This window comes from Xenopus laevis, chromosome 8S, assembly GCF_017654675.1.
Source record: "Xenopus laevis strain J_2021 chromosome 8S, Xenopus_laevis_v10.1, whole genome shotgun sequence".
Taxonomy (NCBI): Eukaryota; Metazoa; Chordata; class Amphibia; order Anura; family Pipidae; genus Xenopus; species Xenopus laevis.
The window spans coordinates 98,960,077-99,012,526 of record NC_054386.1 but is presented as its reverse complement, the minus strand read 5'-3'; the positions used below and the strand labels follow the sequence as shown (position 1 = coordinate 99,012,526).

General features: G+C 42.4%; 2 protein-coding genes across 2 annotated transcripts; both read left to right on the top strand.

The window, feature by feature from the left end:
• Positions 1-9,736: 9,736 nt before the first annotated feature.
• LOC121393115 (zinc-alpha-2-glycoprotein-like) lies at positions 9,737-34,747 on the top strand. The gene is made up of 7 exons (XM_041575075.1): positions 9,737-9,836; positions 15,291-15,554; positions 28,065-28,349; positions 29,106-29,378; positions 30,552-30,644; positions 32,243-32,305; positions 34,507-34,747. The coding sequence occupies exons 1-7, from the start codon at positions 9,767-9,769 to the stop codon at positions 34,536-34,538; spliced, it is 1,080 nt and encodes a 359-aa protein (XP_041431009.1). The 5' UTR covers positions 9,737-9,766; the 3' UTR covers positions 34,539-34,747.
• Positions 34,748-40,822: 6,075 nt separating this feature from the next.
• On the top strand, positions 40,823-51,439 carry LOC108700370 (H-2 class II histocompatibility antigen, A beta chain-like). The gene is made up of 4 exons (XM_041574708.1): positions 40,823-40,997; positions 47,517-47,789; positions 48,884-48,982; positions 51,173-51,439. The coding sequence occupies exons 1-4, from the start codon at positions 40,823-40,825 to the stop codon at positions 51,226-51,228; spliced, it is 603 nt and encodes a 200-aa protein (XP_041430642.1). The 3' UTR covers positions 51,229-51,439.
• The last annotated feature ends 1,011 nt before the right edge of the window (positions 51,440-52,450 follow it).

Below are 52,450 nucleotides of genomic sequence, written 5' to 3'. Positions count from 1 at the left end.
TCACAGGGGCCCCGTACGAGAAAAATTTCTGGGCCCTACCCACTGGGCCCTGTCCTAGACCCTACACCACCCCCCCCAAACCACAGTAAAAAAGCTACACAAACATGGGTGCTAAAAACCCATTGGTGGCTATGGTTTCCCTTTTAAGTTAAAAAAAACAATTGGCAGTCAGGGGCCCCCCATAAAAGTTAAAAAATTCACTGGTGGCAAGGCTGCCCCCTACAAGTTTAAAAAAAAATGGTTGTCAGGGGCCCCACAAGTTAAAAAAAAAGTAAAAAAAAACATCGGAGGCTACTGGCCAGCCTCTGCCCACAAAGTAAAAAATAAAAGATTGGTGGCCAGGGGCCCCATAGAATATTTAAAAAACATTGGTGGCCATAGAGTATTTAAATATTACATTGGTGGCCAGGGGTTTAATAAAAATTTTAAAAAAAAACCATTGGTGTTCTGTGGAACTTACCTCTGGTTCTTCTTCCTTGTTTCCTGTGGCTCCTTTCTAATTACTAATTACCTCCCTATTCCAGTTATTGGACATTAACCCTTTTGGTCGAATATAGCCCAAAAAAAACCGTTACATAATCATCAGCAAATTTCTAATAGAGATGAAATACTCTTTATGTGTAAATGTCATTTTTATAGAAACCAGTGTTTCTTTATCTCTTCCCATTCACTACACTGCTGGTTGTAACTACTGAAACACCTTAGCAGAAGCCAGATGATATTGGACACATAGAACAAGCATTTCCTACATGGATGTTCATTAACCCCCCAGAATCCCCCCATAGTTTTGAAAGCTGCAGGCAATGGGCTGCTATCCATTTCGGTTCTGGAAGCAGACGCTCCCTCACAGATCCCATCACATCAGCACAGGCTGCGAGAGCCATTCCAAGGCCGTGCCGAGTCATGACAGAGAGAGCTGGCAGGCTTAAAGGAACAGTGACACTAAAAAATGAAAAGGGTTTAAAGGAATGATAAAATAATGTACTGTTGTGCTGCACTGGTACAATTGGTGTGTTTGCTTCAGAAACTCTACTAGAGTTTATATAAACAAACTACTGTGTAGCCATGGGGGCAGCCATTCAAGCACAGGATACACAGTAGATAACAGATAAGTACTACTATAGTTTATATAAACAAACTACTGTGTAGCCATGGGGGCAGCCATTCAAGCACAGGATACACAGTAGATAACAGATAAGTACTACTATAGTTTATATAAACAAACTACTGTGTAGCCATGGGGGCAGCCATTCAAGCACAGGATACACAGTAGATAACAGATAAGTACTACTATAGTTTATATAAACAAACTACTGTGTAGCCATGGGGGCAGCCATTCAAGCACAGGATACACAGTAGATAACAGATAAGTACTACTATAGTTTATATAAACAAACTACTGTGTAGCCATGGGGGCAGCCATTCAAGCACAGGATACACAGTAGATAAGATAAGTACTACTATAGTTTATATAAACAAGCTGCTGTGTAGCCATGGGGGCAGCCATTCAAGCACAGGATACACAGTAGATAACAGATAAGTACTACTATAGTTTATATAAACAAGCTGCTGTGTAGCCATGGGGGCAGCCATTCAAGCACAGGATACACAGTAGATAACAGATAAGTACTACTATAGTTTATATAAAAAAGCTGCTGTGTAGCCATGAGGGCAGCCATTCAAGCACAGGATACACAGTAGATAACAGATAAGTACTACTATAGTTTATATAAACAAGCTGCTGTGTAGCCATGGGGGCAGCTATTCAAGCACAGGATACACAGTAGATAACAGATAAGTACTACTATAGTTTATATAAACAAGCTGCTGTGTAGCCATGGGGACAGCCATTCAAGCACAGGATACACAGTAGATAACAGATAAGTACTACTATAGTTTATATAAACAAACTACTGTGTAGCCATGGGGGCAGCCATTCAAGCACAGGATACACAGTAGATAACAGATGGGTTCTGAAGAATCCCATTGTATACTACAGAGCTTATCTGTTATCTACTGTGTATCCTGTGACTTTTATAATTTTTCAGCATTGAATGGCTGCCCCCATGGCTACACAGAAGCTTGTTTATATAAACTATGTAAAGTCTTTCTGAAGCAAACACACCAGTTTTATTCTGCTAATGCAGAGCAATTGGAGATGTTGCATTGACATTGCTGTCTAAGCAGCAATTAAGGTTCCATGCATGCTTTTAGTTTAATTTGTACTTGTGGTTCACCTGCCTGCAGTGCCAGCCCCTCTCTCTATATAATGTGCTTATGGTGTCAGTTCTTGTCGCTATGCATAGTAAAGTTCTTGGGATGTAGGACCCACACCTCCCAACTGTCCCGTTTTTAGAGGGACAGTCCCTCTTTTGACAGCTCAACCCACAGTCCCTCATTTGTACTGGAAACCCATTTTTCTCTGCACTGAACAGCCAGAAAAAGAAACAAACTTTCTAACTTAATAGGCTTTTGGCAGAAAGCCCTGAACAGCTACAGCAGGAGATAAGATACTTTTGTAACAATTTCGAGATAAGCAAATAAGTAATTGTAACAATATTAGATAACAGGTCCCTTTGGAAAAGTAAGACTCACAGCTCAAAGGGCAATTCACCTTCATTAGCAAAACTATAATAACTGAATTTGAAATATGTTCAAACTTTCATAACCTGGCAAATTTCGTAAAATGAACATGGTAATTAGGGGGTGTGGCCACATAATGGGTGTGGTCAAAAAGATTTCGCCTTTTTCGTCCCTCTTTTTATTTCCAAAATGTTGGGAGGTATGAGGAGCCACTGCTCTTATTGTATATATGATGATATGCAGATTCCATTAGCCACTTCTCTGTTAGTATAATGTACTGGACATGACATTTACAGTTTCTCCATGATACTACAAATCAACAGTCTCCTAACTAATTTGAATATATTACTGCTTTTGCAGCACCTGCCCTGTAAGTGGGCACTTTAAAATGCGACTCTGAAAAAACGAAATTCTCAAAACTCTATATTAATGGCGTAAATACACACTATAGCATGTTAGAGACCTCTAGTGACCAAATAGAGGTAAAACATTAAACTCAAAGAATTTTTTTTGCTCTTTAAAAAAAAAATGTATTATATCATATTAAAATAAGAATATCCCCACATGGAGCTTAACGCGTTTCATGCTTACCCAGCACTTATATATGAAGTGGGAAGGAGCACACCAAAATGTCCAGCACTTAGTCATAGGCAATTGTCATTTTAATATGATATAATATCATTTCTTTTAAAGGATAAGTAAACCTTTAAAATAAGTGAATGTAAAATTGATGAGAGTGCTATAATAAGAAATTTTGCAATGTACATTCATTATTTATTTATTTTTCTGTTAATGTGAATGAAGTTTGTTACAACAGCAGCACCTGCTGGTCAGTTTCCCACCAGTCTGACCACCAAGTAGTCAAGGAAGTTGTCAGGAGAGAGAAAGAGACTGATGTTCTTCTGCTTAGGAAAGATTTGAGAAAGTTTTTTTTTATTATTTTCTCCCCAATCTTCCCAAAAGCCTTTTCTGACTCGGCGCCGGCTAAAATGAAAAAATGCCGGCGCTAATCACACGCGGCGATTTGTTTTCCGAAGTCGCCCGAAGTTTCAGTCGCCCAGTGTGGCCTGACCCTTAAGAATAGTGTGAGGCAGTTGTGAGGCATGTGTGTAAGGTAGGTATCAGTCATGTAGGTAAGTAGCTATACATTCATTACAATTTATTAAACTGCCCTAAAGTGAAATATGTAAATGCAATGCTACACTGGAGCTCATTTATCAACACTGGGCAAATTTGCCCATGGGCAATAACCCATGGCATCCAATCAGATTGTTGCATTCATTGTTCTACTTGCAGCTGTCTTTAAAAAGCTAATCACTGATTGGTTGCTATGGGTAACTGCCCATGGGCAAATTTGCCCAGTGTTGATAAATGAGCCCCAGTTGTCTGTGTTGAAAATGTTGTGTTTATGTCTGTAAGGAAGAGGCTTTGTGTTTTGTTCAGTAGATGAGTGTGAATGTGTGTCGGGGAGTATGACTGGCTGTGCTTTTCATTTGGGTGCCCTATTCTGTTGGTATAATAGTGACTGTGTCGTGGGTTTTACTTATTACGGCTTTGTGTCCTGATGTCACTTAATTTCTCTTTTCTCTTTTCATTTTGTAGAAAGAAAGACTAGTGACACAAAAACGACTTACGAAGTAATTGCTGCTGTCATTCTCATCCTTGTTCTTGCCTTATTATTGCTTTTTAAGTGCAAATGCAACAATTAAAAAGTAGGTGTCATTTAATTTTGTGTTCCAAATATATAAAATAATTCCAGGGAACTTTGAGTACCCCCTAGTGTAAATGATAAGGATATTAGAAGTCACTGAGGGGTTGTTCTGTGACCATATAAAGGCACAAGGCTGCAGGCTGAGTTATACAGGGAACTCTGAGTATCACTCATGTATTATAAGGGATAATGTACCCCCTACTGTAAATGATAAGGATATTAGAAGTCACTGAGGGGTTGTTCTGTGACCATATAAAGGCACAAGGCTGCAGGCTGAGTTATACAGGGAACTCTGAGTATCACTCATGTATTATAAGGGATAATGTACCCCCTACTGTAAATGATAAGGATATTAGAAGTCACTGAGGGGTTGTTCTGTGACCATATAAAGGCACAAGGCTGCAGGCTGAGTTATACAGGGAACTCAGAGTATCACTCATGTATTATAAGGAATAATGTACCCCCTACTGTAAATGATAAGGATATTAGAAGTCACTGAGGGGTTGTTCTGTGACCATATAAAGACACAAGGCTGCAGGCTGAGTTATACAGGGAACTCTGAGTATCACTCATGTATTATAAGGGATAATGTACCCCCTACTGTAAATGATAAGGATATGACAAGTCACTGAGGAGTTCTGTGACAGTGTTGGACTGGGGTTCCTGGCGCCTACCAGGCTGCCACATTAGGGCCACCCACCCCGATTGTGCCACGTACCTGTTACATCCTCCTTGTAGCCACAATGGGAGTGGAGTGGCCAAGGTTCCTGGTGGGGAGCCAAGAGCAGGTTTGAGGCAATGCGGCCCACCAGGCTTTTCCCAGTGTCCCACCAGCCCAGTCCAACCCTGTCTGTGACCATAACTTAATTACAAAGAAATGTATTGTCATTGATCCTGGAACTAAGATATACAGCATATATCAAGTAACTGAATCTAATAATGGGACAAATAGGAAATACCTTTGATATCTAAACTGTTAATATTTAAATTGTGAAAAATCTAATTCAAATTCTCTGAATAAAAGACCATTTTTGAAACATTTTTTTTTAGGATTTAAAGGCAGCCCGCAGAGTGTGAACAAAGTGGAAGAATATTATAATCAAAAAAATACCAGAAGAGATACTTCAGTTGCAAATAATGTGAATCATATTTTACCCTAGCGTTGAAAGTCAGTTGATTGCAGTTGGTCGTCAGGTTCAGAACCGTCCCACTAGCGGATGAAGAGTCAAGGAGTGGAGGATGGACTTCCTTTAATTGGCTGAAGTTGAAGTGATACTTTACATGGAATTTATGTTGACATTGACATGCCCATGTGGTTTGATCTAAATTTACAAGAATATAAAGATGGTGGAAACTCTCATACCACAAGCCTTCCACATCTGTGTTACCTACAAACTATTGGTTCCTACGTCCGTTTTTTTGCAAACAATTTTTTTGACGCCGGCGAATTTTTGCCGCGAATTTTCGCGGGAGTTTTGCAAATTCGCGCCTGGCGAATAAATTCGCCCATCACTAATCCCTATACTTGGAAATCATAGAAGAATGTGAACTCGGTTGCACAAGTCCTAGTTATTGATTTCCAGCTTTGTGATGTACATGATTATAATTCCTTTTATGATGTATAAAAAGGCTGCAAATATGTTTTTTTTTAATTTCAAAAAGTTGTGTTTTGTGCCTAAAACATTGGACTATGTATATACATTTATATCAAACACAATGGAAACAATTCCAGCCTTGGTGCCACCTCAAGTACAATTCAATGTCCAATTGTTTATCTATAATCACCACTTGTGTGGTACATTTATTTCTGTTGTACCTTTATATCTGAAGTCCCCTTAAAGGGTTTTGGACAGCAAAGAGCTGGTCTTGATTTACAGTTGGGAGAGAGAAATGTTTTCCTATCCAGGTTAATGTACTTTCTTGCCACCTCAGTATTTTGTCTCGTTGGTCCCCATTTGCTGGAGGAGGTGGTATGCTGAAGGGCCTGGGGCAGATGTAGGTCTCAGTAGGTGAAGTAAGTGTTAGGAAAGATTTGCAATAGTTAAATCTCGGAGGCAGTATCAGGGTAGTTAGTAGAGCAGCCAGAGGCTCCAATGGGCAGGCCAACAGTATCGGACTGGCCCACCGGGATACCAGGAAAACTCCCGATGGGCCCAGGTATCAGTGGGCCCTTCTGCTCACCCAATTATTTGCCTTGTATGTCTATACCACAGCCATTCCCCCATTTCTAAGAGAGAAGAGAGGAAATGGAAGGAAGAATGGATGATAAGATGTAAAGAGAAGTGATTAAAATAATAAAGAAAGAAGAAAGCAGAAAAGTGAATGAAGGAAAAATAATTTGGAGAGTGGGCCTTCACTCAAAGGTTTTCTGGTGGGCCCCAGGCATCCCAGTCCAACACTGCAGGCCAATAAGGGTTAGTATAGGGACTCAAGCAGTCAGGCTCCTCAAAAGGAGATTGCTGGAGTAATACACCACCTAGCACTGGGGTCTAGTATACCAATCTGTAAGTACTGCCTCTGGGATGTTGTAAATACTAAAGCTGTGATTAAGACCACGTATGGTAAAAGGCGGGGTTGAAACTAGGGTTAGTCAAAAAAGACACCTGCCTAGGGTACAACGAAAAGGGAGAGCTTGACAGATACCTATTAAAGGAACAGGATACACAGTAGATAACAGATAAGTACTACTATAGTGTATATAAACAAGCTGCTGTGTAGCCATGGGGGCAGCCATTCAAGCACAGGATACACAGTAGATAACAGATAAGTACTACTATAGTTTATATAAACAAGTTGCTGTGTAGCCATGGGGGCAGCCATTCAAGCACAGGATACACAGTAGATAACAGATAAGTACTACTATAGTTTATATAAACAAGCTGCTGTGTAGCCATGGGGGCAGCCATTCAAGCACAGGATGCACAGTAGATAACAGATAAGTACTACTATAGTTTATATAAACAAGCTGCTGTGTAGCCATGGGGGCAGCCATTCAAGCACAGGATACACAGTAGATAACAGATAAGTACTACTATAGTTTATATAAACAAGATGCTGTGTAGCCATGGGGGCAGCCATTCGAGCACAGGATACGCAGTAGATAACAGATAAGTACTACTATAGTTTATATAAACAAGCTGCTGTGTAGCCATGGGGGCAGCCATTCAAGCACAGGATACACAGTAGATAACAGATAAGTACTACTATAGTTTATATAAACAAGCTGCTGTGTAGCCATGGGGGCAGCCATTCAAGCACAGGATACACAGTAGATAACAGATAAGTGCTACTATTGTTCATATAAATAAGCTGCTGTGTAGCAATGGTGGAAATTATAAAATAGCTATATGGCACAGGTTAATAGTGGATAACAGATAACACCATTATGTTCTACAGAGCTGATCTGCTGTGTAAACTGAGCCTTTTCTCCTTTCAATGTCTGCCCCCATTGCTACACAGCAGCTTATTTATATAAACAATAGTAGTGTTTCTGAAGCAAACACACCAGTTTTAGCAGTGCAGGGCACCACTGTATTATATTTTTATTACTTTAAAACAATTTAATTTTTTGATGTTACTGGTCCTTTAAGCATCTTCTGCCTACCCCTAGTCCTTGTTTGCTGCCCTCTGTAACTTTCCCTTCCTTCACTCTCCCCTCCTTCACCCTCCGCTAATGTGTGCAGTAATGCTGAGCCGCACTCACGTTTGGGCGCTTGCAAACACAGGGGGTAACAGGCTGGCCGGTCAGGTTGCCTATGGCTCCCAGTCGGCTTGGCCCGGTCCTGGTAAAAGGTGACAGTTAGCAGGCCATTCTCAAACTGTGAATCAGATGCAACTGACAGGTGAAGTGCAACTGTGTCAGGTGCAAGGCCCCCTTGTGACCACAACTTTGATTGAATTCTGGGGAAAAATGCACTAATAATTACACTTTGCTCCCTATACTTGCAGCAGTGTCGGACTGGAACACCAGGGCCCCATCCAAAAACCTTAGATCACTCTCAGTACTATTATAATTCTTCTCCTCACTCAGCCTCTATTCTCCTAGTCTCTTTTCTTTACATGCTATAATTTATTATTCCATCTATTTAGTCTCTTTGTTCTCATAGGAATGGGAATGGCCATGAAATAGGCCAAATGTACTGAAATCTAGGCCCACCTGGTATCCTTATGGGCCAGTCTGACACTGACTTGCAGATATAGATGACTCCTTCTATGTTATGTAATCAAATCATGTTTCCATGCTGATTGTCAGTGTGCTACACTTTCTTGTTGTGGCTATGATGGCATTTTATGGACAGTTCCCTTACAGGTGATAGGGTGGATGTATTGCATCTGTATCCTTAAAGGGATACTGTCATGGGAAAAAAATGTTTTTTCAAAATGAATCAGTTAATAGTGCTGCTCCAGCAGAATTCTGCACTGAAATCCATTTCTCAAAATAGCATTTTTTTATATTCAATTTTGAAATCGGACATGGGGCTAGACATTTGGTCAATTTCCCAGCTGCCCCTGGTCATGTGACTTGTCCCTGCACTTTAGGAGAGAAATGCTTTCTGGCAGGCTGTTGTTTCTCCTACTCAATGTAACTGAATGTGTCTCAGTGGGACCTGGATTTTACTATTGAGTGTTATTCTTAGATCTACCAGGCAGCTGTTATCTTGTGTTAGGGAGCTGTTATCTGGTTACCTTCCCATTGTTCTGTTGTTGGGGGAAAGGGAGGAGGGTGATATCACTCCAACTTGCAGTACAGCAGTAAAGAGTGATTGAAGTTTATCAGAGCACAAGTCACATGACTTGGGGCAGCTGGGAAATTGACAATATGTCTAGCCCCATGTCAGATTTCAAAATTGAATATAAAAAAATCTGTTTGCTCTTTTGAGAAATGGATTTCAGTGCAGAATTCTGCTGGAGCAGCACTATTAACTGATTCATTTTGAAAAAAAATGTTTTTCCCATGACAGTATCCCTTTAATAAATGTCACATTGAAAACTGAGTTTTTATAGTGTTTCATGTTCACCTTTCCTGATTAACATTCAGATAACATGTATGTATCACTCTCTTTTGGACCAGCAGTTAAAATGATATAAAAGGTTTTATAATGGTACCATGGATTTACCAAATAATTACCAAATAATTTGGCCAATTCTCATAGACAATAGATTGCAGTTTGGGGCATTTTGGACCCATGTACCTGTGTTCTTTTCTCCGGGTGCTGAACTCTGTTGGGCTCTCGTATCTTTATATGGTACATTAGTATTATCAGCATCATCTATAAAAACTCTTTCTTCATTCAGCATAGTAACAGTGACTCATATGTATTTTCTTATTGGACAGTAAACCTATTCCTGCCCAATCACAATAAAGTAAGTGACTTTTGTAAGTGAAACTCTAGTTATCTCTAACTATAGTCCATAAAGCTCAGACGAGCCGATGGGCTGAATTTTGCTGGGGTTGTGTAACTGGTGTGTATAATGGATGGCAGGGGAACGGCTTGGTTCGTGTTTCTCATCTTTAGTGTTGGCATCTCAGCAGTCTATTGTGGTAAGTTAATGATGCCGCCCTCTCTTTTATCATACCAGCTGCTAGTGACTTACTGGACTGTGTGTTAGCAGGTGTAATAGCAGGAATACAAACTTATTTGGTTAAATTAAAAACAAAACAGCTAAAACAACTAAAGGCTACAAATTGTTCAATAGTGATATACAGCCTCATTTACAAATAAGTCATTTTTTTTTGTTTACTTTCACCTTGTTTTTGTAGAAATTGCATCTGGCACCCATAATGCTCCCAGAATGGTGAAGAATGGGCTGCACTTCTCTTTGCTTACAAGAGGCACATGGACACCCCCAATGCTTATAGTTGAGAAGGTGCATGCCAGGGGGGCCATAGGGTGCAATGCATTTAGAGCATTGTACTTGCACAGGGAACCCTCAATCCGGTGTGTCTTGCACTCTGCACCTTGTATGTAAACTGCAGTACTTAAAGGTCTAGTCGCAAGGGGTTGATGCATTGGGGCTCCTGCACTTGTGTCTAGCTCATGGCAAATAATCCCTATAAAATGTTATTGCTTTACTAACACCATCTTCTACTACACATCTAATACCTATAAGTACCCTACTATGTGTCCGACCCAGCACAAACACCTCAAAGACAGCGTGTGAAACTTTCCATTTGCTGATCTTTCTCCTGTATAAATCACTTAACTTTACCGTACATTCCTGTTTTGCTCTAAATGACCGTGCGATGGGGTCTCCCAAAAATGGTACAGGCATGGGATCCGTTAACCCATTATCCGTAAACTCATTACCCAGAAAGCTCTGAATTTCTCTCTAATACAAAACAGGACCTTGTAAATGATCCTAAGATATAATTAATTATTATTGGAGGTAAAATGATCCTACTATGTTTATTTTGAATGATGTTTTTTAGCTGAAGGTATGGGAAGACCCCTTATCTGGAAAGCCCAAGATCCCAAGCAGGTCTCATACCTGTACCTGATATGTTATGGCACATCCAGCCCTTTCAAGAACATTGTTCACTAAATATTCATCAATGGATTGTTTTTTTTTTTTGCTTTTAAATATTATTACACTGAATATGCACAGAGTAACTTGCTTATGTGTCTGCTGCAAAATGTCTGTTAAAGCTCTATGTAATATAAATGCACTTTAGCACACGTTATCTAGATGCTCGTTGGCCGTGGGAAGGGCCGTGAGAGCAGCCGGCAATAAAAATAGTTACAGCTTTCCCCATCACCAACACCTGTTTGATATTTATTATTTTAAAGCTTTTTACAGCTTTCTGACGCTGCTTTGCCGGTGAGTAATTGCACTAGATCGCAAGCTGTGTATAACAGATCAATGGAAGAGAAAGGTTTATGAAATTTGCCTACAGATACTTGAACATACATTGCCCCTGTTATAGTGTGCGTATAATGTAGAGCTGCCATCATTGGACTGGGGTGTCTGTTGCCCACCAGGGTTGCCACCTCAGGGGCACCCACTCAGGGACCTCCACCCTAGTCATGATCTCCTCCAGTCTCTATAGTTGGAGTCCCCAACCCCAAGCATACCTTTTACTTCTCAACTCAAGCGGTTGGGGGAGCGTCATCAGATTCCGATGGGAAGCAGGTTTGGCCGGCGGAGCCCATTGCATTTTCTCCTGATGTCCCACTGGCCTAGTCCAACACTGCGAGCTGCAATAGAACACCTTTAACTCTAAGGGCAGATCATATAGCGGCTGAGCTGCCTTCAGAAATCAGGCGGCAAAATTTTCTGGTCCCCCTGGTCCCCACCCAAGCCCCACCCCATAGCTCGCCCACCAGAGCTAATAAAGTAACCCCCCTAAGTTATAAAAAGCCATAAAATATTGATAGCCTACCCCCCTCCCACAATTTATAAAAAGCCATTGATCAGGGCCCCCCCTGCAAGTAAAAAAAAAATTGTTGATGGCTTGGGCCTCCCTCCCGCAAGTTATAAAAAGCCAATGGTGGCCAGGACCCTCCATTAAGTTTAAAAAAAAAAAAACATTGGTGGCCAGGCCCCCTAAAATTAAAAAAAATTGCTTACCAGGGTCCCCCATAAGTTTGGCTCTTAAGGGGGGCCCGGCCATGCTTCACTTACTTGATTAGCTGGCCCCCCCTGTTGTCAGCCTGCTGCAAGCTTTAGAAGAAAGGACGGGAGCTCTGGTTCCAGCATGATTTTTTCTCTTATTCAGTTCTTTGAGTTCTCTGTACCCTCATTAGTCGTTTAAGTTTAAGTCCCGGTGAAGCTGCATTGGGATTGGATAGGTTGGAGGGGAAGTTCCTACTTCACCCATCCAATCCCTGTAAAGCTTAACTGGGGGGGGGCGGCTAATCAAGTAAGTGAAGCATAGCTGGGCCTCCCTAAGACACAAAAACCCATGGTCCCAGGACAACTGTGCCCCCCTGATGGCAGCCCTGTATAACGGCATATACAGTAACCCCAACCCATCACTAACAGTAACCTGAGCAATTAATTTCATAGTGACCCACAGCATTAAATGGTGCCTCAGCCATTGTACCTGGGCAATGGATCATTTTTCTTGGAACTGGATCACTGGATCATAGTGGTGCTGGTTTAGTTCTGTTGTCAGTGATGTTCAATTCATAAATTAGTGGTGTGTATAACAACCCTATCTGCCTTAGTAATCTATGGTCAACGAAATGCTCAAAATACTGTGGTAGTTATAGGCAAGCTGTATCTGGGCATCACATTTCCCATAGATCACTAGTGCCAATCCTGGTGCAAAAAAGCAATATAATGCCAGTGCCATAGTACAATATTTAATTAGCCCCAAAGACCTCCAGAGCTTTATATAATTAAATGTTGTTCTATGGCACTGGCATTATAGTTCTGGCACATGTTCTTGGTTCCATGTTGAGTCTCTGGTTCCCCAACTGTCAGCCCGTTCCTGTAAGCCATGACTTGCCAAGTTCTTCTGGTACCTTGTTATTGGACTGTATCCTTCAACTGCATCTTTCTAAGTCTACACCAGTTTTCCTTTCTCATGAGGTGTTTTCTTTATTTTGTTCACCCTTTATAAAAATAAACCAGCCCTATGATTAACGTGTGAAATTCTAAATCAGCCAGTCAAAAAGTTGAAAAAGCCGATTAGAAACCATCAGGCAGCAGTTGGCTCAGTAACTGTCTTATATCTGTACCATCATTTACTGTATCTGACCCAGATCTGAGCAGAGAGATTAAAGAAAACATCTCCTTCCTTTTGCCTGCCCCACACTCCAAGGCGCCCCTACAGTCATTGATCTCCAGTCCCACCCTCCCTGTGCCCCAGGTGTTTATCTCTCATCTCCTTCCCCATTCTTTTTCTTAGAGACAACTCAGTATATATATATATATGTGTGAATGTTGCACCCTAAAAGCTCCATCTGGATCAACTGCTGCCTCTTAATAGCCGTGGACTCCCACCTGTTTCCCAGAATGCTCAGAACCTGGGTTTTTCTGGATAACAGATCTTTCATTAATTTGGATCTTCCACTAAATAATAGTTTAAACATGAATTAAACCCAATAAAAATGTTGTGCTTCCAATAAGGATTAACTTAGTTTGGATCAAGTACAAGCTACTGATTTATTATTACAGAGAAATAATATTTCATTATTTGGATAAAATGCAGTCTATGGGAGACAGGCTTTCCGGAAGCCATAACTGTATTTATATTTAAATCCATGTGATGATTGTGATTGGCTGTAAGAGCTTGGAAACCTTTATCTGCTGCTGAAATCTCTTTGTATGTAAATTTTATAAAACAAAGGAATTTGCCAAATATGTTTGTTGACTACATACAACCTACAGCATCATTATACTCTATATTTAATCCACTGGTTGTACTGCAATGTAATAATATTTAAGTTGCCCTTGACAGTGGATACTATTATGAGAATATAAAAGGGGGTATATATGTCATGTATCACATAGGGGCAGGTGCCTAGAAAAATATGCAACTCAACCATGGAAAAAAAAATTCCTGCCACATTAATATACTTTTTATTTTTCCCTGAAATTTAGACACTGGGGCTTATTCGCCAAGGTGGAATAAAGTGAAATTTCGAGTAGGGAAGATGAATGGAGTGAAATTGTTGTAAAAAGAGAATTATGTTCACAAAACTCATAGGGGCAAATTCACTATGCGACGAAGCGACTAACGCTAGCGTCAATTCGCTAGCGTTGGCCATTTTCGTTACTTCACAAATTTACTAACGGACGCTAGCGTAACTTCACTAGCGTAACTTCGCACCCTTACGCCTGGCGAATTTGCGCAACGGACGTAACTATGCAAATTCACTAACGCGCGCAGTGTACTGAACGCTACCTTTTACGCCAGACTTCATTCGCCACCTCAGACCAGGCGAAGCGCAATAGAGTAGATAGGGATTGCTTCAAAAAAAGTTAAATTTTTTTCTAAGTCCCAAAAAACGCTGGCGTGTTTTCTACATTATGGGTGATAGGCTGAAAAAGAACGAAATTTTTTTGGGGCTCCCCTCCTTCCCCCCTACATTTCCTGACTCATGGCAACTTAACTATACAGTGGTCACATGTGTAGGGCAAAATAAACATTTTATTTGCTGTTTTGAAGGTTTCCCAGGCATTTGTGGTGATTCTACGTATTCCTCCATTGAAATTTGAATTTGGCGCAGTATGCAAATTAACCATCAATAGCGTAACTTTGCTTAGCAAATCAACGCTAGCGCAACTTCGCAACCTTACGCTACCCCTGAGTGCAACTTCGGATTTTAGTGAATTTGCAAAGCACTGGCGAAACTACGCCTGGCGAAGTGAGGCGAAGTTACACCTGGCGCAACTACGAATCTTAGTGAATTTGCCCCAATGTTTCACCAGTGCATCATTGTGGAGCTTGGGGACCACATGGAAAGATTGGAGGGATGGGGCCATGACATGGTTAGATTTTGGGTCCCGATGGGCTATAGGATACGTAGTGGGTTATTTATTAAAGTCTCAATGCCAAAATCCTGTCATAAATTGTGTTTTTTTACATAAAATCCAAATTTTTAGTAGGAAAAAAACCCCTACATTTTTAGGATTTATTATAACCAGATGATGGAAAAGGTCAGATTCTGAAAATCCGGCATGTCAGACCTGCTGAGGTTGCATATAAGTCAGTGGGAGAAGTCCAGAAGATATCTTAATCTTCGATGGGTTTCGTGCAATAATTCTAAGAACCAGTTTTTGGGTGGAAAAACCAAAAAAATCATACGATTCATTGTTCACGATTTTTTAGGTTTTTTTCCCGCACAGGAAATTTTCTGGAAAATGTATAGATAAATAATAGGAAAAAACCTGTGTGGATTTGGTGAGAGTATTGTTCAGAAAATAAAGGGATAAATTCAGACTTTGATAAATGTGACAGGATTCCCTACAGGACGACAAGGGAAGTAGGTGGAGGTTTAGGTCGGAGAGATAAATCCTCATTCCGATGTATTTTCTATTCCCCCAGGCAAACATGTTCTAGAGTATTATATGACAATGACATCGGATCACATCCCCGGAATTCCCCGCTTCTCAATTACTGCCCATGTGGACGGCTTGCAGCACGGAAGATACACCAGCGACCATCGCCGCGCCGAGCCTTTGATCCCATCTCTCGGTACATTGACTGAGCACCTGGAGAAGCAGACCAGCTTTGCTGAGAGATGGGAGGAATATCAAAAATCGAAGATGGCGTTTCTGATGCAATTTCTAAACAAGACGGCAGGGCACGGTGAGATAGGGATCATTGTCTTAAAAGCCACTGGGTCTCATGGAAAAATGGCAGAATTAGCTAATTTCCCTCACCCTCAATGCAGCATTTCTTCAGACCAACAAACCGGTGCTTGCAGAAAATGGCAGAAGAATTGTATGAATTTTGCTGGAACAGAGGCACAGGGCAGGCAGTAACCCTGTTACTATATATTAGACTCCTATCTAGTGCCAACAATCCCTATTTCTGTTGGTCAAAAGGGGAGCAGAGAAGACAGTAACCGTTCCAACACTTTCCTCTTGTTTCTGTCTCTATATATTAGGTACCTATCTAGTGCTCCCAATCCCTATTTCTGTAGGGAAATGAGAGAGAGCAGACAGTAACCCTTCCAACACTTTCCTCTTGTCTCTATATATTAGGTACCTATCTAGTGTTACCAATCCCTATTTCTGTAGGGAAATGAGAGAGAGCAGACAGTAAGCCTTCCAACACTTTCCTCTTGTCTCTATATATTAGGTACCTATCTAGTGTTACCAATCCCTATTTCTGTAGGGAAATGAGAGAGAGAGCAGACAGTAACCCTTCCAACACTTTCCTCTTGTCTCTATATATTAGGTACCTATCTAGTGTTACCAATCCCTATTTCTGTAGGGAAATGAGAGAGAGAGCAGACAGTAACCCTTCCAACATTTTCCTCTTTTCTCTATATATTAGGTACCTATCTAGTACTACCAATCCCTATTTCTGTAGGGAAATGAGAGAGAGCAGACAGTAAGCCTTCCAACACTTTCCTCTTGTCTCTATATATTAGGTACCTATCTAGTGTTACCAATCCCTATTTCTGTAGGGAAATGAGAGAGAGAGCAGACAGTAACCCTTCCAACACTTTCCTCTTGTCTCTATATATTAGGTACCTATCTAGTGTTACCAATCCCTATTTCTGTAGGGAAATGAGAGAGAGCAGACAGTAACCCTTCCAACACTTTCCTCTTGTCTCTATATATTAGGTACCTATCTAGTGTTACCAATCCCTATTTCTGTAGGGAAATGAGAGAGAGCAGACAGTAACCCTTCCAACACTTTCCTCTTGTCTCTATATATTAGGTACCTATCTAGTGTTACCAATCCCTATTTCTGTAGGGAAATGAGAGAGAGCAGACAGTAACCCTTCCAACACTTTCCTCTTGTCTCTATATATTAGGTACCTATCTAGTGTTACCAATCCCTATTTCTGTAGGGAAATGAGAGAGAGCAGACAGTAACCCTTCCAACACTTTCCTCTTGTCTCTATATATTAGGTACCTATCTAGTGTTACCAGTGTCGGACTGGCCCGGCGGGACACCGGGAAAATAACCCGGTGGGCCCCGACCTTCAAGGGGCCCCGCCGGGCCAGACCCCCAATCGTAATAGTTAAAAAAAAAAAAACGTAGCCGGCGCGATGCGCTGTCTGCGCATTCTCGTCAGCACGGGTGCCGTCTGCGCATCGCGCCGGCATGGGACAACGCCAAAGGGGAGCGCGGCGCTGGTGCAGCAGCCAGGGGACGGCGGGGGCCCTGGGGAGGCCCCTGGACAGGCAGTCGCCGGTGCGGCCCCAGGCCCCCCAGTCCAATATCGTTCGGGCTATTTTCCAATCGTGTCGATACTATTTCGAAGCAGCGTAAGGCAGCAAGACATAGGAATCGCGTTAGGGAGACAAGACCCAGCTTAGCATTTTCAGCCGAACTTCCTGGGAGTTCTGTACTCTATAATATTTACTATATCGTATCGCTGGACAATAACGACCCCAATCCTATTTCTGGACTGGTTGAGTTGAAGAGAGAGCTATCACAAACTTTCACCTAACACTATGATCTAGTGTCTCTTATTATACCTATTGTCTATGCTAATACCCTTTATTTGATTTGGCCCAGTAAGCTGCAGCCTGTAGAGGCAGATGATGCCTTCTTTTCGCCTATCTATACACTGTTACCAGTACTAACCCTTATTTCTCAATCACTTATCCCTTGGTTCTCTGCATATATAGGTATCCTAGTATCTAGTGACAGTTAGAATGTAAAACCCTATTCAATCAGACATTATGCTTACCTCCAAGCCACTGAGAGCACAGTTACATTATGCCTTGTAATCCTATCCTACTTACTACTATCTAGTCGCTATTTGCCTATCCAGACTGATAGGAGAGTCAGCAATTTCTAGTCAGGAACCAGTTTCCCAACACTTAGAGAGATAGCAAGGTCAACTTGATCCTGCACTTTGTCTATATATATTATGGTATTAGCGGTTATCTATCGTGCTGATCAGTACCTGGCTACCCAGCCAGCTGGTTCCTAAGTACCCCTTAGTTATACATAGGTCAACTCTGTCCGTACTTCCACCATGACCCCATTTCTAGTATGATTAAATATTAAAGCGTATTTCGAGGGATTAATGAGGAGGGGACCGGACGTACTATTCAGCTACTACCAATCGGAGCATCCAAGGACAGTGCTTAGAGTACGCGATGGGTGACGAGCAGAATCTCTCTGCCACCCCTCTACCTTCAATATATACTCTGGTGGGTACTCCCTACCCTTTATCTAGTGGTGCAATACCCAAAGCAGACAGTAATCCCTCTGCTCATTTTGTCTGTCTTGCTTATTTGAGAGCTGGCTTGAGCTATTATTCTCAAAATGAGATAGCAGGACTGACAGACTACAAAGCAATCCTCATTTCATTTCATGCGTAGAGTGCGATACAGTACATCTTAGGTAGTCCGTGTCCCCGTAGCGTTTCTTAGTGAGTATCCAGAGGGTGGCGCGGTCCTTTTAGGAACCACAACTATTTTATTCCGGTTGTCTACGTAGGCAAGAATGCTATTTGCCTTCGCGGCTAGGAATACGACATTAGCAGGCACTGAATTGGTGTAGTCCTCTTGTCTCTATTACATATCTCCCTTTAATAAATGGTACGCACCTTATGTGCTTAAGGAGTAGATGGTTTTTTTGGGCCGACCCGTTTTTGTTAAACACCTTTTGGTCAGTTACATCTTCTGACGACTTCTTCTACCAGTTCGCAGTAGGCTACCATTACATCCTCTTGGTCATTCAAACGCCATCCGTCAGTGACTACCAATTAGAGATGTCGCGAACTGTTCGCCGGCGAACTTGTTCGCGCGAACATCGGGTGTTCGCGCTCGCCGGAAGTTCGCGAACGTCGCGCGACGTTCGCCATTTTGGGTTCGCCATTGTTGGCGCTTTTTTTGCCCTCTCACCCCAGACCAGCAGGTACATGGCAGCCAATCAGGAAGCTCTCCCCTGGACCACTCCCCTTCCCTATAAAAACCGAAGCCCTGCAGCGTTTTTTCACTCTGCCTGTGTGTGCTGAAGAGATAGTGTAGGGAGAGAGCTGCTGCCTGTTAGTGATTTCAGGGACAGTTGAAAGTTTGCTGGCTAGTAATCGTTTTGATACTGCTCTGTTATTGGAGGGACAGAAGTCTGCAGGGGTTTGAGGGACATTTAAGCTTAGGTAGCTTTGCTGGCTAGTAATCTACCTTCTACTGCAGTGCTCTGTATGTAGCTGCAGTGGGCAGCTGTCCTGCTTCTGATCTCATCTGCTGACTGCTGCAATAACAGTAGTCCTTGTAAGGACTGCTTTTATTTATTTTTTTGTTGTTTTACTACTACTACTACTACTACTATAAGAGCCCAGTGCTATTAGTCTAGCAGTGTTGGGGAGTGGGACTGGTGTGCTAATCTGCTGCTCCTAGTAGTTCAGCAGCACCAACTTTAATTTTTTTTTTTAATATTCATTTTTTTTTTATTTTACTTTTTTTTATTTTACTACCGCTGTAGTAGTGTATAAGTTGACCTTTTAGGCATTATTTGCCCTGTAGGCATTATTTGCACACTGTTTTCTTCAACCCGCCATCTAGCTGTGTGACCTTGTTCACATTCTGTCTAAATATCCATAATATTACCGTCTCCAGAAAAAACACCGGAGTGACTTTTTTCAAGCAGCCATAATATATTTTACGTAATCCGTATCCACCGCTGTAGTAGTGTATATGTTGACCTTGTAGGCATTATTTGCACACTGTTTTCTTCAACCCGCCATCTAGCTGTGTGACATTGTTCACATTCTGTCTAAATATCCATAATATTACCGTCTCTAGAAAAACCACTTGAGTTACTTTTTTTCAAGCAGCATTCATATATTTTACGTAATCCGTATCCACCGCTGTAGTAGTGTATACGTTGACCTTGTAGGCATTATTTGCACACTGTTTTCTTCAACCCGCCATCTAGCTGTGTGACCTTGTTCACATTCTGTCTAAATATCCATAATATTATCGTCTCTAGAAAAACCACTTGAGTTACTTTTTTTCAAGCAGCATTCATATATTTTACGTAATCCGTATCCACCGCTGTAGTAGTGTATACGTTGACCTTGTAGGCATTATTTGCACACTGTTTTCTTCAACCCGCCATCTAGCTGTGTGACCTTGTTCACATTCTGTCTAAATATCCATAATATTATCGTCTCTAGAAAAACCACTTGAGTTACTTTTTTTCAAGCAGCATTCATATATTTTACGTAATCCGTATCCACCGCTGTAGTAGTGTATACGTTGACCTTGTAGGCATTATTTGCACACTGTTTTCTTCAACCCGCCATCTAGCTGTGTGACCTTGTTCACATTCTGTCTAAATATCCATAATATTACCGTCTCCAGAAAAAACACCGGAGTGACTTTTTTCAAGCAGCCATAATATATTTTACGTAATCCGTATCCACCGCTGTAGTAGTGTATACGTTGACCTTGTAGGCATTATTTGCACACTGTTTTCTTCAACCCGCCATCTAGCTGTGTGACCTTGTTCACATTCTGTCTAAATATCCATAATATTACCGTCTCCAGAAAAAACACCGGAGTGACTTTTTTCAAGCAGCCATAATATATTTTACGTAATCCGTATCCACCGCTGTAGTAGTGTATACGTTGACCTTGTAGGCATTATTTGCACACTGTTTTCTTCAACCCGCCATCTAGCTGTGTGACATTGTTCACATTCTGTCTAAATATCCATAATATTACCGTCTCTAGAAAACCACTTGAGTTACTTTTTTTCAAGCAGCATTCATATATTTTACGTAATCCGTATCCACCGCTGTAGTAGTGTATACGTTGACCTTGTAGGCATTATTTGCACACTGTTTTCTTCAACCCGCCATCTAGCTGTGTGACCTTGTTCACATTCTGTCTAAATATCCATAATATTATCGTCTCTAGAAAAACCACTTGAGTTACTTTTTTTCAAGCAGCATTCATATATTTTACGTAATCCGTATCCACCGCTGTAGTAGTGTATACGTTGACCTTGTAGGCATTATTTGCACACTGTTTTCTTCAACCCGCCATCTAGCTGTGTGACCTTGTTCACATTCTGTCTAAATATCCATAATATTACCGTCTCCAGAAAAACACCGGAGTGACTTTTTTCAAGCAGCCATAATATATTTTACGTAATCCGTATCCACCGCTGTAGTAGTGTATACGTTGACCTTGTAGGCATTATTTGCACACTGTTTTCTTCAACCCGCCATCTAGCTGTGTGTATTATCGTTTCCAGAAAAACCAACTGAGTTTTTGTTGTTGTTGTTGTTTTTTTAAAAATAATGCCAGGCAAAGGCAGGCCGCCACGCAGAGGCCGTGCTAGGGGCCGTGCTGCTATGCAATCCTGTGGCCCTAGCAAATTGCCCAGTTTTAAAAAGCCAATGACCCTGAACTCCCAAAATGCTGAAGAGGTAGTTGACTGGCTTACACAGCACACCCCATCCTCTACCGTTTCTAACTTTACCACAACATCCTCCTCATCCTCCACTGCTATGGCCACCCCACCTAACACTTCCTCCACCACCGGTGCCCCTTCTTCACTGGGGTCAGAGGAGTTATTTTCCCATGAGTTTCTTGAACTGAGTAATGCGCAACCATTATTGCCAGAAGAAGATGAAGGAGATGAGGACCTTACACCAGATTTAATTCTGGCAGAGAACACGATAGAGATGGACATAATGAGTGATGAGGAGGAGGTCCCCGCTGCTGCTTCCTTCTGTGATGTGTCAGAAGAAATTGATGCATCTGAGGAGAATGATGATGAGGAGATTGATGTTTTGTGGGTGCCTAGTAGAAGAGAGCAAGAGGAGGGTAGTTCAGATGGAGAGACGGAGAGTCAGAGAGGCAGTAGGAGAATAAGACTTAGAAGAAGCAGGGAGGACAGCCCGCAGGGATCAGTAGGGCAACAACATGTATCGGCACCTGTGTTCAGCCGGCCAACGCACCCGCCATTGCCGCCAATACCGCCAACTCCGCCAACTTCTACTGTTACCGCCAGATCGCACACTTCCAAAAAGTCAGCAGTGTGGGATTTTTTTAATGTGTGTGCCTCTGACAAAAGCATTGTAATTTGCAATGAGTGCAGTCAGAAACTGAGCCTTGGTAAGCCCAACAGCCACATAGGTACAACTTCTATGCGAAGGCACATGAGCGGCAAGCACAAAGCACTTTGGGAGCAACACCTCAAAGGCAACAGGCAAACTAAAAGCCACACTCCTTCTGGTCCAGCATCTTACTGCTCTACCTCTGCTCTCCTTGACCCGTCTGAACCACCCTCCACTCCGCCTTCCACCTTGACCACCTGTTCCCATTCCCAGTGATCTGCCACCAGCCAAGTTTCTGTGAAGGCCATGTTTGAGCGTAAGAAGCCAATGTCTGACTGTCACCCCCTTGCCCGGCGTCTGACAGCTGGCTTGTCTGCACTCTTAGCCCGCCAGCTTTTACCATACCAGCTGGTGGACTCTGAGGCCTTCCGCAAATTTGTAGCAATTGGGACACCGCAGTGGAAGGTACCCAGCCGCAATTTTTTTTCTAAAAAGGGAATACCACACCTGTACCAACATGTGCAGAGCCAAGTTACCGCATCTCTGTCACTTAGTGTTGGGCCAAAGGTCCATATGACTACTGACGCATGGTCCTCCAAGCATGGTCAGGGCAGGTATGTCACCTACACTGCCCACTGGGTGAACTTGGTAATGGCTGGGAAGCAGGGAATGGGTAGCTCAACAACAACAGTGGAGTTGGTGTCACCGCCACGGATTGCACGCGGTTCTGCCACCACCTCTACTCCTCCATCGCTCTCTACCTCGTCTTCTTCTTCTTCTTACTCTGCTGCTGGGTCCTCCTTCTCCTCCTCCACACCTGTGCACCCCCAGCTCCCCCTAGGCTATTCGACGTGCCAGGTACGCCGTTGTCACGCCGTCTTGGGGATGACGTGCCTGGAAAGCAAAAACCATACCGGATCTGTACTCCTGTCATCTCTGCAGTCACAGGCCGATCGGTGGCTGACCCCACACCAACTGCAGATCGGAAAAGTGGTGTGTGACAATGGAAGCAATCTGTTGGCAGCGTTGAGACTAGGCAATTTAACCACATGTGCCCTGCATGGCACATGTGTTAAATTTAATAGTCCAACGTTTTGTCTCCAAGTACCCAGGATTCCAGGACGTTCTCACCCAGTCCAGAAAGGTGTCGGCCCATTTCAGACGTTCCTACACAGCCATGGCACGCCTTGCTGACATTCAGCAGCGCTACAACATGCCAGTCAGGCGTTTGATTTCTGACAGCCAGACTCGCTGGAATTCAACGCTCCTTATGTTGGAACGTCTGCTGCAACAACAAAGGGCCGTCAACGAGTACCTTTTTGAACTGGGTGGTAGGACTGGATCTGCACAGCTGGGGATTTTTTTCCCCCGTTACTGGGTGCTTATGCGCGATGCCTGCAGGCTCATGCGACCTTTTGAAGAGGTGACAAATATGGTCAGTCGCACCGAAGGCACCATCAGCGACCTAATACCCTTCGCTTTCTTCCTGGAGCGTGCCGTGCGACGAGTGACAGATGAGGCTGTAGACCAGCGTGACGAGGAGCTGGAAGCGCACGATTTCTGGTCGGAATCACCAGAACGAACCCAGGCACCTGCTGCAACGCAGGGAGAGGTGCCAGAAGTGGAGTCAGAGGAGGAAGGTGGCTTTGTGGAGGAGGAGGAGGAGGACCAACAGGAGCAGGCTTCCCAGGGGGCTAGTGGTGACCTTTTGGGGACCCCTGGTCTTGTACGTGGCTGGGGGGAGGAGACCGTGGATGATACAGTCCTTGATAATGAGGAAGCGGAGATGGATAGCTCTGCATCCAACCTTGTGAGAATGGGGTCTTTCATGCTGTCATGCCTGTTGAAGGACCCCCGTATCAAGAGGCTTAAGGAGAAGGACCTGTACTGGGTCGCAACGCTACTAGACCCTCGGTACAAGCATAAAGTGTCAGAAATGTTACCAACATACCACAAGTCCGAAAAGATGCGGCATTTACAAACCAGCCTGCAAAACATGTTGTACAATGCTTTTAAGGGTGATGTCACTTCAGGAACTCATCAACATTCCAGGGGCAGAGGTGCCAGTAATCCTGCCACGAGCACACCTGCAAGGACAAAGCCCTTTGGCCAGTCTGTAACGTCAGACATGCAAATGTTTTTCTGTCCAAGGCAGCGCCACAACCCTTCTGGATCCACCCTCAAAGAACGCCTCGACCGGCAGGTAGCGGACTACCTGGCATTAACTGCAGATATCGACACTCTGAGGAGCGATGAACCCCTGGACTACTGGGTGCGCAGGCTTGATCTGTGGCCAGAGCTGTCACAATTTGCCATGAACCTCTTGTCTTGCCCAGCCTCAAGTGTGCTCTCAGAAAGGACCTTCAGTGCAGCAGGAGGGATTGTAACTGAGAAGAGAACTCGCCTAGGTCACAAAAGTGTCGATTACCTGACCTTTATTAAAATGAATGAGGGGTGGATCTCGGAGGGTTACTGCACGCCGGAAGACTTGTTCTGACTTCTATGCAGCTGTCCTTCTCTTCAAGCCTCATGACTCCACACACAGCTGTCCTTTAGCGTCCTCCTCCTCCCTCCGCCACCGTTACAAACTAGGGTGCAAACCCTACTGGTTTAATTTTTTCTGGCCTCTGTGCTTCAGTGGCTGCAACCAAAAAAACTGGGCAAACAATGTCTACAAGGTCAACGTATGGCAAAAAATGACTATTTTCAGCATTTATATGGCATATTTTTTCTGGCAACTGTGCTTCAGTGGCTGCGTCCAAAAAAATGCATATTTTCTGCATTTATATGGCATAATTTTTCTGTCAACTGTGCTTCAGTGGCTGCGACCAAAAAATGCATATTTTCTGCATTTATATGGCATAATTTTTCTGGCCTCTGTGCTTCAGTGGCTGCAACCAAAAAAATTTATATTTTCAGCATTTATATGGCATAATTTTTCTGGCCTCTGTGCTTCAGTGGCTGCAACCAAAAAAATTTATATTTTCAGCATTTATATGGCATAATTTTTCTGGCAACTGTGCTTCAGTGGCTGCGACCAAAAAAATTACTATTTTCAGCATTTATATGGCATATTTTTTCTGGCCTCTGTGCTTCAGTGGCTGCGGCCAAAAAAACTGGGCAAACAATGCCTACAAGGTCAACGACGTTGACCTTGTAGGCATTGTTTGCCCAGTTTTTTTGGCCGCAGCCACTGAAGCACAGAGGCCAGAAAAAATATGCCATATAAATGCTGAAAATAGTAATTTTTTGCCATACGTTGACTCAACGTATATGGCAAAAAATGACTATTTTCAGCATTTATATGGCATATTTTTTCTGGCAACTGTGCTTCAGTGGCTGCGACCAAAAAAATGCATATTTTCTGCATTTATATGGCATAATTTTTCTGGCCTCTGTGCTTCAGTGGCTGCAACCAAAAAAATTTATATTTTCAGCATTTATATGGCATAATTTTTCTGTCAACTGTGCTTCAGTGGCTGCGACCAAAAAAATGCATATTTTCTGCATTTATATGGCATAATTTTTCTGGCCTCTGTGCTTCAGTGGCTGCAACCAAAAAATTTATATTTTCAGCATTTATATGGCATAATTTTTCTGTCAACTGTGCTTCAGTGGCTGCGACCAAAAAATGCATATTTTCTGCATTTATATGGCATAATTTTTCTGGCCTCTGTGCTTCAGTGGCTGCAACCAAAAAAATTTATATTTTCAGCATTTATATGGCATAATTTTTCTGGCAACTGTGCTTCAGTGGCTGCGTCCAAAAAAACTGGGCAAACAATGTCTACAAGGTCAACGTATGGCGAAAAATTACTATTTTCAGCATTTATATGGCATATTTTTTTCTGGCAACTGTGCTTCAGTGGCTGCGTCCAAAAAAACTGGGCAAACAATGCCTACAAGGTCAACGTATGGCAGTTGTTTAAAGAGAACAGTAGATTACTAGCCAGCAAAGCTACCTAAGCTAAAATGTCCCTCAAATCCCTGCAGACTTCTGTCCCTCCAATACAGAGCAGTATCAAGCAGATTACTAGCCAGCAAGCTTACTATCATCTGTCCCTGAAATCACTAACAGCTCTCCCCCTACACTATCTCTTCCAAGCACACACAGGCAGATTTTTCAGATACATTTTTGCCCTTGATCCCCCTCTGGCATGCCACTGTCCAGGTCGTTGCACCCTTTAAACAACTTTAAAATCATTTTTCTGGCCAGAAATGTCTTTTCTAGATGTTAAAGTTCGCCTTCCCATTGAAGTCTATGGGGTTCGCGAACCGTTCGCGAACCGCTCGCATTTTTGCGCAAGTTCGCGAATATGTTCGCGAACTTTTTTTCCGACGTTCGCTACATCCCTACTACCAATCCCTATTTCTGTAGGGAAATGAGAGAGAGCAGACAGTAAGCCTTCCAACACTTTCCTCTTGTCTCTATATATTAGGTACCTATCTAGTGCTACCAATCCCTATTTCTGTAGGGAAATGAGAGAGAGCAGACAGTAACCCTTCCAACATTTTCCTCTTTTCTCTATATATTAGGTACCTATCTAGTACTACCAATCCCTATTTCTGTAGGGAAATGAGAGAGAGCAGACAGTAACCCTTCCAACACTTTCCTCTTGTCTCTATATATTAGGTACCTATCTAGTACTACCAATCCCTATTTCTGTAGGGAAATGAGAGAGAGCAGACAGTAAGCCTTCCAACACTTTCCTCTTGTCTCTATATATTAGGTACCTATCTAGTACTACCAATCCCTATTTCTGTAGGGAAATGAGAGAGAGCAGGCAGTAACCCTTCCAACACTTTCCTCTTGTCTCTATATATTAGGTACCTATCTAGTGTTACCAATCCCTATTTCTGTAGGGAAATGAGAGAGAGCAGGCAGTAACCCTTCCAACACTTTCCTCTTGTCTCTATATATTAGGTACCTATCTAGTGTTACCAATCCCTTTTTCTGTAGGGAAATAAGAGAGAGCAGACAGTAACCCTTCCAACACTTTCCTCTTGTCTCTATATATTAGGTACCTATCTAGTGTTACCAATCCCTATTTCTGTAGGGAAATGAGAGAGAGCAGACAGTAACCCTTCCAACACTTTCCTCTTGTCTCTATATATTAGGTACCTATCTAGTGCTACCAATCCCTATTTCTGTAGGGAAATGAGAGAGAGCAGACAGTAACCCTTCCAACACTTCCTCTTGTCTCTATATATTAGGTACCTATCTAGTGCTACCAATCCCTATTTCTGTAGGGAAATGAGAGAGAGCAGACAGTAACCCTTCCAACACTTTCCTCTTGTCTCTACATATTAGGTACCTATCTAGTGTTACCAATCCCTATTTCTGTAGGGAAATGAGAGAGAGCAGACAGTAACCCTTCCAACATTTTCCTCTTTTCTCTATATATTAGGTACCTATCTAGTACTACCAATCCCTATTTCTGTAGGGAAATGAGAGAGAGCAGACAGTAACCCTTCCAACACTTTCCTCTTGTCTCTATATATTAGGTACCTATCTAGTGCTACCAATCCCTATTTCTGTAGGGAAATGAGAGAGAGCAGACAGTAACCCTTCCAACACTTTCCTCTTGTCTCTATATATTAGGTACCTATCTAGTGTTACCAATCCCTATTTCTGTAGGGGAATGAGAGCAGAGAAGGCAGTAACCCTTCCTCTTCTTTCCCTTGTCTCTGTCCCAGATCCAGTTTGTCTTTTTTTGTTTCATCTTCTTCCCACTAAACCTTCACTATTCAGATTATTGTCTAGACCAGGGATCCCCAATCTTTTGAACCTGTGAGCAACATTCAGAAGTAAAAGAAGTTGGGGAGCAACACATACATGAAAAATGTTCTTGGGGTGCCAAATAAGGGCTGTGATTGGCCATTTAGTAGCCCTTATATGGACTGTCAACCTACATTGAGGCTCTGTTTGGCAGTGCACCTTGTTTTTATACAACCAAAACTTGTCTCCAAGCCTCAAATTCAAAAATAAGCTCCTGCTTTGAGGCCACTGGGAGCAACATCCAAGAGGTTGGAGAGCAATATGTTCCTCACAAGCTACTGGTTGGGGATCACTGGTCTAGACCATAGTGTTTCAGTTGTATATTTAATTGTAGGACACCACCATGTTCATGTGTACCAGAGGAAGTATATATGTGAGCTGCGAGATGACGGCACATTTCTCGGATATCACGCATTTTTATTCAATGGGAAGGAGGTTATAGCATTCGATAAAGAGCGAGAGACATTTGTGCCGATAACACCAGAGGCTGCACATTTGATACCAAGTTGGAACCAGTATCTGGCCGGAGTCAAAGCAAATAAGTTTTACCTGGAAAACGTCTGTATTAAACACCTGCAGTTGTACCTCTCATATATATCAACAGTGTTGGAGAGGAAAGGTGAGACCAATCAGCATTTTGTATTTTTTTTTCAAATTCTCTTTATTGAATTTTTAATAATCCAGCAGCAACGTTTCAAACAATATTTGCCAAGATGTACAGTCAAGTTCAAAATAGGTAGCAAAAGATTTTCTCCGTAAACTTATAAATAAATTGCCTTTTTGTTGTTCATGATTTTTCTAAACAAAATTGACCACTTTATTTTGAATAGATTCTTGAAGAATGGTCTCCTAATTTATTTCTAATAGCATCTTGTAAGCAAAGGCTATGGAGATATTTAAGAACAAAATTTACAATTGGAGCAGTATCCTTAATCCAAAAATCCAAAAATATGGCCTTCCTAGTAGCTGCCATTACTAAAAAAGAGAAATGAACCATTTCATCAAAAATATAGAATTTTCTTCAGACTCCTGGGGGCAAATTCACTGAAGGACGAAGCACCTAACGCTAGCGTTAATTCTCTAGCATAGCGTATTTTCGTTAATTCGCCGATTCACTAACGGACACTGGCGTAAATTCGCTAGTGTTACTTCGCACCCTTACGCCTGGCGAATTTGAGCAACGGACGTAACTTCGCAAATTCACTGACGCTGGCGTTTTTTCTTTTTTTATGGGTGATAGGCTGAAAAAGATCAAAAAAATTTTTGGGGCTACCCTCCTATTTAAAGCTATTTATCATCTTAATTTTCACATTGCAAAGCCAACCACCTATTACTGTATTATTGTGTGACAGAATCTTCCACCCTTTCTTATCAGTTCCCCCCAAAGTGAAGATTTCAGTCTCAATATCAGACAGGGGCAAACTACTATGCTGCCTTGTTTATGGATTCCACCCCAAAAAAGTGCATGTGAAGGTGATAAAGAATGGAACTGAGGAGGTTCCCCCAGAAGAACTCAAACATGTCCTGCCAAACCCTGATGGCACCTATCAGATCAGAGTCAGTGTACGGGTAACGCCAGGGGATGGCGCCACTTACTCCTGCCATGTGGATCACAGCAGTTTGGAGAATCCACTCGTTGTTCCCTTTGGTGAGTGTCTTTAGGCTGATGGGTGTAAGAGGGGACTATGATGTTAAACCGAAAATATGTGATTGTGGTTACTTTTGGTCAGAGTCTCTGGGATTTTTGATATCCAAGCTATTGGATGGAGATATAGATCTAATCCCATGGGTTTTGAGTTTGGAAGAAAGTCCCTTAGTCTTTTGGGGGTAATGCAGAAAGCTAAATAGTGTATAGGGCTCCTTTACACCTAGCGCCCCCTGGCACTCCTGCCTGGAGTGTCTGTATGATGCACAAAGTACAGTAGGACAGGCCAGAGGATGCCCATGCCCAACCCATATACTTAGTGTCAGACTGGCAGGTCCCAAGTGCACAGGGGCCCCCACCCTCCTCCAAGCCCCCCTTCATCTGCATCAACCCCCCTACCAGGGGCGCTCCGCCAATGAGGCTAGCTGAGCCGCTCACCTCAGGCAGCAGCACCAGAGGGGATTCCAGGGGCGGCAAAAAGCCACTCCTGCACCTTTAAGAGCCGAATTTCCGGTTTTTAAACGGAAATTCGGCTGTGCTATTGCGAGAGAGCGCAATTGCGCTCTCTGCAATCGTGTTCCTGCCTCCCCTAAGTCGGTGCGGGGGGGCGGCCTCAGGCGGCTCCTTCCCCAGAAACGGCGCTGCCTCCTACAGTCCCCCTGTCTCAGTCAAAAACCCCCTCTGGTCCCCTTCATGTACCTGTCCTTTAGTTGCGCCCGCGATTGGGGCTGGAGGGGGGTAGGATCAGGAGGAAGCATGGGCGTCCACAGAGGGGGGCAAGAGGGGGCAGTGCCCCCCCCTGGGACTGTGCACATAAGTTACCTCCCAACTGTCCCGCATCACGCGGGACAGTCCCAATTTTGCCAGCCTGTCCCGCCGTCCCGGATAGTGGCGGAAGCATGGGCTATATACAGGTACGGGTCTGGGTCAGTGGGTCCGTGAGGGCTGGGGCCTACTGGGTTTTAATGTGGTGTCCCGCCGGCCCAATCTGACCCTGCATATAATATGCTGCTCTGGATCGTGCACAGTTCAGTTAGTAGAGGGACGAGTTGCTTTGCACATTTGCACCTTGCCTAGAATTAGTAAATGAGTCCCATAATTTATTTAGAGACCATATAACTGATTACAGTATATTCCACTATTCCATTTTCTGTATTTTTTTTCCCCAATGAACAGAACCCAGGGAGAACCTTTATACCATCATTTCTTTTGCGACGGCTGTTGTTGTCCTCGTTGTCCTTGGAGTATTTATATGTAGAAAGAAAAAAGGTATTATTTTCAATACTACTGCATCACAGTTGGTTATCCAACCAGGGTCTGCTCTATAGAAACCAGTGTTCTGGGGATGGTACAGAAATCATTTTAAAAATGTTCATTTATTTGATTAAAATGGAATCTACGGGAGGTGGCCTTCCAGCAAATCAGAGCTTTTTGGATAATGGGTTTCCGGATAACAAAAAGACATAAATACATGATCAAGGACCATGATAAACATTGTTGTTGAAGCTTCCTTGTGCTTTAAAGGATAAGTAAACCTTTAGAATAAGTGAATGTAAAATTGATGAGGGGGCTAATTGAGTGCACTTTTGTTATGTACATTCATTATTTATTATTTTTTCATTCCAAGATATTAAGGGATACATGTACTGTTAATATGAATGAATTTTGTTACAACAGCGCCACCTGCTGGTCAGTTTCCCACCAGTCTGACCAGCAAGTAGTCAAGGAAGTTGTCAGGAGAAAGAAAGAGGCTGCTCTGATGTTCTTCTGCTTAGGAAATACTTGAGAAAGATTTCTAATTATTTTCCTAAGCAGAAGAACATCAGTCTCTTTCTTTCTCCTGACAACTTCCTTGACTACTTGGTGGTCAGACTGGTGGGAAACTGACCAGCAGGTGGCGCTGTTGTAACAAAATTCATTCATATTAACAGTACATATATCCCTTAATATCTTGGAATGAAAAAAGAATAAATAATGAATGTACATTACAAAAGTACTTAGAATAGCACTCTCATCAATTTTTCATTCACTTATATTAAAGGTTTACTTATCCTTTAAGTAGTGAAAGAGGGTTCAATTTCACCAATATTCAAATGATTTGCCCCCTCCTTGTTGCATCTTTATTGATGTCATATAAGTTTATAGTTTAGATAAGGAATAGCAGAAATAAATACAGATGAAGCCACTTGGATTTGTGAGTTAAATGCGTCATGACTCAGGGTTAATTAAAGAAACTGTGTTATCTAAAGTTATCTTAACTCATTTAATGCATTTAACCTTTTTATTAGCATACCAAAGCACCATTGTTCACAATGGGGAATGGTTTAATTAGATGGGATGCTGTGACACAATTTTCTGTGTTAAATGGGATAAGTGGGATATCTGTGTTTAGTTATTCTGTGTCAAACAGGCAAACCAAAGTGGCTGCATCTGTATGAAGGTTAATAATGTACAGAGGGCATTAACTTAAAGTGACACTGACTTGTACTTATCAGTTATAGGAATCTTGTCAGAATTCATTCACAATATACCCCCTGACTTTTATAAAGCACCCAAAGGGCCACAATCCTATATTTAGCTCTGATATAGTTTGGCAATGATACAGCTTTAAGGGAAGAGACACCCGTGAAGTTTCTGGGAAATTTTCTCCCCTGGCAACAAATCGCCTCTTCTTCGGGCGACTAACCTCCCTGAAAAGCCTTCCCGCCGGCACTCAGATCGATTCGTTTTCTGAAGTCGCCCGAAGTTTCCTAGTGAGGCAGGCGACAAAATCTCCCTAAATATTGGCTTGTGTCTCTGCCCTTAGATATGCTTTTATCCTACATTGAGGTTACTAATCCAATAACTGATGTTTCCTTTTCTTACAGACAGTGGTAACACCAAGCAAGATAATACTCATTGCCCTCCATGTTTGAAATCCAGCAGCTCAGGTTGTGTTTAATATCCTTCTCTATTCCTTTATTAAATATCAAGTCTGTGTGCCTCACCCCTCATAAATGCAGTGTTGGTGAATGCAGAGAGTGTTGTATTCATGGGCAGAATGCAGTATATGGAGTACAGGGACCTGGTGTGGGGTTTTATAGTGCAGGGCAGGCTGCAAAAAACATGGTGGATTGCACCCATTTCTTGTACTTTTGCACTTATATCTTGGTTGTTTATAAATACTCATATGGGTTTATGTAATAAAATGCACTAAGTGTGCCCAGGGTAAGTAACCCAGAGCAACCAATCAGCAGGTATCATTTACTAGTCACCAGTTAAAAATTTTTATTGGTTGTCATGGGTTACTCGGCGCAAACTACACCATCAGTTACTGATCTTCCAAAATCCCAATCCATATTCAATAGAATTTACCCTTTAAAAAGACTACTCCAGATTCATACAGGAAGACAGGAAGGAGTAACATCATTAATACTAATTAAATCCATAATAAACACAGCTTCCCCCAGATTTTCCAAATATTTTAAAGTTTCTGGTGTCTCATAGACTTGGGCAGGAATAGTCAATGAAAGTCACTTTCTACGCAAAGTTCTACCAATGAAAATGTTCACATCACGAAAAGCCTGCTGAGAAGATATTATTATTATTATAAAGTGTCAACATATTCCACAATAAATGGGCGTATATATTGAACATACAAAGCAAAACGGAGAGCAAAGAGGGAGGCCACACACAATATGGGAGGTTCTATCATTCCAATCATTCATGCTGAGCTGGTGCTCGTCTTCACTTACTCTGGTACATTTCTCAGCTGAAATTTAAAATACACCTGATTCCCCAAACCAATATATATCTGTAGTACATGCAGGATCGGACTGGGCAGGTGGGACACTGGGAAAAATCCCGGTGGGCCCCGGCTATTGTGGCGTGAACCTGGACCCGTAACCAGAAAGTTGGTAGCTGTCAATTTAAGAATCAACCTGGGTCCTGGCACTGAGTATGAAAGCCTAGAGCAGGGATCCCCAACCTTTTGAACCCATGAGCAATATTCAGCAGAAAAAGGAGTTGGGGAGTAGTGATGGGCGAATTTGCGCCGTTTCGCTTCGCCGAAAAATTCGCGAATTTCGCGCGAAATTCGCGAAACGGCGAAAAATTCGCGAAACGGCGCCGGCGTCTCGTTTTTGACGCCGGCGCCCGTTTTTGACGCCGGCGCCCGTTTTTCCGACGCCGGCGCCCGTTTTTGGCGCCGGCGTCCGTTTTTCGAAAAAAATATTTTGACGCCGGCGAATTTTTTGACGCGAATTTTCGCGGGCGATTCGCGAATTTATTCGCTGGCGGCGAAACGCGCAAATTCGCCGCGAATTCGCGCCTGGCGAATAAATTCGCCCATCACTATTGGGGAGCAACATAAGCATGACAAATTTTCTTGGGGTGCCAAATAAGTGCTGTGATTGGCCATTTGGTAGCCCCTATGTGGATTGTCAACCTACATTGTGGCTCTGTTTGGCAGTACAGCTGGTTTTAGACAACCAAAACTTGCCTCCAAGCCTGGAATTCAAAAATAAGCACCTGCTTTGAGGCCACTGGGAGCAACACCCAAGGGGTTGGAGAGTTACTGGTTGGGGATCACTGGCCTAGAGCAAGCTGCCATTTTCTGGTAGTGAGCATTTACTGTCATCCCCATCCCTTCATGAGGAGTTGGGCACAGAGAGCTTCCACACTTCAGTTCCTCCTCCCCCGTTAAAGCGGTGGTAACTCTTCTAACCATGCCCATTTAATGCATGCCCCGCTCCTAAAGAAAAGCTACAGGGGAAACTCGAGTTGTGAGCTGTGAGTGCTGCTGGATGCACTGTTGGCCCTAATGGGCCCTTGGCATTAAGCTCATGGCTGTGGGTGAGGAGTCAGGCTAAAGTACTGTGGGGCCCCTGGGATGTGAGGGCAGGATCTGGCTCTGGGGAGTCCACAATTAGGCATCTCCAGCATCTCTCTCACATATACATGAAAGCCCTGAACTATATGATATAGTGTGTGTGTGGGGGGGGGAGGGGCAAACAAGGATTACGGGTCCTGAGACTACAGTCCGACCCTGAGTACATGGATATCAGTCAGGGAACACAGATTTGATCCAATGTGTTTTACCCAACGTATTGTGACATTTTTTTTTTTTATTCCTTCTGTGTTCTTGTTTTAGAGTGTCAAAGCCTAAACCTGGAAGATGGCTAAGGAGCTAATTCAGATGGCTGAATTGGAAATCTTGTAGGGTTCCTGTACAATTCAATATATGTTGGAATATATCTAAGGTCGTACTGGCTGGTCTGTCGAGTCAATCAGCTTGATAGGCCAATGCAATGGATTCAGATGAAATCGTTATATATAATTGGCTGATCCTTCAGAAATTCAAGATATCAAACCTTCAAAAGAACGAGTGATCTGAGATACGGAATCCGAATCAAGGCAATAATATGGATATTTTTTCTGCAGTTCTTCTATAGCCAAGGACATTGCATTATTCTTCAGTTGCAGGTAGACTTGGGTGAATTTGACCCGTTTCATTTTGCCAAAAATTCACCGCCGGACGAAATGACACAGGCGCCCATTAAAGTCTATGGGCACCAACATTTTTTTGCCGTGTGCCATTTGTTTTGACTCGCGATGCTATCCAAGTCTATGGGAGTCATTTCCACAGCAAAAAAAAGGAGAAAAAATTCCCCCATCCCTCGTCGCAGGCTCTTTGTTGCTCACCTGGAAGCATGGAGACTTTCTATGGGGAACCAGCAATATCCCCAGCCATCACCATGAGGCAGCAAGTTTGTTTTCTGTTAATTTGTAAATATAAAAGAGTTGGCATTACAAGCTGACATACTGTATATGTACCTGGGATTTAATGGCTATAGATATAAAATGCTGCTATACAGCGCTCAATAGTTTACTATATTCTGCATTTTCTAGAAGTTTAAAGGAGACCCATCACCCAAAAAAAAATACCAAATCCTATTTTATTATGTTTGTCAAGCAAAGTGAATTTTAATTACACTGTATAAATTATTTGAATCTTGTTTCCTTCAGTCTGGGAATTCATAATTATAACAAGCAGGCAGGAGCCATGTTGTGGACACTGTTATTAAGACAAGTCTTGTATCATCTCAGAATCTTGTTTGTGCACCAGAATGGGGGACCTGATGTCCATCCCCATGTCCTGGTTACACAATTAAATGGTGAAGAGATTGGGGGGAATGTGGGGAGAGCAGTGACATGTAGGAAGTGCTGAATGGAAAGTGAAAGTAATTGCCTAAGGCATAGAGGAGGGGCAGACAATATTTGATTGACAGCTGAGATTTTTAAACGAGTTTACAACAGCTATGAACGCTTGGATTGGCGTTTCATGTTTAATTTAAAAAGGACTTTTATTATACAGATTTTTATGTCTGGGTGACTTTAACACCGAGGTTATGAGAAGGCTCTGATGACATCACACATTTAAGGAATGACTACACTGTTCACATTCCATGGGGTATATACTAGTATTCTCTAAAATGTATGTAGGTGAAATATAACACCATCCAGAGTTGCTGGAAACATTTGGACTAGAATATTGTGGCTGTATTTATTCTATATTCTCATCAAGTTCAACCAATAGGTGCCAGAGATCCTCCATTGTACAAAGATAATGAGCCTCAATGTGAAAAGTGCACAATAAAATCACTTCTATTATGGTTCTTTATTGATGCTAGCATGATGCTTGTATTATTTCAGATATCATTTGGGTACAAACGGAAAATGTTGTGTCCATATTGTCAAACTGATGCCAGTGGGTCCCAGAATTGTTGACCAATAATACTGACATTCTGGGGACAAATAGTGCTGCATTGTGGGTAAAACAATTGCTTTGCACTGAATTTTGTCAATTTTCCCACAAGGCCTAGATCCCTGTGAGTGGCTGTCAGCCATCTTCATTCAGGGTCTCTTAAACTGGGAAGCAGATTCACTCAAAGATGGGGGACGCCAGAGGTCGATCACGTCACAATCGTAAAGTTCGTCTCCTCTTTGCAAGGTCCAGGGACCCTCTGGCGGCAGACGCCCTCACCTCTCCCTGGGACTTCCATCTGCGTTCATTCCAAGAACGATTAAGAAGCCTCAGAGAGAACACACTACTCTCATCCTCATAGCTCCAACATGGCCCCGTCGATCCTGGGTCTCGGATCTAGTACATCTCTCAATAGAGGAACCTTGGCCTCTCATCCTGGACCTTCTCTCTCAGGGTCCAATCCTTCACCACTGTCCTGCCAACCTCAATTTGATGGCGTGGCTACTGAAACCGCGATGCTGAGACTGAAGGGGTTCTCTGACGCTGTCATTCTACCATGCGTGTAGCCCGCAAACCGGTCTCCGCCAAGACGTACCATCGGGTCTGGTCCACTTACCATTGGTGGTACCAACGTAATGGTTTAAATTCACTGAAGTTTTCCACTCCACACCTTCTGGCCTTATACAGGAGGGACTAATCCTGGACATGTCCCTCGGATCACTGAAATCTGAGTTTTCGGCACTTCCATCCTGTTCCAAAGACAACTCGCCTTGCTCTCCGATTTTAAGATTTTTCTTCAGGGAATGGCCCACATAAAGCGCCCGGTACTTTCACCGGTGCCCAATTGGGACTTAACCCTAGTCCTACGTGCCCTGCAACACGCTCCCTTTGAGCCCATGGATTCTATTCCACTTCAGTGGCTCACATGGAAAACAGTTTTTTCTGCTGGCTATTGCCTCAGCACGGAGAGTATCTGAGATCTCTGCCCTCTCCTGTAGGTCTCCTCTGTTGACCTTCCACAACGACAGGGCAGTACCTCATACTTCTCCCTCTTTTCTTCCCAAGGTGGGTTCCACTTTCCACTTCAACCAGGAAATTACGATTCCTACCTTCTGCCCATCCCTTTCCAATGCGAAGGAAGCGGCACTGCACACCCTCGACCCCGTTAGGGCTCTCAAGTTTTACCTGCACCGGGTCGAGGACATCCGTCTATCGGACTCCTTGTTCGACCTTCCCTCAGGACCTCAGAGGCACACCAGCTACTAAGACCACCATATCCCGATAGATAAAACAGGCCATCCAGAGATCCTATTCATCACAGGGTCAGGTTCCCCCAGACTCTATCAAAGCACATTCCACCAGAGGAATGAATGCGTCCTGGGCTTTTTGAAACCAAGCCAGGAACAAGGCTGCAATGTGGACTTCAATCCATACTGACAGGCTGAACTCTGCTGTAGCTTGGAAAACCTCTCCCATCTCCCTGCCTGTGTGTCTGTTTCTAATCTGCAAACAGCTGTCCTAGGCTGCTGCCTGATTTTTCTATTTGGATTTGTGGATTCTGGCTCACTTACAAAGTTATACTATTTGTTTTATGTATTCTTAGCCATATTAACCTTATCATCCATATCAGATTTCATTTTGTCACATACAGTAAATCTTTTCCAAATGAAATCCCAAGGACAGAGTAAAATGCCTTTACATTAATTCAATCTGTGTGTATGGCAAAGTATATTGACTACCTTTAGATCTAAATATAGAAAATCAGATATTTTTGGAAAGTACACATTCCCACAAATCTAAATTGGGTATGCATGTCTTTGTACTACAAAGTACCAAGTCACAAACCATTCCTAAATTTGGTGATTTTGGTGACATTTCCAAAAATCACCTCAAAATTTCTACCCTGCAGCATCGTATTACCCACATACTTTTAGGTATCAAGAGAAATCACCCCAAATCTGAAAGCCTAGGGTCCTCTGAAGAGTTTGATGCCCAATATGTATAGGTGTGCCCAAGCACGTGGCATATAGGGGCCCGAAAAGGAAGACCCCCATATGGTCTGTCATTTCAGATACTGCAAAATCAACACATTTACATCGTTTTGAGGGGGGCAAAGTTAGAAAAGAGTGAGTTCACCCCAGAAAACCATAAATTTCCGGAAAGTACACATTCCCACGAATCCAAATTGGGTATGCATGTCTTTCTACTCCAAAGTACCAGTCATCACCTGATGACTGAATAACCGGTTGTTTGATTGTTATGATGCAAACACACTCACACACATACAAACTCACACACTCGCACACATACCCACTCACACACTCGCACACATACCCACACACACACTTGCACAATACCCACTCACACATACCCACTTGCACACATACCCACTTGCACACATACCCACTCACACATACCCACTCACACATACCCACTCACACATACCCACACACACACTTGCACACATACCCACTCACACATACCCACTCACACATACCCACTTGCACACATACCCACTCACACAATCATTGAGTATTTTATCAGGCAACTAAAGTGTTTTGACTTATGAATAACTTTTCAACCTGATGATTGTGTAGCAAACAGCTCACCTTAATTATCATACATATGTAATATACATACAGACACATGGGCTGCAGCAGAACTGACACTCACTTCTCATAATGTCTGAGCTGCACAATTATCTGAATCTCACTGGAGTCCCCGCCTCCTCCTTTCTCTCTCTGTTCCTGCTCCCTCCTCTATTTGAGATTGACAGTAGGCACTCTCCAATCAGCTTCATCCTGCCAGAATACACACGCCTCATGGGACTGCTACTTAACTCTTGCTTAGAGAAGGTAGATGTTTCAGCTGCAGGCTTATGATTCTTGTTAAGATTATATTTAAGGCAGATACCCTACATTCAGTGTTGGAAACCTGACCCTGCTGGTTTGGGAAGGCTAAGCCTCCCCAAGCCTTCATTACAATCCGCCCATGGCTCTGATGTTCTTCTACTTAGAACCTTTCCTAATCAGAAGAACATGTACTGTTAATATGAATGAATTTTGTTACAACAGCGCCACCTGCTGGTCAGTTTCCCACCAGTCTGACCAGCAAGTAGTCAAGGAAGTTGTCAGGAGAAAGAAAGAGGCTGATGTTCTTCTGCTTAGGAATAAAATTAGAAACCTTTCTCACATCTTTCCTAAGCAGAAGAACATCAGCCTCTTTCTTTCTCCTGACAACTTCCTTGACTACTTGCTGGTCAGACTGGTGGGAAACTGACCAGCAGGTGGCGCTGTTGTAACACAATTCATTCATATTAACAGCACATGTATCCCTTAATATCTTGGAATGAAAACAAAATAAATAATGAATGTACATTACAAAATTGCTTAGAATAGCCGCCTCGTCAATTTTACATTCACTTATTTTAAAGGTTTACTTATCCTTTAAACACCCCTTGGCTGTCCGGCTTGTACAGTATGAAAGAGGGATCGATTTCAATGTGTGAGAATTGTGAAATTGTGGAATTCTCTCCCTGAATCAGTTGTACTGGCTGATACATTAGAGCAGTGATCCCCAACCAGAAGCTCATGAGTAACATGTTGCTCATCAACCCCTTGGATGTTGCTCCCAGTGGCCTAAAAGCAGGAGATTATTTTTGAATTCCAGGCTTGGAGGCAAGTTTTAATTGCATAAAAAATAAGTATTGTGCCAAGTAGAGTCTCCTGTAGGCTGCCAATCCACATAGGAGCAACCAAACAGCCAATCACAGCCCTTATTTGGCACCGCAAGGGACTTTTTCATGCTTGTGTTGCTCCCCAACTCTTTTTATATTTGAATGTGGCTCACGGGTAAAAAAAGGTTGGGGATAGTGTTATGGAGTTTTCCCCAGATGCCCCTCAGTGACGCTGATGAGAGGTTTATTGAGACACGTGTGATGGAAGAGAATTTTCGTGCGATATTTGGTGCGTGTATGGGGGGAAAAGAGCCGACAGATATCGGCACAAGACTTGAATATCAGTCGGCTCATCAATCGGGCTGGACGGAAAATTTTAATCAGGTGCCTTTGAAGTCACCCAAACAATCGGCCATTGTTAGTGCTGAATCATCAGATACAGGTAGAATTCTATTGTTTCTATTGTATATCTGATGATTCAGCTCTACACGTGTGTATTGACACGAACGATCTTTCTTGGAAACATCTTTTCCAAGAAAGATCATAATTGTTACGCCTATGGCCACCTTAACATACATGTGTAAAAATATTTATAGCATTACACATATATGACTTTTCACTGGCAGAACTAACCTGAAACTCAGACATTCGCAAGTCTGCACAGAGAATAAGTCAGTGACATCTGTACTGAGCCTCTCCAATGGCTAAAATAGCAGAATGAGTGTTATCTCTTAGTACCAGCCAGGGCCGGAACTAGGGGTAGGCAGAAGAGGCACCTGCCTAGGGCGCAACGAAAGGGGGGCGCTGGGCAGGTACCTGACTTTTGCCTACCCCTAGTCCATGTTCGCTGCTCCTCCCACTCCTCCAGCGCTCCTCCCCGCCTCCCTCCCCTCAAGCGCTTTACCCCATCTCCCCAGTCACTTTCCCCGCCTCCCTCCCCTCAGTCACTTTCCCCGCCTCTCACCACGCTTTGCTCTGCCTCCCTGCCTCCAGCGCTGTGACACGCTCCCCTCCGGCGTTGTGCGCATGTGTGAGCACAATGGTTTCAGGAGCGCGCATGTCCGCGTGAGCGATCGCCGAGGGGAGCACGGAGGAAATTGTGGAGGGGAGCGTGTTGGGGAGCGCGGTGGCCACCTGGGTCGCCTAGGGCACCCGGTTGGCTTGGCCCGCCACTGGTACCAGCAGCCTGTCAGCTACAGCTGTGACCTGTTTTTTTTGTTCTCTCCTAGTGCCATGATTTCTGCACACATATACAAAACAATATTAACGGCTGACTCTACTTCCTCTATGTTTTGTTTTCTATTTGGTAAAAATGACTAATCCCATATCCCCCCTTTTTTTTATTGAACACAAATGTTGTCTTTAAACTGAATATTTGTTAATCAGGCACTCTAAAAAAGTCATCTTCCACCAGGGGAATGAAAGCAAGTACAGAGTTTCATTTATGTCATAAGTATGTCGCCTTACGCACAGCCTATGACTAAGAGGCCCATTTATTAAAGGTTGAATTTTGAATTCATGTGAATTTTTTTACTCTAATAAATTCGAACATAATCAAAATTCAATTGGGAGGTTATTTAAGAAAAAAATTGAACATCTAAAACTCAAACAAATTTTACCGATTCGATTAAACTCGAATAAAGTTTTTTTCTCTGAAAAAAAAACTTGAATGTGAGCAGGGCTATTAACATCTTTAAATGGGTCACTGGACCTCTGCCATTGACTTATACATGAACTCAGGGCCGCCATCAGGGGGGGACAGGGGGGACAAGCGTACCGGGCCCGGGCATGAAGGGGGGCCCAGCAGCGCTGCATTTTTTGAAGATCAGGGCCCCCCTTGCGAGCGCCCGAGCCGTACGTCCTCCCTCTGCGTTGCCGAATGCGGAAGTGCCGAAAAGCTGAAGCCGATGCGCCGAAAAGACCCGAAGTCACGAAAAAGCCGAAGTCCCGAAGCGCTGAAAAGACCCGAAGTCACGAAGCGCCGAAAAGACCCGAAGTCACGAAAACAGCCAAAGCCGAAGTCCTGAAGCGGCGAAAAGACCCGAAGTCACGAAAGGAGGCGAAGTTGAAGTCCTGAAGCCATGAGTTCAATCCTACTGACACCAGTTTGTATTTTTTTTTTTTAATCCCCTGGCCACCAATGTATTATTTTAATACTCTATAGGCCCCTGCCACCAATCTTTTTGTAAAACATTTTTTTTGGGGCCCCAATTTTTTTTTAACTTGTAAGGGGCCCCTTGCCACCAATGTTTTTTTGTTTTTTTTAATTTCTTTTTTCAAAAAACTTTTTTTTTTACATTTTTTTTTACAATTTGTTTTTAACTTATAAGGGGGGCCCCTGCCACCAATGTTTTTTTTAAAAAAAACATTTTTCTTTTAAATTTTTGTAAAAAATTTTTTTTGGGGCCCCAATTTTTTTTTAACTTATAAGGGGGCCCCTGCCACCAATGTTTTTTTTAAAAAAACAAACATTTTTTTAAAAAATTTAAAAAAAAAAAAATTTTTTTGGGTTCCCAATTATTTTTAACTTGTAAGGGGGCCCCTGACACTTTTTTTTTTTTTTTTCAAAAAAAAATTTTTTGGGGCCCCAATTTGTTTTTAACTTATAAGGGGTCCCCTGCCACAAATGTTTTTTTTTTGTTTTTTTTTACATTTTTTTTGTTGGGGCCCCAATTTTTTTTAACTTATAAGGGGGCCCCTGCCACCAATGTTTTTTTTTTTTAAAAAAAGGGACAAAATTATGCATAATATATAGGTGTGACCACAAAACAACAATGTAAAATGAGGGAAAACTTCAAATCAGGGAATGTAAAATGGGGGTTCTGCTGTATTGAATAAACTATATTTAATAAGCTATGTACTTATGAAGAATTGGCACTTTTCTCAGGGAGGGACAAATACCAAAGTGCAGTTTACTGCATTTAAAACTGATCATCGAAATTTAGGGCAAACTGGCCATACAGTATAGACTACAGACAGTATTACTTATAGAAAATGGCATTTTAAGAAAGAGGCTGACTTAATCCCTCTATCCAGTATAGTATATTAGGCAATAACGGTAAATTTCAGGTCAAAATAGTGTATTGAAAAAAAATCCAATATCCAAAAAAAAAATCCAGTCCTCGTGCACATACTGAGTTCCTCTTATGAAACCTCCAGTGCCCCTGTCATGTGTGCACTGGCAGAGTGCCATTAGCCATTGAGAGGGCCTCCTCTCCCAATAAAGCTTTCCCATTACAGTGCATAATCGTCTTCTGAGCTGTCTTACTACTAGGGATGCACCGAATCCACTTTTTTGGATTCGGCCGAACCCCCGAATCCTTCGTGAAAGATTCGGCCGAATACTGAACCGAATCCGAACCCTAATTTACATATGCAAATTAGGGGTGGTAAGGGGAAAACATTTTTTACTTCCTTGTTTTCTGACAAAAAGTCATGCAATTTCCCTCCCGCCCCTAATTTGCATATGCAAATTAGGATTTGGATTCGGTTCGGCTGGGCAGAAGGATTCGGCCGAATCCGAATCCTGCTGAAAAAGGCCGAATCCTGGATTCGGTGCATCCCTACTTACTACAGCTCTATCCTATTCTTGAACACTCCAATCCCCTAACTGGCCTGGGGCTCTACCCTACAATACCTTTGTTGGGACAACAGACTGTCCTTGCTGGTTAGCCTGGCTACCTCTCACTACTAGAGTGAGCTGATACCAATCTCCTAATTTACCTTCAGGATACAATCTCCCACCTGGTTTGGTCCTTACAGTGGTCAGTCCTGCCTGTTTGATGTTCTTAGGCCAAAGAGGAAGTCTCCAGCTCCTGTACTTCCTTATATAGGCTCCCATAGGGGGCAACCTTGTGGATGACTTGAATATTGCCTTAACTATTTAGATTTGAAATAAATCATTATTTCACCTTCTTGCATGCCGGTTTACTGACTCATGAATTCCCCCACTGTACCTCAGGCTATGAAAATATCACTACAGCAGGTGACTCAAGGGGCAAGGAGACACATGTCTGCACAGCGGTATATCAACAACAATCCTTCATTTCTTTTGGGTCCTCACAACTATACACAATTTAATAATGTTTTATATGTTGGGGGGGTGCCTGCTACTGCAAGGGGCAGAGGGAGCCATGACCAAGTGACAGAGTCTAAGTGAAACATTGAGAAAAGCCAGGAGACTAAGCAATCCCCCAAAGGAATATTGTTAGTACAGGGGTGACCCCTAAACTTGTTTTCTCACTGGTAGTCCACAACTGGCCCAATTTAGTTAGGGAACTCATGATATGTGTGAAGGTAGCACCCAGTGGACAGGAGTTATTTTTATGTTTCATATATATACTGTATATACCTGTAGTCCTAGTGGAGGAGCACTCACACAAAATATATCGCCAGCCTGGGTGCTGGTAACAAATAATGTAATAGTCCAGTGTAGTATAGCACTCAACAGGTTTTGTGCAAACAAAAAATAAGGTTTTTTATTATTCAATTTAAATAATAAAGGTAAATTACATTTTATAAAAAACATATTTTTTTTATTTTTTGTCACTGTTTAACGTAGTGACAGACAGCCCCTCTGGGAGTTCCTCACACAGACAGGTAACCTTCATGCCCTGTGCCCTGCTCTGAGAAATATTTCCTAATACTTTAATTAGAATTAAATACCTTTCCACAGGACAGCCTTCCTATAGAACAGGGGTCCCCAACCTTTTTAACCCGTGAGCCACATTCAAATGTAAGAAGAGTTGGGGAGCAGCGCAAGCATTAAAAAGTCCTTTTGGGTGCCAAATAAAGACTGTGATTGGCTATTTGGTAGCCCCTATGTGGACTGGCAGCCTACAGGAGACTCTACTTGGCAGTATACTTAGTTGTTATGCAATTAAAACTTGCTTCCAAGCCTGGAATTCAAAAATAAGCAACTGCTTTGAGGACCATCAGAGCAACGTACAAAGGGTTGGAGAGCAACATGTTACTCACAAGCTACTGGTTGGGGATCACTGATATAGAAAATGAGCTCCAATTTGTGAACTGGATCTAGCTAACCTGTTCCTTCCAGAACACTACAGCTTCTAGGGCCAGAAAGCAAAATCATTTAAACAAAATCCTTTAAAAGGATACTGTCATGTTAAAACATGTTTTTTTTTCCAAAAGGCATCAGTTAATAGTGCTGCTCCAGCAGAATTCTGAATCGAAATCCATTTTTCAAAAGAGAAAACAGATTTTTTTATATTCAATTTTGAAATCTGACATGGGGCTGGACATATTGCCAGTTTACCAGATTCCCCCCAGTCATGTGACTTGTGCTCTGATAAACTTCAGTCACTCTTTACTGCTGTACTGCAAGTTGGAGCGATATCACCCCCTCCCTTTGCCCCCCCCAGCAGCCAAACAAAAGAACAATGGGAAGGTAACCAGATAGCAGCTCCCTAACACAAGATAACAGCTGCCTGGTAGATCTAAGAACAACACTCAATAGTAAAATCCAGGTCCCACTGAGACACATTCAGTTACATTGAGTAGGAGAAATAACAGCCTGCCAGAAAGTAGTTCCATCCTAAAGTGCAGGTACAAGTCACATGATTAGGGGCAGCTGGGAAATTGACAAAATGTCTAGCCCCATGTCAGGTTTCAAAATTGAATATAAAAAAATCTGTTTGCTCTTTTGAGAAATGGATTTCAGTGCAGAATTCTGCTGGAGCAGCACTATTAACTGATGTGTTTTGAAAAAAACATGTTTTCCCATGACAGTATCCCTTTAAACATCTCCCTTGTAGCCAACATCTCCCACTATGGAGAACTTAAAGAGAAAACACGCCTTTTTACACTTCTATGTGGCCACTCTACCACAATATATATAATATGTTTATATGTTAATAATTTGATTTATAGAATAAGAAATACAAAAACATTTTACCATGACTTGTGTCCCTCTTTATTTATGCTGCCCTTGCTCATAGTTAGGGATTTTTTTTGTAACTTCTCTTGATTGTTTTCACTTTATCTCACCTGTCTGGTATCTTGTGTATTTTTCTTCTCCACTGAAATGTATAACATTGGTTGCCGGAAAAGCATTGGCATGGGGAGTGGAAAAACCTGTTAGTGCATTGTGTCTGAGATTCCCGAGTGTCTAAATATGTACTCTTTGCTCATATACTGCAGAAAGCAATTCATTGTGATTTCTACATCATCCCAGCACCATTAATACTCATTAAAAAAAGGTGCAAAAAAAGTCAACCTCTCCTGACTGTACAGCTTTATTGTTTTGCTGTAACTTTGCATCTATAAGGGTTCACTACATGTAGTGTGTGCCGGCTATACCAGTAGGGTTGCCACCTTTCTGAATACTTTACTGGCTATATTGCTAGTAAATGTGTAATTTGTAATACCAATTTGGCCTTGGCAGGTGTTTTGCCAGCTAGGCCAGTAAAATACTGGCCATGTGGGAGACCTACATTTCAGATATCTACATCATCTGAACCAATGCCTTAGCACCATTACCCTAAAAGTGTTCAGAACTTGTTCTTTTATGTAAATACTAGATACAATGGCAGACGCTGGTGAATCCACAGCACAGCCATGTTTTTGTCTATAAAAGACATTGTTATTAGTGATGGGCGAATTTCTCCCGGAAATTAGCGAAACTCGAAAATTGTCACCCGTCGAATTTTCGAGTTTGGCGAATTTATTTGCCGGTGGCGTAATGTGGAAATTCGCACTTGGCAAATTTTTTCGCTCATCACTAATTGTTATGCTTGAAGTAAGCAGTGTTAAAGGAGAACTAAATCCTAAAAATGAATATGGCTACAAATGGCATATTTATATAGTGAACTTATTGCACGAGGCTAAAGTTTGAGCTTGTCAATAGCAGCAATGATCCAGGACTTCAAACTTGTCACAGGGGGTCACCATCTTGGAAAGTGTCTGTGACACTCACATGCTCAGTGGGCTCTGATTGGCTGTTGAGAAGCTAAGCTTAGGGCTCGTCACTAATTATCCAGCAGAAAATGAGCTTCCCTGGCTGTAATATAAGCTGATGCTACAGGTTTGCTGATTATTCAATTCTGATGCTAATTGCACTGGTTTCTGTGCTGCCATGTAGTAATTATGTGTATTAATTACTAATCAGCCTTATATTGTGACATTTCTATTCTATGTGTACTGTATATTGTGAGTGGGTCCCTAAGCTCAGTAAGTGACAGCAGCACAGAGCATGTGCAGTGAATCAGCAGAAAAGAAGATGGGGAGCTACTGGGGCATCTTTGGAGACACAGATCTTTACTGCTAAAGGGCTGTGGTTGCCTTGGGCTGGTACAGAAGCACGAAACATCATGTACAACATTTCTAGCTACAGTACACATAGAATAGAAATGTCACAATATAAGGCTGATTAGTAATTAATACACATAATTACTACATGACAGCACAGAAACCAGTGCAATTAGCATCAGAATTGAATAATCAGCAAACCTGTAGCATCAGCTTATATTACAGCCAGGGAAGCTCATTTTCTGCTGGATAATTAGTGACGAGCCCTAAGCTTAGCTTCTCAACAGCCAATCAGAGCCCACTGAGCATGTGAGTGTCACAGACACTTTCCAAGATGGTGACCCCCTGTGACAAGTTTGAAGTCCTAGTTTTTTTGTGGCAGGCCATGGGCCCCCTGAACTTTATGCTTCAGCTTTCTATAATAATAACTGGCTTTTCTAATTTTCCCTGCCAGTTCAGCCCAATGTGAAAATTTCTAGTTCAGAATCAGACAGCAGCACCACAATTCACTGCCATGTTCATGGGTTTTACCCTCGGGAAGTCGATGTGAAATGGATAAAGAATGGGAGAGATGAGATTGACTCAGAGGAGGCACCAGAGATCCTGCCAAACCCTGATGGCACCTATCAGATCAGAGTGAGTGTGGAGGTAACACCAGAGGAGGGCGCCACTTACTCCTGCCATGTGGATCACAGCAGTTTGAATAACGAGATAGTTGTGGATTTCAGTAAGTGTCTTTCAAGGCTGTTGACATTATAAGAACATTGCTGAAGGATGATCCAGGATCATTAACAACATGTTTGTAGAAGAGCAAATAGTCATCTTGGTACATTAGTACCTTGATGGTTTAAAGGAGAAGAAAAGGCTAAAATTAGGTAATCTTTATCAGAAAGGTCTATATAAATACACCAGTAAACCCTCAAAGTAATGCTGCTCTGAGTCCTCTGTCAAAAGAAACAGCACATTTCTTTCCTTCTATTGTGTACTCATGGGCTTCTGTATCAGACTTCCTGTTTTCAGCTTAAACCTCCAGGGCTAGGGCTTGAGCATGCTCAGTTTACTCTTCTCTCCCTCCTCCCCTCCCTGCTGTAATCTGAGCCCAGAGCTATGAGTGAGCAAGGAGAGACTCAGGCAGGAAGTGATGTCACACCAAGCTAATATGGCAGCTGCTATCCTAAACAAACAGCGAGAACTTCTAGAGCTGTTAACTCGGTTATGGTAAAGCATTCTGCAGAATAAATATAGTGTTACAGCTTGTACTATTGTGACTTATCTATTGGCAATAAACTGCTTCAGTAGCTTTACTTCTCTTATCACCTACATGGACAGACAATGGATGCTGAATTGACAACATTTTTCAGGGCTTCTGGCCCATATTTCTGATATATTATCAGAAATCAGAATACTTAATATATAGAGTTCATTGATTATATTTCCATTCATACTGAATTAAATGGGTCTTGGGTGTTTGAAAGAGAGTTGGGTGTGGGACACCCAAGTTCATAGTGGAAAGGATTACAGAGGAAATGAAAAAAATCCCACATTTAGTTTAAGACTTTTTTTTTAAACTTAGGTCATAAAAATATTATAAACAAAAAATATAGTGAAACCACATGCAGATCCATTGCCTTCCGTGCCGTGTTAGATCCTTGTACAATGAAGAAAAGCTTTAGATATTTCCTACGCTATTCAGCTATTTCCCAGTAATGAACCTTTTGGCCTTACATTGTCATTGTCACTGTTACATAGCTTTAGCCTTCTGTGCAACTCTGCAATATCATTTCCTCTAATTCTATTGTTTTGTTCATTTCCAATAAACAGAATCCAAGCACAGATCTGCCTTTTACATCCTGATCAGTGTGACTGTGCTCGGGCTCTTCCTTGCTGGTTTGGGAATATTTATACACAAAAGGGTAAAAGGTAATTTCTGTCCCCATTTCATGTTATTTTATTTACATTTGTTTGCTGTTCCACCCAAATGTGTAAAACAGGGGTGCCCAAAATGTGGATTGGATTGTTTCAATAGATTCTGAGCGGAAGATCTGCACATCACATAAGGTAAACATTGTGCACAAACAATTCCATTAGGCACTTCCCATTTTTTCAGATTTTAACGTCAAGAAATTTATGTGTGGGGGTGATAATAGCTCTTGCTCAAAAAGAAACATTATACAAGTGAAAAGGAAAGCGATAAATCTGATGTTTTAGTTCCTCGAAGCCCTTTCTAAAGCTCAAAATTCCAGGGCTGTTCTTGCTGAATAGTGCTTAGTACAGGCAGGGCTGATCCTATCAAATGTGGGGCCCAATTGGGACCATGTTGGCGGGGCCCCTAGACAAAGTGTTGTTGGCTACTGACACACCAAGTATTTAGGAAAATAAGGGCATACAGGCACAAAATAGAAAGGAAAGGGGCAGACAAGGTAAGAGAGTGAGAGGGATGAAATAGGGGCACATAATAGGGGCACACAGGGTAAGAGAGAGAGGGAGGAAATAGGAGAGTGGACTGGGCCAATTAGTTTGGGGCAGGCAGGGCCGATTCAGCTTGGGAACAGGCCTGGTTGGATTGGGGGCAGGCAGGGCCTATCAAGGTTGGAGGAAAGCTGGGCCTATGAGAGTTGGGGGCAGGCTAGACCTATGGAGTTGGGGGATAGGCTGGCTTATCAGAGTTGGGGGTGGGCTGGACCTATGGATTTGGGGATGGGCTGGACTCTCAAAGTTGGGGACAGGCCAGGCAGCATCATGTGCTGAGGGAAATATTATCTGTGCTGCCCTGTGGTGCGGGGCCCCCAATGGTGTGGGGCCCTATTGGGCCCAATTGGTCCAATAGGCCTAAGGACGGCCCTGAGTACAGGGGAATACCTATGCTGCCATAGTTTTATGGGATCTCTCTGTACAGACTATGAGCAAACTTAGGGGACTGTTCCTGCTGAATTGTGCTTAGTACAGGGAATACCTATGCTGCCATAGTTTTATGGGATCTCTCTGTACAGACTATGAGCAAACTTAGGGACTGTTCCTGCTGAATTGTGCTTAGTACAGGGGAATACCTATGCTGCCATAGTTTTATGGGATCTCTCTGTACAGACTATGAGCAAACTTAGGGGACTGTTCCTGCTGAATTGTGCTTAGTACAGGGAATACCTATGCTGCCATAGTTTTATGGGATCTCTCTGTACAGACTATGAGCAAACTTAGGGACTGTTCCTGCTGAATTGTGCTTAGTACAGGGGATACCTATGCTGCCATAGTTTTATGGGATCTCTCTGTACAGACTATGAGCAAAGTTAGGGACTGTTCCTGCTGAATTGTGCTTAGTACAGGGAATACCTATGCTGCCATAGTTTTATGGGATCTCTCTGTACAGACTATGAGCAAACTAAGGGGACTGTTCCTGCTGAATTGTGCTTAGTACAGGGGAACATCTATGCTGCCATAGTTTTATGGGATCTCTCTGTACAGACTATGAGCAAAGTTAGGGGACTGTTCCTGCTGAATTGTGCTTAGTACAGGGAATACCTATGCTGCCATAGTTTTATGGGATCTCTCTGTACAGACTATGAGCAAACTTAGGGGACTGTTCCTGCTGAATTGTGCCTAGTACAGGGAATACCTATGCTGCCATAGTTTTATGGGATCTCTCTGTACAGACTATGAGCAAACTTAGGGGACTGTTCCTGCTGAATTGTGCTTAGTACAGGGGAATACCTATGCTGCCATAGTTTTATGGGATCTCTCTGTACAGACTATGAGCAATATCAAAGGACTGTTCCTGTTGAATTCTGCTTAGCACAGGCTAAGAGAAAACATAGGCAATGGTCTATTTGATCAACAAAATGTGTTTCTATCCAGTACATCATTATAAGATGTAGAACATAATTTTCTCCCCTTGCATTTGTACACATTCCTGTAAGTCTTAAATACCTGACCGAAAACGAATGCAGGCGGCATGCAGAATTTACTATTTTTGAGTTATCACTCTACTTTTCTAAAAGATGTGGCAATAAATATGTCATACATAATACATAAGACGACCAAATACAGTGACTTGTGTGAATGTATTCCTTTCCATGTTCCAAGATTGACTCATAACCACTTTTTAAAAAATTTTAGGCCGAAAAGGCAGCCGGCAGACTGTGAGCACCGTAGAAGAAGACTTCACATCATAATACATTGTTGATGTGTTCATTCAATCCTCTTCATGTGATCAATCCTGAAGCATTTATTATGTTAGTGCAACAATGTCATTAGTTTCAAGCAGAATCCTAGGCTGGATGGACAGTTGAAGCAACTGCAGAAAGAGAGACAACATTTAGGGGGTTATTCAAAGTCTGGTCGGACTTTTAAAGGGGAAGAACACGTAGAAATAGAAATATTGATTTTTTTCGGGATTTATTAGATTCCTTTGGTGTTAAAAGTCTGAATAAAAAAGTACTCTAATTCAGACCTGCCGAGTTCATGTGGAAGTCAATTGCAGATTTCCTGTTGATATCCTGATCTGCTCTGGGTTTCGTTCAATAATGCAAAGATTTTGTGGTTTTCGGGCGTCAACTCTGAAAAAGTCTCAGTTACTGGCGACCAATCCAAAAAATTTGAACGATTCAGACTTTTTCGTGATTTTATCGAGTTTTTTTTGCACACAAGAAATTTCAGTCGCAGAAAGTCAGTGCAGATTTGGTCGGAGTAGGTTTCCGAAAATAGTGAGAACTTTTTTGACTTTGATAAATAACCCCCTTAGTATTTACACTGTGATAACAGAAATGCTGGGAAATGTAGTCTGACAGTAGTGGTTGCTTCACTTTGCTCAAAAGATTAAAATACCATTGAAGTTAAATTGTATTTTTAGTTTTAACTAATTTAATTGATCAAATCTCATTTTTACCAAGTGGTAACAGTAAAAAAACAAGTTAATGAGAGTCAAATATTGCTGGTTTATGCTATCTTGCTTATTTATGTGTATGCTATTTCTGGTGAGACTTTTGAAAGCCCATTATGCTTTAATAAAGTTGGTTGGTTAGTTTACATAAGATCAGCCTTGTTGCTCTTTCTTTTTTATGTTTTTCTTAATATATACATGGAGGACATTATAGACAGTCCTTTTTACCCATAAAGAGAATCACCGTACCAGAGGCCTCCCCTTCAGACTAGAGGAAAAGAAGCAACGTAGGTGGTTCTTTACTGTCAGGACAGTGAGGTTGGGGAATGCAGGGTGATGTAATATTAGTCCATGATGGACAATTGCCTTTTTTAAAAGAAAAGAAAAAATATAGAAAAAAAACAATTTTCTTGATTCTGATGAAACTCTTACATGTTTAGATTTGTTTCTCCTTGCTTCAAGTTGGCTATTTGCCAAACACTTCAAGATTCCCTTTCTTGCTACCCTCTTCCTAT

Excerpts from the sequence above, each read along its gene's own strand:
- LOC121393115 (XM_041575075.1), top strand. The coding sequence starts at position 9,767 with ATGGATGGCAGGGGAACGGCTTGGTTCGTGTTTCTCATCTTTAGTGTT. Across the intron at positions 28,350-29,105 it reads AACAGTGTTGGAGAGGAAAG|TTCCCCCCAAAGTGAAGATT; the intron begins GTGAGACCAATC and ends CTTTCTTATCAG. Across the intron at positions 30,645-32,242 it reads TATATGTAGAAAGAAAAAAG|ACAGTGGTAACACCAAGCAA; the intron begins GTATTATTTTCA and ends CTTTTCTTACAG.
- LOC108700370 (XM_041574708.1), top strand. The coding sequence starts at position 40,823 with ATGTGTGAGCACAATGGTTTCAGGAGCGCGCATGTCCGCGTGAGCGAT. Across the intron at positions 40,998-47,516 it reads GCAGCCTGTCAGCTACAGCT|TTCAGCCCAATGTGAAAATT; the intron begins GTGACCTGTTTT and ends TTTCCCTGCCAG. Across the intron at positions 47,790-48,883 it reads CGAGATAGTTGTGGATTTCA|AATCCAAGCACAGATCTGCC; the intron begins GTAAGTGTCTTT and ends TCCAATAAACAG.